At 37.6% G+C, this 72,089-nt stretch overlaps 1 protein-coding gene and 1 long non-coding RNA gene across 2 annotated transcripts; one reads left to right on the forward strand and one right to left on the reverse strand.

The window, feature by feature from the left end:
* The first annotated feature begins 11,935 nt into the window (after positions 1–11,935).
* LOC128311172 (uncharacterized) lies at positions 11,936–36,322 on the forward strand. Its single transcript, XR_008289235.1, has 3 exons — positions 11,936–12,182; positions 13,033–13,131; positions 35,993–36,322. It is a non-coding gene; the product is annotated as an uncharacterized LOC128311172 (long non-coding RNA).
* Positions 29,121–39,218, reverse strand: LOC106977305 (sulfotransferase 1C4). The gene is made up of 7 exons (XM_015074790.3): positions 38,836–39,218; positions 36,075–36,200; positions 35,401–35,498; positions 34,994–35,120; positions 34,682–34,776; positions 31,393–31,573; positions 29,121–30,445 (listed from the first exon to the last, which is right to left on the reverse strand). Exons 1-7 carry the CDS (start codon positions 39,002–39,004, stop codon positions 30,330–30,332), a joined length of 912 nt encoding a protein of 303 aa, XP_014930276.1. The 5' UTR covers positions 39,005–39,218; the 3' UTR covers positions 29,121–30,329.
* Positions 39,219–72,089: the final 32,871 nt, after the last annotated feature.

Consider the following 72,089-nt stretch of genomic DNA (forward strand, 5'->3'; position numbering starts at 1 on the left):
GCAGTGATTTTGATACACTAGCTAGAGATGCTTTGCATTTATAAACTCTGGGTAGATTACTAAAAATCACTAGACATTGTTAATAGTGTGAAGAAGAACAACTAAACTAGTAAATAAATGAATACTGAGGAAACAGTTAAAGAGGAAACTGATGACTTATATTCTCTTTTTTTTTCAGAAATGATTGAGATGATATTGTACCCACAAAATAAAGGCTACTCTGAAAAAGAAACAATTGGAGAGTAAGAAATAGCTCTTTGAAATGAAACAAAAGAAAAAAAACTTTATATAAGTTTATAAGTAGACTAGACATGGGTGTAATCTGAAAATATGAATATTGTGAAATATGATGTAAGTCATAACAATCTAAAATATGATGCAAATGAATTCCCTAGAACTTAGTACTAAAAGACAAATAGTTGAAAATTATGAAAGACAAGTTAGGAAACATTCACTATTTGTTTCATTTTTTGGGGGGATAATGAAACACTTTCATTTCTTATTAACACAAATTTTTAAATATTGAGATATAATTGACATATAACATTGTATTCACTTTTGGTGCACAACATAATGACTTGATATACGATAAATTTAGTTAACATCTACCATCTCCTAGAGTTTTTTTTATCTTGTGGTGAGAACTTTTAAGATCTACTCTCTTAGTATATTTCAAATATACAGTACAGCAAGTTAAGTACAGTCACCATGATGTACATTATGTCCCCAGGACTTATTTATCTTATTGCTGGATCTTTTGCATCTTTTGACCATCTTCACCCATTGTACCCACCTTCTATCTTTGCCCCTGACAACCACCAGTCTGTTTCTCTGTGTCTATGAGTTCAGTTTTTTCTTTTTTTTTGATTCTGCATATAAGTGATAGCCTACAATATTTATCTTTCTCTGTCTGGCTTATTTCACTTATAATACTCTCAAGTTTCATCCCTGACATTGTAAATGGCAGGATTTCCTTCTTTTTCAAGGCTGAATAATATTCCAGTGTATGTGTATATCACATTTTATTTTTTATTATTTTTTTCAATATATGAAGTTTATTGTCAAATTGGTTTCCATACAACACCCAGTGCTCATCCCAAAAGGTGCCCTCCTCAATACCCATCACCCACCCTCCCCTCCCTCCCACCCCCATCAACCCTCAGTTTGCTCTCAGTTTTTAAGGGTCTCTTATGCTTTGGCTCTCTCCCACTCTAACCTCCTTTTCTTTTTTCTTCCCCTCCCCCATGGGTTTCTGTTAAGTTTCCCAGGATCCACATAAGAGTGAAACCATATGGTATCTGTCTTTCTCTGTATGGCTTATTTCACTTAGCATAACACTCTCCAGTTCCATCCATGTTGCTACAAAGGGCCATATTTCATTTTTTCTCATTGCCATGTAATACTCCATTGTGTATATAAACCACAATTTCTTTATCCATTCATCAGTTGATGGACATTTAGGCTCTTTCCATAATTTAGCTATTGTTGAGAGTGCTGCTATAAACATTGGGGTACAAGTGCCCCTATGCATCAGTACTCCTCTATCCCTTGGGTAAATTCCTAGCAGTGCTATTGCTGGGTCATAGGGTAGGTCTATTTTTAATTTTCTGAGGAACCTCCACACTGTTTTCCAGAGCGACTGTGCCAATTTGCATTCCCACCACCAGTGCAAGAGGGTTCCCATTTCTCCACATCCTCTCCAGAATCTATAGTCTCCCGATTTGTTCACTTTGGCCACTCTGATGTATATCACATTTTAAAAATACAATTCATCAGTCAGTGGACACTTCGATTGTTTTCATGGTGGCCAGTGTAAACAATGCTACAATAAACATGGGGGTGCAGGCATCTTTTCAAGATAGTGATTCTGTTTCTTTTTATTAAATACCCAAAAATTGAATTGCTGGATCATAATTATTTATTTCATTCAAGAAATATTTCAAGTGTCTACTAGATTCCACTTGCCCTCATAGAGCCTACAGATTGGTGAGGGGTAAGACAATAAGCAAATTATGACAAAAAATGTGTATATAATCAAATTGTGATAATTTGCGCTAAAGTACAAAGAGTTTCAGTATTAATGATATCTGAAATTTTTATAATTTTGAACTCTGTGCCAAATACCGTTTTAAGTGCAAACTTTAATATATTAACTTATTTACTGTTCTCCACAACGCTATGAGGTAGATACTATCTCTGAGGAAATGTCTACAACCATGAAAAATGTGAGATTTTATATTACTTTATAAATTAACAAGTTACATGGAAACTGATGAAATATATGAGACTCCTGGGTCAGAAATAAATACTCCAGGCAAAGCAGGCTGCATGGATTTGATGTTCGTAGGTAGATGCACATGCAGTGGGTTTGTGTTATAGCCGAGGAACTCAGAGCTCAGGGAACCCAAATCTTTTGTAATGGGCTCAAGAAGGTCTGCTCTTTTCCTTAGAGGGAGATATTATCATTAGATGTTGTCATTACTAGACAGTAAATAAGATGCTCTTTACTCCAGAAGGACACTTTATTCTAAGGCTGTTCTTTTTACACATATCCTTAAAAAGGTAGTCTAGAAAAAAGTTATTTAGTTCCTCTGCTCACAAGATGTGCAGAAATGACATAGACCATGGGTAATTGCCTCCCAACAGGAAACTAAAGCACAGAGAGGTTGAGTGATGTGTCTTATTCTTGAGCTGACTAGTAGCAGAAAAAAGATCTAAATTCAGACAATCTGGACACCATACTTTTACTAGGGGTTTACAAATTGTGGTCTTCAGGCCAAATCCAGGCCTGTTTTTGTATGACCAATGAGCTAAGAATGGTTTTTACATTTTTAAAGAATTGTAAAAAACAAACAAACAAACAAAAAAACAACAGAGAATATGTGGTAGAGATTACATATATCCCATAAAGCCTAAAATATTTACTACCTCGCTGGACCTTTATACAAAAAGTTTGCCAAACTATGATATTAACCAATGGAACTAACTGCCTCTATAGGATGTTTAGTGGAGTATGTATGTATGGATCTAACCTAGTTCAAGGCGATGGTGGTAGTAGAAGGCACAGATTGATATTTGAATTGAACTTTGAAAGGTAAATAGAAGTTGGATGAAGACAGGTGAGGAAATGGATTCCATGAAGAAAAATTTCACTGAATGAAGAAATACTTGAGTTTTTCGGTCAAAATTCAGTGATGACAACCACTGTCCATGTTGGTATGAACATGCACCATTCCTGAAGTCCAGTGTAGGTGGTAGCTGTGATCACTGAGTGCTCTGCACAGTATGTGGGACTGGGGATAAAATATGGGACAAAATCTTCTAAGAATATGAGGCTGACTGATGTGGATATTTCACCATGTTCACAGTTCTCAAACCTAGAGTTGTTCTTGATTTGTTTTTTTTTCCTTCCCTGTATCTAATCCATCCACAACTTCTATTGGCACCACCTTCAAAATATACACTTAATCCAACTGTTAGTAATTTCCACTGCCACACCTGTAGTCCAAGCCATTATTACAATAACCTTCTAAACTGATGTAATTGCTTTCACTCTTACTGCTTACTTCCTATTTTCTGTACAGCAACCAGAATAATACTTAAAAAAATTTAATTCCAGTGTAGCTAACATACAGTGTGATATTAGTTTCAGGTGTTCAATATAGTGATTCAACAGTTCTATATATTAGTGCTCATAAAGATAAGTGTACTCTTAATCCCCTTCACATATTTCACCCAACTCCTTACCCACCTCCCTGCTGGTAACCATCTATTTGTTCTCTGTAGTCAAGAGTCTGTTTTTTTGGTTTCTCTCTCTTTTTTGCTTTGTTCATTTGTATTGTTTTTTAAATTCCACATATGAGTGAAATCATATGGTATTTGTCTCTCTCTGACTGGAGTTTTCCACTTTACATTATACTCTCTAGATCCATCCATGTTGTTGCAAATGGCAAGATTTCATTCTTTTTTTTTTATAACTGAATATTTCATTATTTACATAAACCATATCTTCTTTCTTCATCAATGGATGGATACTTGGGCTGCTTCCACTTGGCTTTTGTAATTAATGCTACAATAAACATGGGGGTGAATATATTCCTTTGAATTAGTTTCTTTATATTCTTTGGGTAAATACCCAGTAGTGGAATTACTAGATCATAGGGTAGTACTATTTTTAATTTTTTGAGCAACCTCCATACTGTCTTCCACAGTGGCTGCACCAATTGCATTCTCACCAATAGTGCACGATGGTTTCTTTTTCTCCACATCCTTGCCAACACTTGTTGTTTCTTGTGTTTTTAATTGTAGCTGTTTTGACAGGTGTGAGGTGGTATCTCATTGTAGTTTTGATTTACATTTCCCAGATGATCAGTGATGTTGAGCATCTTTTCATGTTCCTGTTGGCCACCTGTATTTGGAGAAATGTCTGTTTATGTCTTCTGCCTATTTTTAATTAGATTATTGTTTTCTTGGTTTGAGCTGTGTAAGTTCTTTATATATTTTGAATACTGTTTATCAGATAAGTCATTTGCAAGTATCTTCTCCTATTTGGTAGATTGTCTTTTAGTTTTGTTGATTGTTTGCTTTGCTGTGCAGAGGCTTTTTATTTTGATGTAGTCTCAATATTTTATTTTTGCTTTTGTTTCCCTTGCCTAGGGAAACATATCTAAAAAGATATTATAGTCAATGTCAGAGTAATCACTGCCTGTGCTCTCTTCTAGGATTTTGAGGGTGTCAGGTCTCACATTAGGTCCTTGATTCATTTTGAGGTTTTATTTTTATTTTTATTTTTTCATTCTGAGTTTATATTTGGGAATGTTGTAAGAAAGTGTCTCAGTTTACGTCTTTTCCATGTAGCTGTCCAGTTTTCCAAACACTATTTATTGAAGTGACTGTCTTTTTTCCATTGTATATTCTCGCCCTATTGGTTGAAAATGAATAGCCTACATAACTATGGGTTTATTTCTGGGCTCTATTTTGTTCTATTGATCTATGTCTCTGTTTTCGTGCCAATATTATAATGTTTTGATTACTACAGCTTGTGATATAACTTGATGTATAGAATTGTGATACTTCTAGTTTTGTTCTTCTTTTTCAAGATTGTCTTGGCTATTTGGGGTCTTTACGGTTCCATACAAATCTTGGGCTTGTTTGTTCTAGTTCTGAAAAACGCTAATGGTATTTTGATTTTTTAAAAATGTTTATTTATTTTTGAAAGAGGGAGAGAGAGAGAGAGAGAGAGAGGGAGGAAGGGACAAAGAGAGAGGGAGACACAGAATCTGTAGCAGGCTCCAGCCTTTGAGCTGTCAGCACAGAGCCCAATGTGGGGCTTAAACTCACAAATCGTGAGATCATGACCTGAGTCAAAGATGGATGCTTAACTGACTGAGCCACCCAGGCACCTCCCCGCCTTTCAAAAAAATTTTTTTCATGTTTATTCAGTTTTGAGAGAGAGACAGAGAGACAGAAAAATGCTATTGGTATTTTGATAGGGAGTGCATTAAATATGTGGATTGGTTTGGGTAATAGGGACATTTTAACAGTATTTGTGCTTCTGATCCATTAACAGCATATGTCTTTCCACTCGTTTTTCATCTTTAATTTTTTTTGTCATTGTTTTATAGTTTTCAGAGTATGGGTCTTCCACATCCTTAGTTAAATTTATTCCTAGGTATTTTATTATTTTTGGTGCAATTGTAAATGGGATTGCTTTCTTAATTTTTCTTTCTGTTGCTTCATTATTAGTGTATAGAAATGCAACAGATTTCTGCACATTAGTTTTGTATCCTGTGACCTTACTGAATTCATTTGTCAGTTCTAGTAGTTTCTTGGTGGAGCCTTTCAAGCTTTCTTACATAGAAAAGCATCATATCATCTGCAAATAGTGAAAATTTTGCTTCTTCCTTAACAATTTGGATGCCTTTTGCTTGGCTGATTGGCTGTGGCTAGGACTTCCAGTACTATGTTGAATAAAAAGTGGTGAGAGTGGACATCCTTGTCTTGTTGCTGACTTTAGGGAAAAATCTCTCAGTTTTTCCCCATTGACTATGAGGTTAGCTATGGGTTTTTCATATAAGACCTTTAATTATGTTAAGGTATGTTCCCTTTAAACCTACATTGTTGAGTGTTTTTATCATGAATGGATGTTGTACTTTGTGAAATGAATTTCCCGCATCTATTGAAATGCTCATATGGTATATCTTTTCTTTTTTTGATGTGATGTATCACTTCATTGATTTGAAAATACTGAACCGTGTATGATTGCATCCTGACAATAAATCCTACTTGATTGTGGTAAATGAAATTTGAAATGTTTTGTTGGATTTGATTTGCTAATATTTTGTTGAGGACTTTTGCGTCTATGTTTATCAGAGATATTGGCCTGTAGTTTTCTTTTTCAGTGGTGTCTTTATCTAGTTTTAGTATTGGGATAATCCTGGACTCATAGAATGAATTTGGAAGTTTTTCTTTCTCTTCTATTTTTTGGGATAGTAGGAGAAGAATAAGTATTAACCCCTGTTTAAATGTTTGGTACAATTCACCCATGAAGCCATCTGGTCTTCCACTTTTGATTATTGGGAGTTTTTTGGTTAATGATTCAATTTCTTTGCTGGTAATCAGACTGTTCAATTTTCTATTTCTTTCTGTTCAGTTTTGGTAGGTTATATGTATCTAGGAATTTATCTATTTCTTCTAGGTTGTCCAGTTTGTTAGCATATAAATATTCATAATTTTCTCTTACAATCTTTTGCATTTCTGTTCTGTCAGTTGTTATTTCTTCTCTTTAATTTTTAATTTTGTTTTTTTATTATTAAATATAATTTAATGTCAAATTGGTTTCCATACAACACCCAGTGCTCATCCCAACAGGTGCCCTCCTCAATGCCCATCACCCACTTTCCCCTCTCCCCCACTCCCCATCAACCCTCAGTTCTCAGTATTTAAGAGTCTCTTATGGTTTGCCTCTCTCCCTCTCTGTAACTTTTTCCCCCTCCCCCACCATGGTCTTCTGTTAAGTTTCTCAGGATCCACATAACAGTGAAGACATATGGTATCTGTCTTTCTCTGCCTGACTTATTTCACTTAGCATAATACTCTCCAATTCCATCCACGTTGCTACAAAAGGCCATATTTCATTCTTTCTCATTGCCATATAGTATTCCATTGTGTATATAAACCACAATTTCTTTATCCATTCATCAGTTGATGGACATTTAGGCTCTTTCCATAATTTGGCTCTTGTTGAAAGTGCTGCTATAAACATTGGGGGTACAAGTGCCCCTATGTATCAGCACTCCTGTATCCCTTAGGTAAATTCCCAGCAGTGCTACTGCTGGGTCATAGAGTAGATCTATTTTTAATTTTTTGAGGAACCTCCACACTGTTTTCCAGAGTGGCTGCACCAGTTTGCATTCCTACCAACAGTGCAAGAGGGTTCCCGTTTTCTCCACATCCTCTCCAACATCTATAGACTCCTGATTTGTTCATTTTAGCTACTCTGGCATGAGGTGGTATCTCAATCTAGTTTTGATTTGTATATCCCTGATGAGGAGTGACATTGAGCATCTTTTCATGTGCCTGTTGACCATCTGGATGTCTTCTTTAGAGAAGTGTCTATTCATGTTTTCTGCCCATTTCTTCACGGCATTATTTGTTTTTCAGGTGTGGAGTTTGGTGAATTCTTTATAGATTTTGGATACTAGCCCTTTGTCTGATATGTCATTTGCAAGCATCTTTTCCCATTCCATCGGTTGCCTTTTAGTTTTGTTGACTGTTTCCTTTCCAGTGCAGAAACTTTTTATCTTCATAAGGTCCCAGTAGTTAATTTTTGCTTTTAATTCCCTTGCCTTTGGAGATATGTCAAGTAAGAAATTGCTGCGGCTGAGGTCAGAGAGGTTTTTTCCTGCTTTCTTCTCTAGGGTTTTGATGGTTTTCTGTCTCACATTTGGGTCCTTCATCCATTTTTGATTTTATTTTTGCGAATGGTGTAAGAAAGTCGTCTAGTTTCATCCTTCCGCATGTTGCTGTCCAGTTCTCCCAGCACCATTTGTTAAAGAGACTGTCTTTTTTCCATTGGATATTCTTTCCTGCTTTGTCAAAGATTAGTTGGCCATACATTTGTGGGTCCAATTCTGGATTCTGTATTCTATTTCATTGGTCTATGTGTCTGTTTTTGTGCCAATACCGTAGTGTCTTGATGATTACAGCCTTGTAGTAGAGGCTAAAGTCTGGGATTGTGATGCCTCCCACTTTGGTCTTCTTCTTTAATATTACTTAGGTTATTCAGGGTCTTTTGTACTTCCACACAAATTTTAGGATTGTTTGTTCTAGTTGAGAAGAATGTGGGTGCAATTTTGATTGGGATTGCATTGAATGTGTAGATAGCTTTAGGTAGTATTGACATTTTGATAATATTTATTCTTCCAATCCATGAGCATGGAATGTTTTTCCATTTCTTTGTATCTTCTTCAATTTCCTTCATAAGCTTTCTATAGTTTTCAGCATACAGATCTTTTATATCTTTGGTTAGGTTTATTCCTAAGTATTTTATGGTTCTTGATGCAGTTGTGAATGGGATCAGTTTCTTTATTTCTCTTTCTGTTGATTCATTATTGGTCTATGAAAATGCAACCAATTTCTGTACATTAATTTTGTATCCTGCAACTTTGCTGAATCCATGTATCAGTTCTAGCAGACTTTTGGTGGTGTCTGTCGGGTTTCCCATGTAGAGTATCATGTCATCTGCAAAACGTGAAAGTTTGAGTTCATCTTTGACAATTTTGATGCCTTTGATTTCATTTTGTTGTCTGCTGATGCTAGAACTTCCAACAGTATGATAAACAGCAGCGGTGAGAGTGGACATCCCTGTCATGTTCCTGATCTCAGGGGGAAAGCTTTCAGTTCTTCCCCATTGAGGATGATATTGGCTGTGGGCTTTTCATAAATGGCTTTTATGATGTTTAACTACGTTCCTCCTATCCCAACTTTCTCGAGGGCTTTTATTAACAAAGGATGCTGTATTTTGTCAAATGCTTTTTCTGCATCGATTGACAGGATCATATGGTTCTTATCTTTTTTTTTTTATTAATTTGATGTATCACATTGATTGATTTGCAAATATTGAACCAGCCCTCCAGCCCAGGAATGAATCCCACTGGATCATGGTGAATAATTCTTTTTATATGCTGTTGAATTCGATTTGCTAGTATCTCATTGAGAATTTTTGCATCCGTATTCATCATGGATATTGGCCTGTAGTTCTCTTTTTTTGCTTGGTCTCTGTCTGGTTTGGGAATCAAAGTAATGCTGGCTTCATAGAATGAGTCTGGAAGTTTTCCTTCCCTTTCTATTTTTTGGAACAGCTTGAGAAGTATAGGTATTATCTCTGCTTTAAATGTCTGGTAGAATTCCCCAGAGAAGCCATTTGGTCCTGGACTCTCATTTGTTAGGAGATTTTTGATAACTGATTCGATTTCTTCACTAGTTATGGGTCTGTTTAAACTTTCTATTTCTTCCTGTTTGAGTTTTGGAAGCGTGTGGGTGTTTAGGAATTTGTCCATTTCTTCCAGGTTGTCCAGTTTGTTGGCATATAATTTTTCATGGTATTCCCTGATAATTGCTTGTATTTCTGAGGGAGTGGTTGTAATAATTCCATTTCCATTCGTGATTTTATCTATTTGGGTCATCTCCCTTTTCCTTTTAGAAGCCTGGATAGAGGTTTGTCAATTTTGTTTATTTTTTCAAAAAACCAACTCTTGGTTTCATTGATCTGCTCTACTGTTTTTTTTTTTTATTCTATATTATTTATTTCTGCTCTGATCTTTATTATTTCTCTTCTTCTGCTGGGTTTGGGGCGTCTTTGATGTTCTCCTTCTAGTTCTTTTAAGTGTGCTGTTAGATTTTGTATTTGGGATGTTTCTTGTTTCTTGAGATAGGCCTGGATTGCAATGTATTATCCTCTCAGGACTGCCTTCGCTGCATCCGAAAACATGTGGATTGTTGTATTTTCATTTTCGTTTGTTTCCGTATATTTTTAAATTTTTTCTCTAATTGCCTGGTTGACCCACTCATTCGTTAGTAGGGTGTTCTTTAACTTCCATGCTTTTGGAGGTTTTATGGACTTTTTCCTGTGGTTGATTTCAAGTTTCATAGCATTGTGGTCTGAAAGTGTGCATGGTATGACCTCAATTCTTTTATACTTATTAAGGGTTATTTGTGACACAGTATGTGATCTATATTGGAGAATTTTCCATGTGTACTCGAGAAGAAAGTATATTCTGTTGCTTTGGGATGCAGAGCTCTAAATATATGTGTCATGTCCATCTGGTCCAATGTATCATTCAGGGCCCTTGTTTCTTTATTGATTCTCTATCTAGATGATCTATCCATTGTTGTAAGTGAAGTATTAAAGTCCCCTGCAATTACCACATTCTTGTCAATAAGGTTGCTTATGTTTGTGATTAATTGTTTTATATATTTGTGTTCTCCCGAATTTGGTGCATAGACATTTATAATTTTTAGCTCTTCATGGATAGACCCTATAATTATGATATAATGCCCTTCTTCGTCTCTTGTTACAGCCTTTAATTTAAAGTCTAGTTTGTCTGATATAAGTATGGCTACTCCAGCTTTGTTTTGACTTCCAGTACCATGATAGATAGCTCTCCATCCCCTCACTTTCAATCTGGAGGTGTCCTCAAGTCTAAAATGAGTCTCTTGTAGACAGCCAATAGATGGGTCTTTTTTCTTTATCCATTCTCATACCCTATGTCTTTTGATTGGAGCATTTAGTTCATTTACATTCAGTGTTATTATTGAAAGATATGGGCTAGAGTCATTGTGATATCTGTAGGTTTCATGCTTATAGTGATATCTCTGGTACTCTGTGGTCCTTGCAACATTTCATTCACAGTGTCCCCCTTAGGATCTCTTGTAGGGCTGGTAGGGTGGTGATGAATTCTTGCAGTTTTTGTTTGTTTGGGAAAACCTTTATCTCTCCTTCTATTCTGAATGACAGACTTGCTGGATAAAGGATTCTTGGTGCATATTTTTTCTGTTCATCACAGTGAAGATTTTCTGCCATTCCTTTCTGGCCTGCCAAGTGTCAGCAGATAGGTCTGCTACTACCTGTATATCTACCTTTGTATGTTAAGGCCCATTTATCCCTAGCTTCTTTCAGAGTTTTGTCTTTATCCTTGTATTTTGCCAGTTTCACTATGATATGTCATGCAGAAGATTGATTCAAGTTACATCTGAAGGGAGTGCTCTGTGCCTCTTGGATTTCAATGCCTGTTTCCTTCCCCAGATCAGGGAAGTTCTCAGCTATGATTTGTTCAAGTACACCTTCAGCCCCGTTTTCTCTTTCTTCTTGTTCTGGAATTCCTATGATACAGATATTGTTCTGTTTGATTGCATCGCTTAGTTCTCTAATTCTCCCCTCATACTCCTGAATCTTTTTCTCAGCTTCCTCTTTTTCCATAAATTTATCTTCTAATTCACCTCATCTCCCCTCTGCCTCTTCAATCCTCAGCAGCTGTTTAAAATGGCTTTCCCCTTTGAATGTTTTTAAGGTCAGATGTCTTTTGTTCAATCATTAGAGAAGAAAATAATAAAATTCCAGATGACCTAGAATATATGAGAAAAATGTGAAAACATTTCCACACGAGTGGAGAAATGGAGTGGCTTATGAATTTGGTGGAACTAATGAATTGTCTGTCATTGGATTCTTCTTCACTACACCAAAGAAGGTGTGATTGTCACTTTAGTCTAGAATTTCATCTGATTACTTCCCAATGAATTCCAGCACCTTTTCAAATTTACACTTTCTCACTCTTCTTAGGCTATATTGCTGCTGGTATTATTTGTGTCTTGATGTAGAATTTTTTTAAAGTTGTAATTTTCAATATATTTTTTCCTCTTATATAAACACAAACTAGTAAGTATTAACAAAATGTCAAGCAATTATTGCAAAACTAGCCTTGGAATTTTGAGGATCAAAGAAATGTGTTAACTAGAGGTGTACCTAAATGTATACTAGTCAGTCTTTGTGTTCACAGACCAGGGAGGATTCCATGAATTTCCATGAGAGCTTCCTTGATTCATGACTTTATGATATTCCATGTACATGTTGATGAATATACAATATTTCTTAATTGCCACTATTTTCTCCTGTCTCTTCATGGGTGAGTACCTGGTGGTGGTGAGTCAGTCAGTGCAAAACAGAACATGGCACATAGTCAAGCAGTCAATAACTGTTTGTTGAAAGAGTGAACATGTCATTATTTCCAAAGCATGCCTTGGAGATATGGAAAATTGTGCTATGCCACACTGTCCCTCACCTCCATCATATCCTCATAGAAGAGGTAGAGAATGCAGTGTTGCTTGTTGACTTTGAATCAACCTTTCATGTCATGCCAAGAACTCCAACACAACGTAAGACATAGAAGAAAAATGGGGCAGTGTGTCTTGACTGTCTATGTGATCCCAGTAATTCACTGAAAGGATTTATGAAGATAGGAGATAATCCACAACAATAATTCCCTTATTTTAGAGAAGGTAAAATCCATGTTACAGTGTCCAGATATTATTTCTAACATTTTCTACAGCACTTGCCAGCATAAATAAGATTATTGATAAAAGAAGAAAACTTAGCTAAATTCTCTCACCTTTCTTAGTTGGAAAACTTTCATAAAACTCATCCCATGTTTCTGGAGCAGGAAGTGTTTTATTCTTCCTCTGAAATAGGACACCAAATTGTCCTTGAGACTTTTTCTACAGAGATTTCTGAAAGTAGATGGTAAAGTAGAGGGTTGGGGGTGAAGAAGAAAAAATGAGAGAGAAATTTTAGTGATGTCAGAGCCATAGTTTTTAGTATAATAAACAGTGTGGGAGAAAAGTTTTAATGACTTTCTATTTTTATTCATCACTGAGGATTGTTACTACATGAAAACAAAAGTTTTATATAGTTAGTGGTTATTTTGTGAGCAATGATGTAGACTGGAAAGGGATGCATTGAAATTCTGGTTTTGGCAGAGCACCAGCACATGAAAGAAGGACATACATGAAGAAATGAATGCACTTAGATGCCTCTCTACTCTTGGCTTTTTTCATGAGCTCAGTCAACTTTCAATAGTAAGTCTCCTGATTTTGATTTAGGTATTAAGTATTTAGGTATTTAGGTATTAAGTATGTAGTCATATCGTGGCAATCTGTGTGAATAGACACATTTTTGGGGGCGCCTGGGTGGCTCAGTTGGTTAAGCGGCCGACTTCGGCTCAGGTCATGATCTCATGGTCCGTGAGTTCCAGCCCCGCGTTGGGCTCTGTGCTGACAGCTCAGAGCCTGGAGCCTGTTTCAGATTCTGTGTCTCCCTCTCTCTGACCTTCCCCTGTTCATGCTCTGTCTCTCCCTGTCTCAAAAATAAATGAAACGTTAAAAAAAATTTAAAAAGAGACATGAATAGACATTTTTCCAAAGAAGACATCCAGATGGTCCACAGACACATGAAAAGATGCTCAACATCACTGATCATCAGGGAAATTGCCAGAATGGCTAAAATTAACTGCTCAAGAAACAATAGGTGTTGGCGAGGATGTGGAGAAGGGGAAGTCTCTTGCACTGTTTGTGGGAATGCAACCTGGTGGAGCCACTATGGAAAACAGCATGGAGGTTCCTCCAAAACTTAAAAATAGACCTACCTTAAAATCCAGCAATTGCACTACTAGGTATTTACCCAAAGAATACAAAAAGACTAATTCAAAGGTATATGTGCACCCTGATGTTTGTAGCAGCATTATCTATATAGCCAAATTAAAGATGTGGTATGTATATATACAGTGGAAAATTAGCCAAAAAAAGAATGAAATCTTGCCATTTGCAATGTCATGAATGGAACTATAGAGTATTATGTGAAGTGAAATAAGTCGATTAGAGAAAGGCAAATACCATATGATTTCATTCATATGTAGCAGTTAAGAAACAAAACAAACGAACATGGGGGGAGAAAACAAAGAGGCAAACCAAGAAACAGACTTTAACTATGGAGAACAAACTGATGGTCACCAGAGGGGAGGTGGGTGGGAGGATGGGTGCAATAGGTGATGGAAATCAAGGAGTGCACTTGTTTTGAAGATCACTGGGTGATGTATATAAGTATTGAATCACTAAATTGTACACCTGAACTATTATCACACTATATATTAACTAACTGTAATTTAAAGTTTTAAAAAAGAAAAACGATAAGGAAAAAAATTTTCATTTATTGAAATGATCATGTGGTTTTTGTCTGTTATGCTATTAATGTGGTATATAATTCTCTTTATATATTATGTATTGCTGGTGATACAGTTGCTAGTATATTGTTGAAGATTTTTTACATCAGAGATACTGATCTGTAGTTTTCTTTCTTATGATTGTCTTTGGCTGACTTTGTTATTAGGGCATCATAGGATGAATTGGGAAGTGTTCTTTCCTTTTTTATCTTGGAAGAATTTGTGAAAGACTGATATTAATTTTTTAAATGTTTGACATAATTGACCAGGGAAGGAATCTAGTCTTGGGCTTTTCTTTATAGAAATTTTCTTGATTCTTAATTTCTTGTCTCTTTATTTGTTAAAGATCTATTCAGAATTTCAATTTTGTGAGTCAATTTCAGCAGTTTCTAGGGATTTATCCTTTTTCCTGTGTTATACAATTTATTGGCATACACTTACTCACAGTGATGTCTCCTCTTTTCATTCCTAATTTTATTTATTTTTTATTTTATTCTTATTTTTTTTAATATATGAAATTTATTGTCAAATTGGTTTCCATACAACACCCAGTGCTCATCCCAAAAGGTGCCCTCCTCAATACCCATCACCCACCCTCCCCTGCCTCCCGCCCCCCATCAACCCTCAGTTTGTTCTCAGTTTTTAACAGTCTCTTATGCTTTGGCTCTCTCCCACTCTAACCTGTTTTTTGTTTTTCCTTCCCCTCCCCCATGGGTTTCTGTTAAGTTTCTCAGGATCCACATAAGAGTGAAACCATATGGTATCTGTCTTTCTCTGTATGGCTTATTTCACTTAGCATCACACTCTCCAGTTCCACCCACGTTGCTACAAAAGGCCATATTTCATTTTTTCTCATTGCCACGTAGTATTCCATTGTGTATATAAACCACAATTTCTTTATCCATTCATCAGTTGATGGACATTTAGGCTCTTTCCATAATTTGGCTATTGTTGAGAGTGCTGCTATAAACATTGGGGTACAAGTGCCCCTATGCATCAGTACTCCTGTATCCCTTGGATAAATTCCTAGCAGTGCTATTGCTGGGTCATAGGGTAGGTCTATTTTTAATTTTTTGAGGAACCTCCACACTGCTTTCCAGAGCGGCTGCACCAATTTGTATTCCCACCAACAGTGCAAGAGGGTTCCCGTTTCTCCACATCCTCTCCAGCATCTATAGTCTCTTGATTTGTTCATTTTGGCCGCTCTGACTGGCGTGAGGTGATATCTGAGTGTGGTTTTGATTTGTATTTCTCTGATAAGGAGCAACGTTGAACATCTTTTCATGTGCCTGTTGGCCATCCGGATGTCTTCTTTAGAGAAGTGTCTATTCATGTTTTCTGCCCATTTCTTCACTGGGTTATTTGTTTTTCGGGTGTGGAGTTTGGTGAGCTCTTTACAGATTTTGGATACTAGCCCTTTGTCTGATATGTCATTTGCAAATATCTTTTCCCATTCCGTTGGTTGCCTTTTAGTTTTGTTGGTTGTTTCCTTTGCTGTGCAGAAGCTTTTTATCTTCATAAGGTCCCAGTAATTCATTGTTGCTTTTAATTCCCTTGCCTTTGGGGATGTGTCGAGTAAGAGATTGCTATGGCTGAGGTCAGAGAGGTCTTTTCCTGCTTTCTCCTCTAAGATTTTGATGGTTTCCTGTCTCACATTCAGGTCCTTGATCCATTTTGAGTTTATTTTTGTGAATGGTGTGAGAAAGTGGTCTAGTTTCAACCTTCTGCATGTTGCTGTCCAGTTCTCCCAGCACCATTTGTTAAAGAGACTGTCTTTTTTCCATCGGATGTTCTTTCCTGCTTTGTCAAAGATGAGTTGGCCATACGTTTGTGGGTCTAGTTCTGGGGTTTCTATTCTATTCCATTGGTCTATGTGTCTGTTTTTGTGCCAATACCATGCTGTCTTGATGATGACAGCTTTGTAGTAGAGGCTAAAGTCTGGGATTGTGATGCCTCCTGCTTTGGTCTTCTTCTTCAAAATTACTTTGGCTATTCGGGGCCTTTTGTGGTTCCATATGAATTTTAGGATTGCTTGTTGTAGTTTCGAGAAGAATGCTGGTACAATTTTGATTGGGATTGCATTGAATGTGTAGATAGCTTTGGGTAGTATTGACATTTTGACAATATTTGTTCTTCCAATCCATGAGCAGGGAATGTCTTTCCATTTCTTTAAATCTTCTTCAAATACCTTCATAAGCTTTCTATAGTTTTCAGCATACAGATCTTTTACATCTTTGGTTAGATTTATTCCTAGGTATTTTATGCTTCTTGGTGCAATTGTGAATGGGTCAGTTTCTTTATTTGTCTTTCTGTTGCTTCATTGTTAGTGTATAAAAATGCAATTGATTTCTGTACATTGATTTTGTATCCTGCAACTTTGCTGAATTCATGTATCAGTTCTAGCAGAGTTTTGGTGGAGTCTATCGGATTTTCCATGTATAATATCATGTCATCTGCAAAAAGCGAAAGCTTGACTTCATCTTTGCCAATTTTGATGCCTTTGATTTCCTTTTGTTGTCTGATTGCTGATGCTAGAACTTCCAACACTATGTTAAACAACAGCGGTGAGAGTGGGCATCCCTGTCGTGTTCCTGATCTCAGGGAAAAAGCTTTCAGTTTTTCCCCGTTGAGGATGATGTTAGCTGTGGGCTGTTCATAAATGGCTTTTATGACCTTTAAGTATGTTCCTTCTATCCCGACTTTCTCAAGGGTTTTTATTAAGAAAGGGTGCTGGATTTTGTCAAAGGCCTTTTCTGCATTGATTTACAGGATCATATGGTTCTTCTCTTTTTTTGTTGTTAATGTGATGTATCACGTTGATTGATTTGCGAATGTTGAACCAGCCCTGCATCCCAGGAATGAATCCCACTTGATCATGGTGAATAATTCTTTTTATATGCCGTTGAATTCAATTTGCTAGTATCTTATTGAGAATTTTTGCATCCATATTCATCAGGGATATTGGCCTGTAGTTCTCTTTTTGTACTGGGCTCTGTCTGGTTTAGGAATCAAAGTAATACTGGCTTCATAGAATGAGTCTGGAAGTTTTCCTTCCCTTTCTATTTCTTGGAATAGCTTGAGAAGGATAGGTATTATCTCTGCTTTAAACGTCTGGTAGAACTCCCCTGGGAAGCCATCTGGTCCTGGACTCTTATTTGTTGGGAGATTTTTGATAACCGATTCAATTTCTTTGCTGGTTATGGGTCTGTTCAAGCTTTCTCTTTCCTCCTGATTGAGTTTTGGAAGAATGTGGGTGTTTAGGAACTTGTCCATTTCTTCCAGGTTGTCCAGTTTGTTGGCATATAATTTTTCATAGTATTCCCTGATAATTGTTTGTATCTCTGAGGGATTGGTTGTAATAATTCCATTTTCATTCATGATTTTATCTATTTGGGTCATCTCCCTTTTCTTTTTGAGAAGCCTGGCTAGAGGTTTGTCAATTTTGTGTATTTTTTCAAAAAACCAACTCTTGGTTTCGTTGATCTGCTCTACAGTTTTTTTTAGATTCTATATTGTTTATTTCTGCTCTGATCTTTATTATTTCTCTTCTTCTGCTGGGTTTAGGCTGCCTTTGCTGTTCTGCTTCTAGTTCCTTTAGGTGTGCTGTTAGATTTTGTATTTGGGATTTTTCTTGTTTCTTGAGATAGGCCTGGATTGCAATGTATTTTCCTCTCAGGACTGCCTTTGCTGCATCCCTAAGGGTTTGGATTGTTGTATTTTCATTTTCGTTTGTTTCCATATATTTTTAAATTTCTTCCTAATTGCCTGGTTGACCCACTCATTCGTTAGTAGGGTGTTCTTTAACCTCCATGCTTTTGGAGGTTTTCCAGACTTTTTCCTGTGGTTGATTACAAGCTTCATAGCATTGTGGTCTGAAAGTGTGCATGGTATAATTTCAATTCTTGTAAACTTATGAAGGGCTGTTTTGTGACCCAGTATATGATCTATCTTGGAGAAGGTTCCATGTGCACTCGAGAAGAAAGTATATTCTGTTGCTTTGGGATGCAGAGTTCTAAATATATCTGTCAAGTCCATCTGATCCAATGTATCATTCAGGGCCCTTGTTTCTTTATTGACCATGTGTCTAGATGATCTATCCATTTGTGTAAGTGGGGTGTTAAAGTCCCCTGCAATTACCACATTCTTATCAATAAGGTTGCTTATGTTTATGAGTAATTGTTTTATATATTTTGGGGCTCCGGTATTCGGTGCATAGACATTTATAATTGTTAGCTCTTCCTGATGGATAGACCCTGTAATTATTATATGATGCCCTTCTTCATCTCTTGTTACAGCCTTTAATTTAAAGTCTAGTTTGTCTGATATAAGTATGGCTACTCCAGCTTTCTTTTGGCTTCCAGTAGCATGATAAATAGTTCTCCATCCCTCTCTCTCAATCTAAAAGTGTCCTCAGGTCTAAAATGAGTCTCTTGTAGACAGCAAATAGATGGGTCATGTTTTTTTATCCATTCTGATACCCTATGTCTTTTGGTTGGCGCATTTAATCCATTTACATTCAGTGTTATTATAGAAAGATACGGGTTTAGAGTCATTGTGATATCAGTATGTTTTATGCTTGTAGTGATGTCTCTGGTACTTTGTCTCACAGGGTCCCCCTCATGATCTCTTGTAGGGCTGGTTTAGTGGTGACAAATTCCTTCAGTTTTTGTTTGTTTGGGAAGTCCTTTATCTCTCCTTCTATTCTAAATGACAGACTTGCTGGATAAAGGATTCTCAGCTGCATATTTTTTCTGTTTAGCACACTGAAGATATTGTGCCAATTCTTTCTGGCCTGCCAAGTTTCAAAAGAGAGATCAGTCACGAGTCTTATAGGTCTCCCTTTATTTATTTATTTATTTATTTATTTATTTATTTATTTATTTTTTTAAAACTTTTTTTTTAACGTTTATTTATTTTTGAGACAGAGAGAGACAGAGCATGAATGGGGGAGGGGCAGAGAGAGAGGGAGACACAGAATCCGAAACAGGCTCCAGGCTCTGAGCCATCAGCACAGAGCCCGACGCGGGGCTGGAACTCACGGACCATGAGATCATGACCTGAGCCAAAGTCGGACGCTCAACCGAGTGAGCCACCCAGGCGCCCCTAGGTCTCCCTTTATATGTGAGGGCTTGTTTATCCCTTGCTGCTTTCAGAATTTTCTCTTTATCCTTGTATTTTGCCAGTTTCAGTATGATATGTCATGCAGAAGATCGATTCAAGTTATGTCTGAAGGGAGTTCTCTGTGCCTCTTGGATTTCAATGCCTTTTTCCTTTCCCAGTTCAGGGACGTTCTCAGCTGTAATTTCTTCAAGTACCCCTTCAGCACCTTTCCCTCTCTCTTCCTCCTCTGGGATACCAATTATGCGTATATTATTTCTTTTTAGTGTATCACTTAATTCTCTAATTTTCCCCTCATACTCCTGGATTTTTTTTAATCTCTCTTTTTCTCAGCTTCCTCTTTTTCCATAACTTTATCTTCTAGTTCACCTATTCTCTCCTCTGCCTCTTCAATCCGAGCTGTCGTCGTTTCCATTTTGTTTTACATTTCGTTTAAAGCGCTTTTCAGCTCCTCGTGACTGTTCCTTAGTTCCTTGATCTATGTAGCAAGAGATTCTCTGCTGTCCTCTATACTATTTTCAAGCCCAGCGATTAATTTTATGACTATTATTCTAAATTCACTTTCTGTTATATTATTTAAATCCTTTTTGATCAGTTCATTAGCTATTGTTATTTCCTGGAGATTCTTCTGAGGGGAATTCTTCTGCTTGGTCATTTTGGATAGTCCCTGGAGTGGTGAGGACCTGCAGGGCACTTCCCCTGTGCTGTGGTGTATAACTGGAGTTGGTGGGTGGGGCCGCAGTCCCACCTGATGTCTGCCCCCAGCCCACCGCTGGGGCCACAGTCAGACTGGTGTGTGCCTTCTCTTCCCCTCTCCTAGGGGCGGGATTCACTGTGGGGTGGCGTGGCCTGTCTGGGCTACTTGCACACTGCCAGGCTTGTGATGCTGGGGATCTGGCGTATTAGCTGGGGTGGGTAGGCAAGGTGCACGGGGGCAGGAGGGGCAGGCTTAGCTCACTTCTCCTTAGGTGATCCACTTCAGGAGGGGCCCTGTGGCAGCGAGAGGGAGTCAGATCCGCTGCCGAAGGTTTGACTCCGCAGAAGCACAGAGTTGGGTGTTTGCCCGGAACAAGCAAGTTCCCTGGCAGGAACTGGTTCCCTTTGGGATTTTGGCTGGGGAATGGGCAGGGGAGATGGCGCTGGTGAGCGCCTTTGTTCCCCACCAAACTGAGCTCTGTCGTCTGGGGGCTCAGCAGCTCTCCCTCCCTTTGTCCTCCAGCCTTCCAGCTTTCTGAGCAAAGCTGTTAACTTATGACCTCCCAGACGCTAAGTCGCGCTTGCTGTCGGAACACAGTCTGTCAGGCCCCTCCGCTTTTGCCAGCCAGATTTGGGGGCTCTGCTTGGCTGGCAGGCCGCCCCTCCGCCCCGGCTCCCTCCCGCCAGTCCGTGGAGCACGCACCGCCTCACCGCCCTCCCTACCCTCTTCTGTGGGCCTCTCGTCTGTGCTTGGCTCCGGACACTCCGTTCTGCTAATCCTCTGGCGGTTTTCTGGGTTATTTAGGCAGGTTTAGGTGGAATCTAAGTAATCAGCAGGACGCGCGGTAAGCCCAACGTCCTCCTACGCCGCCATCTTCCCTCTCTCGGATCTTTTCATTCCTAATTTTAGCATGATGACTCCTCTTTCTTTTTTTCTTGGTCTGTTGAACTAAAGAACTGATGTAACGATTTTGTTGATATTTTCAAAGAGCTACCTTTTCATTTTACTCATTTTCCTTATTGTTTTTCTAATCACTATTTCACATATTTTTGGTCTGCACTTTATATTTTTCCTTCTTCTTCTTTTGGACTTAGTATACTGTTCTTTTACCAGTTTCCTGAGGTACAAGGATGTAGGGGATAAGCTTAGGAATCCCCCAGGCTTATACCAATGGGTTAACAAGGCATAAAGAGATACAAAGCCATAATATACTCACACTGAGTTTGGGTAAACCAGATTGACACCCCAAGAATAGGGGGTGCAAAAGCACCCCAAGAATATGCAGGTGCAAAGGCGCCAGGAATAGGGTGGTGCAAAGGCATCCCAAAATAGAGAGGGGATGCAGAGTCCCCAGAATAGAGAGGGAGGGGCAAAGCCCCAAATAGGAACAGGTGCAAAGGTGCCCAATACATAGGTATATGAAATAAACAAGATTAGATATTCAGGGTGGAAGCATCCCCGCTTTAGTACTAGAGCAGAAAGGCTGTTTTCACAGGAGGATAGGGCCAGGTTAGGTGAATTGGACTATGGACTGCTGCATTGCAGGCAAAGCAGCCCAGAGCAGAGATGGTTAACAAAAGAAAAGGTGCCTTCTTAACCCTGAGGTTATTTCTCCTATCTGTCTAGCTAAGATAAACAGATGTGCTGCCTCATGTCTGCTGTAAACAACCTTCCTCCTGACTGCCCGGCACCCATATTTTGTTTTGTATTAACCCAAACCCCTAACCTTGAATATCTTCAAGACCCCCTTCCCCTCATGTCCACAAGTTAATGTTCACAGATTCATTGCCTCTTTATGCACATCCATTGCCATGTTTGTGAGCCTTCTGATCCTAGTAAAAACAGGGCAAGGACCCTTATTTGGGGCTCTTGTATTTTCCCAGACATTAGCCATCTCTCGCTTTTCATCCTGCATCCTGCTCTCTTGCTAGACAAGAGAGAACTTTAGACTTAGAGTCTATGACAGAAGGAAATAAATTGCTATTGATTTCTTCTATGTTAAAATTTTTTTTATTATAGCCATTTATAACTGTAAGTTTCCTGATGAGCATTTCTTTAAACACTGCATTCTATAATTTTTGGTAAGTTGTATTTCATTCAGCTCAGAGTATTTTAAATTTCCCTCATATTTTCTTTTTTGACCCATTTAGGGCTGTGCTGTTTAATTATTTGCATTGAGAAAAATCTTACATTTAAAGAAGAGTTGCAAAAATAACCCATAGAGTTCCCATATTCTCTTTTCTTTTTAAATCAACTCTACTCAGGTATAATTGATATAAAAATTGTAAGATATTAAAGTGTATGTTGTGGTAATTTGATATACAGGTACATTATGAAAGGATTCCTGCCATGCAGCTAATTAACACATCCCTCATCTTGTATATTTATCCTTTTTTTAAGTACATTTAAGTTCTATTCTCTTAGCTAATTTAAGTTATACCAAACAGTGTTATCAACTATAGTCACCATGTTTTACATTAGGTTCATCTTATTCATCTTATAGTTGAAAGTTTGTACCCATTTACCAAACTTTCACTATTTCCAACACTCCCCAGCTCCTGCCAACCAATTTTCTACCCTCTGCTCTATCAGTTTGACTTTTTAAAAAAATTTTCACATTTAAGTGATACCATGGCAGTATCTGTCTTTTTCTTACAGGCTCATTTTACCAAACATAATGACTTTAAGGTCCATTTATGTTATCACAAATGACAGAATTTCCTTCTTTCTCATGGCTAAATAATATTTTATTATATGTACATGTTTATGAATATATGTTTCCATCCATCCATCCATCCATCCATCCATCCATCCATCACATTTTCTTTATGCATTCATCCACTGATGGACACTTAGCTGTTTTCATATCTCAGCTATTGTGAATAATGCTGTAACATGGAAGTGCAGATATCCAGTTTCCATTTTCTTTGGATACATACCCAGACGTGGGATTGCATGATCATGTGTAGTTCTATTTTTAATTTTTGAGGAACCTCCTTATTATTTAACACAGTTGCTGCATCAATTTACATTCCTACCAACAGTGTACATCTTTACCATAGTTTTCTCCACATCCTTGAAACACTTGTTATCTTGTCTTTTTGATGATAGCCATTCTAACAGGTATGAGGTGGTATTTCATTATGGTTTTGATTTGCAATTTCTCTGATTAGAGATGTTGAGTACCTTTTCACATACCTGTGTCCATTTATATGTCTTCTTTGGAAAAATGTATTCAGATCCTCTGTCCATTATTTAATTGGATTTTTTTTGGTATTAAGTTGTATGAGTATTATATATTTAGGATATTAACCATTTAGCAAATTTATGACTTGGAAATAGTTTCTCCCATTTTATAGTTTGCCTTATTATTTTGTTGTTTCCTTTGCTGTGAAAAAGCCTTTTAGGTTGATATAGTTCCAGTGTTTATTTATACTTATGGTGCCTTTGCTTTTGGTGTCAAATCCAAAAATCATTGCTAAGACTGATGTCAAGGAGCTTTACCCTGTATATTGTCTTCTAGAAGTTTTATAGTTTTAGGTCTTATGGTCAAGTCTTTGATCTATTTTGATCTGAATTCTGTAAATGGTGCAAGATAGTGGTGCAATTTCATTGTTTCGCATATGGCTATCCAGTTTTCCCAATGATACTTATTGAAAGGCTATCATTTTCCCATTATATTCTTGGCTTCTTCGCTGTAAATTAATTGACCATTTATATGTAGGCTTATTTCTGGGCTTTTTATTCTCTTCCATTTATCTTTAATTCTTTGGCAATACCATATTGTTTTGATTAGTATAGTTCTGTGATACAGTTTGGAATCAGGAAATGTGATGCCCCCAGCTACTGCTTCTTTCTCAAAAACCCATTGGTTATTTTTCATAACCAATATTTCTCATAAACCCATTGGTTATTTCTTCATAAACCCATTGGTCATTCAGTAGCATTTGGTTTAGCTTCCAAGTGTTTGTATTTTTTCCAGTTTTTTTTTTAATTGTGATTCATTTTTAGTTTCATGCAGTTGTGGTCAGAAAAGGTGCATGATATGATTTCAATCTTAAATTTATTGGGACTTGTTTTGTGGCCTAACATGTAATCTTATCTATTTCTTCTTATGGCTTGAGTTACTGTCTAGTATCCTTTAATTTCATTATGTAGGACAGGTCTAATGAAAACAAATTCTTACAACTTTTGTTTATCTGAGAATATCTTAACTTCTTTCTCACTTTTGAAGGACAGTTTTGCTGGCTATAGGATTCTTGCTGATAGTATTTTTCTTTTAGCAGTTTGAATACATTAACCCACATCATTCTGGTGTCTGAAGTTTCTGATGAGGAATGTGCTATTATTAAAGATCCTTTTATGTTAAGAGTGCCTTATCTCTTGCTCCTTTGAAGTTTCTCTCTGTCTTTCAAAAGTTTAATTATAATGTATCTTGTCTCTCTGAGTTCATTTTACTTTGAGTTTATTGAGCTTTTTGAATATTCATATTCATGTCTTTCATAAAATTTGGGACCTTTTCAGCCATTATATCTTCAAGTATTTTCTCTGCCACTTTTTCTTTCTCTTTTTCCTTTTAGGACTCCCACAACACATATGTTGGCCCATTTGATTGTGTCCCACAGGTCCCTTAGTTTCTGTTCACTTTTTTCAGTCTTTTCCTTTCTGTTTCTCAGACTGATAATTTCCATCATTCTGTCTTCAAGTTTGCTGATTCTTTCATCTCTCTGTTCAAAGCTGCCTTTGATTACCTTCAGTGAATTTTTTATTTCTGTTATTTTAATTTCCCATTCTAACATTTATTTTAGCTTTCTGTTTATTGTTATCTCTTTATTGATATTTCATTTTATTCCTAAGTTATTTTCTTTACTTTCTCCATGTCTTCCTTTAATACTTGGGGAATCTTTAAGACAGTTGTTTTAAAGTTTTTGTCTAGTAGATCTACCATTTGTTCTTTTCCTGGGAGGGTTTCTGTTGATTTTTTTTCCTTTGAAGGGACCATACTTTCATGGTTCTTTGTGTGCTTTGTGATCATTAAAAACTGGACATATGAATCTAATAATGTGATAATTTTGGGAATCAGATTCTTCCTCTTCCCCAGGGTGTGCTGTTTTTTTGTTATTGTCTTTGTTTATCTTTTTTTTATTGCTATCAGCTGCCTCTTTGCAAAGACTCTTTCTGAGATGTAGACTTAAGATATTCTCAAGTCTTTTATGAACCCATGCCTTTCCTTGGGCATATAAGTGGCCACTTTTTAATTTTCTCTGAACATGTAGTTACTTTAGAATTTCCTAGTCTTTAATATTTGACTTTCAAAAAGGGGAAAAGAGGAAAATGAAGAGAGAAAAAGGGTACCTGTCCATTAAATCCCCTGGAAGCCACTTCATCTAGAGAAGGAGGGGATTGAAACAATTGGGGGAGGTGCACTAATGATGGCCAGCTACCTCTTTGTCAGCACTGATGTGTTTGGTGCAATCAGTGATAAAAGCACAGATACCTGATAGTTATCTATCAAAAAGGAGAGGGTCCTTTTTGCCCACTTTGGCTCCGCCAAAAAACTGTGTGTAGTTTGTTTCAGGAACATGTGTATAGTTGCTTGCCATGGTGCTGGCAGCAGCTTATGGGAGCTACTATTGTTCTAAGGGCTGAAATTGACTCAACTTAATGGCAAGTTACAGTTCAAGCCTTTCCTTTGAATTTACAGGTCTTCAGTGGACTCCAGAGTTCCAAAATGGTTATATCATGGGTATTTTGAAGGTGCACTTGCTGTCTACGTGGGGGACACAGATTTCTGGTGCTTTCTACTCTGCTATCTTCCCAGGGTCCTTCTCTCCTTCATTTTTTAAGGTCAGTTTTTGCAAGATACAGTATTATTAGTTGGCAGTTTGTTTTTCTTTCCACACTTTCTGAAATATATCACCTGAATGTGTGTGTGTGTGTGTGTGTGTGTGATCCTTGTCTTCTGGCCTATAAGTTTTCTGTTGAGAAATTAATTGATAATCTTAAAATACTTTTTCTTATTGTATGTGATGAGTTGCTTTTCTCCTCCTACTGTTAAAATTCTCTCTTTGTAACTTTTACAGTTTGATAATAATGTGTATTGGCAATTTGTTGAGATTCTTGAATTTCTCTTTACATTACTTTCCTCAGATTTGGGAATTTTTCACCTGTTCTTTTTTGAAATAATCTTTCTGCCCTTTTCTCTATTCTTCTGGGACTTCCACATTGTTTTTGATGGTCTCTCATGAGTCCCTTAGGCTCTTTTTGATTTTCTTCATACTTTCTTCTTTTTGCCTTTCTGACTCATTTTCTCCATGTTCACGGATTCTTTCTTCTGTTTAATCAAGTCTCTTGTTTAATACCTTTAGGAAATTTTCAATCTGGTTATTGTATTCTTTAGCTCCAGAATTTGTTAAGTTCTTTTCTTTTCATTTTGAGAGAGAGAGAGAGAAATTGAGGGAGAGAGGTATAGAGAGGGAGGGAGAGAGACAGAGAGAGAGAGAGAAAAGAGAGAGAGAGAGAGAGAGAGAGAGAGAGAGAGAATGTCCTGAGAAGTCTCCATAGTCAGCATGGAGCCTGACATGGGACTTGGTCCCATGACCCTGGGATCATAACCTGAGCCAAAATCAAGAGTTGGATGCTTACCTGACTGAGCCACCCAGGTGCCCCAAGTTCTTCTTCTTTTTTTTTGTAGTTCTTGTCTCTTTGTTGATATTCTTATTTTATTCATGCATTATTTTCCTGATTTTATTTAGTTAGCTTCCTGTGTTCTTTTTTTTTTTAACCTTATTGAGCATATTCAAGATGATTATTTTGGATCTTTGTCAAATAGTTCATAGATATCTGTTTATTTAGGACTTATTTCTGGAGATATATTTTGTTTTTTTTTGATTGGCTATGTTTCTCTGTTTCTTTTTATGCCTTATGACCTCATGTTGTGATTTGGGCATTTGAAAAAAAATAGTCACTTTTTCCAGTCTTTACATATTTGCTTTGTATAAGGGAAGACCACTGTCAGTAAGCCTAGCTAGAAACTCTGAGGACCTCTCAAGCCTTTTTGGGGTGTGACTTCTTTGATCTTCTTGTATACTTTCTCAGTTAAGTTTTTTTTTCTTTATTAAGAACTTGTAATCTCTTGCTCACGTTGGTATCTTTCATATTGTAGTCTCTCTGGTGCTGTGGTGAACTGTGGCATGTACCTTTTTCATTAGTGCTCTAGTCTGGGGAGTCAGAAACCATTTACTTTCTAATTTCCTGTTTTATTGGGCATTTTTGGGATTCCTGAGTGGGTCAGTTGGTTTAGTGTCTGACTTCAGCTTAGGTCATGATCTCATGGTTCATGAGTTTGAGCTCCACATTGCGCTCACTGCTGTCAGCCTGTCAGTGCAGACCCTGCTTTGGATCCTCTGTCCCTCCTCTCTCTCTTCCTGTCCCCCGCCTACACTCTCTATCTCAAAAATAAATAAAACATTAAAAAAAGAAAATAGTAAGGAAAAACAAAGTGCATGTATAGAGATGCAAGAAGTAAAATAGTGCAAAAAATCAGTATTATGATTCTATATAAAACATTAAAAAGAACATATATTCTTAGCGATGCTAGAGACAATTTGGTGTGAATGAACCATAATGCTACTTGGCTCCTGTCTATTAGTAAAGTATCAATAGAAACATAATTTTAAAAATAAATATATTTCATACCAAATCAAGCTTTCTTAATTTTCTTGATTCAAACCTAGACTTCTTCCATAGGAGTTAAAGGTTATTGCTCACATATGATAAAACATAGAATGTGCACTCTGTATTTGATAGATTCTATGTATCAGAAGGATTACAAAGACTAAATACATTATTGCAATTTTCTGCTAAAATGGAAACAATTTTGACTAGATCTAGAATATAATATGCTAATCAATGGTTTTGAAAGACTGAAGGGGAGAGGAAGGTAAGAGGTAGCAACTTGAGTGCAAGGTCAAAAGTCCAAGAGCCATGGGCTGAGCACATACCCCCTTCCTCTGAGTTATCTTTGTGAGGCAGCAGGGCAGAGCTTGGATTTTGGTGTCTTGGGGGTAGTGGTAGTATGTGGGGGAGAACTGAACATAGTCACAGAAAGCACTGCATTCAGATAAGAGCCTGCAGGTATTGTAACCAATTTCAGGGAGAACTTTAGAGATATAAAGGTATAAAAAAACAGATTTCAGACTGGACAGATGCTAGGGGTGCCAAGTGGGAAGCTATTGTTGGCTTAGGACTCTGTCTACTTCAGAGCATGTGGACAGTGGGAATATTTTAGATATTCAATAGACTATTGTTAAGCTTCACTTGATCATGGTGGGGAATGGCTGACATCTTGACAGTCTGGTTATTTTTAGGTCTGGGTCTGGGTTGGGCATCCTTTAGTTAGCAGTGATCATTATGAACCTGTGATGGGACTGTGGTAAGAACAGGAAGGGAGAGACTCTATTTTGAACAGTTAAAAATGCGGGTTTTGGAACCATTGGAGCTGTGTTTGAAAGTAAATTCCAACATTTCTTATTTGAGTAACTTAACTAATATCTCTGAACTTTAGTTTTAGTTTTCTCTGTGGGATAATACTGCCACATTCAAAGAATTGTTATAAAAATAAAATGTCTTATCCAATACAACTTTTCTGGATGATAGAAATATTTTCTAATGTCCAAGTAATAGCTACTAGGTATGTGTGGCTAGTGAGCATTTGAAACTTAACTGGTGGAAATGAGGAACTAGATTTTATCTATTTTTAATTAATTTAAATAGGCACTTGTAGCTAGTATATTGGACAGCAGTTAAAGATGATAACTTTTATAGGTACTACTTAAAATATAAATTTAGGTACTACTATCTAAAAAGTTAGCTGTTTTGAATTTCCTTGACAGACATATTCTTTCAGTTACTTATTTTTGTCTTTTGTCCTATTTTGTTTGATGCAATGAAGTATATAGCAATGTTTCTATCTTGGAAAAAAAATAAATAAGCGAAAATTTTAATAAGCACAAGAAAGACAATATATACATATGAGAGATGTAATATACTTTAATCTTAATCACAAAAGAATTATACTAAGTGTAGAGAACTTCAGAAGAACAAATGATCTCTTCAGTTTTCAGTATTTGCAGAAGGAATGAACCACTTGCCCTGGTTATTGAAGCATGTTATATGTTTTGGATAGGTAGAATATGTTTTCAGATAGAGGCATGGTGAAAATAAAACTAGTAGAGTAGGAACCTGTAAGATATCAGGGCTCAGTGAGTAGCTAATTTGCTGAAGTAAGGAGATGGTTTAGAAGATGAAATTAAGCTAGAAAAGTGGTTTGGAAGATGAGATTAACCATATCATATGTTTATAGCTGCCTATGAATTGATAGTTAAAAAGCATGGGATTTATCTTTCAGCCACTGTAAATTCAGCATCATTGAAGTATTATTTAGAGCTAAGGAAAAATACAATCACAATCCTGTTTTAGGAAAGTAACCCTAATAGATTTGCGAGGAAGAGAGAAATTAGTTAGGAAGCTTACACTAGTATGGGTAAAAGGTTTCTGAACCAGAAGGGTGGCTATAGAAATGAGACTTCATACAAGAAAAACTGAGATATTTTTGGTGGATTAGCATATGATTATGGATTCACTGGAAGGAGGCAAATCAAGATATGACTCCAAGACTGAATCATAGCACTGGCTGAGGTGAGAGAGAGAGAGAGTTAAGTATATAGGATGTGGTAATTGATAGGGATAGATGTATTATAGAAAGAACACTGAAGTGAATTGGAAAGTTTCATGGGGAAACAGAGTTACACGATGGTTACTTGGCTACCAATTACTTTCTGGGAGAAATAGTCACTATCTACATCCTTTAGTGCTGTGTTGAGAAGTTAGTCTGAAAGAACACTTACTCTGAAAATTTTAGTGTTTTCTTATATAAGGAATGAAGAATTTTCAATGTTAACAAACACATGATCTGTATAAAACTTAAACATGATAATTAGCAATGATGCCAGGATTTTAACCAGTGATGATTGAACCTCATTCCTTCCACACTGCCATTCTCCTCCCACTCTCCACCTTGTCCCCAATCTCTGTTAGCTTTATCCCCACTTTTTTACAGTGAACAAAAGCAAACACAATAAACAACTAGTCTGAGAACCTAATCCAATATGTGATCCGAGCAACAAAATTTAATTATTACCCAATAAATTAGGAATAAACTAAAAAAATTTTTGTTTTCTTTTTTATGAGAATTGGAAGTGGAAAGTTAGACTGGAATCAGCCATTTTCTTCTTGTAGTCTTCATCAAATCTCTCATTCTGAGCCACAGTAAAGTGATTTTTCCAGTCTCCAACTGTCCCTGAAACAGTCATGTGGGAGAGAGTCAATTTGTATTTCTCTATTTTCCCGTTTCTGTGTGAATATTTCTGTTCTACCTTCCTGGGAAGCAATATTGAACAAAACATTTCTGTTGCTAACCTGTCAATTTCATTCTGAAGGGAAGAAGAATTTCTTATCTGATCTGGTAACAGGAGAGCCCATTACCCACTGAGTCACATTAATGGGGGAAATGAAACTACAATAATTACAACAGCAGGCATGGGGGGATTTCTTGTCTTTTTCTCCTGTCCTCTTTGCACGTCAAAGTGTGGTAGGTGCTTATGCCTATAGCTTTCATTGTATAGACCTACCAGGAAGGGCTTGTATGTGAGAGAACTCAAGGTATAGTTCTGAGGAAAAAAACAAAAAAAAAATCCCCCCAATTCTCCAAATGCAACTCCTGTTACCTTTTCACAGATTGCCTTTTCCCCCTGTAGTGCTTACAATCATCTACTATCCTGTGTATTCTTCTTGCTTATTTTATTTGTGGCTACAATATAATGTTCATGAGGGGAGACAATTTTGTGTTTTTTTTCACTGCTCTAGACATTACCTACAACAGTGCCAGGTACATAGTAGCTACTCAGTAAGTATTTTGGAATGAATTAAATCTAACTGATAGCATAAAGCCCTTGTAAATACATTATAAAATGGATTCTTTGCCTTACCTCATTTAATTCTGTGTGTTTTCACCTTATCAGTAAGATCTCTGAAGAGTTGGGGGGGGGAAAGGGTGGGATTTAGACACCACACCTTACTCTTCAATTATCTGAACATTGTTTTCATTTCATTTGTGGTTTCTTAAGAATCCCAGAATCATTTGTTATAGAGCTTTTTTTTTCTTAGCCACAGGAAAGAAAATTCCCCCAAGGCTGTGAAAGGTTGCACAACACTTTTAAGATTATGATCAAAAGAAAATATAAAAACCTTTTCTCATAAATGGAGAAACAGAGTGGTTCATGATTTCAGTAGGAATTGATGAATAGTTTGCCATTGAATTCTGCTTCATAACATCAAATGAAGTGTGATGGAGAATTTTATCTAGAACTTCATGATCTAGGTTTTTTCCAATAAATTCTGCCAGCTTCTGAATTTCCTGCTTTGGATTCTATGATGAAAGTTGAAAGAAAAGTGAAGATTTGATATAAAACAATTGGTTTAATAAGAATGCTGAAATGAATTAATAACAGTAATCAGTAACATGCCATGAGATAAAATTAAAAAATCTTATATCACAAATGCTCAACTATCCATAAATGACTCATTTTAACATGATGGTCCATAATATTCTCTTTTTTATTAACTGGAATTATTAAGCTTTTCTTGCTCTAACATAGGAGCAAAAACTGAAGTGTTAGTGAAACATTCAGCATACAGTGACATGCAGTGCAGGGAGAGCGTTTCACTAAGAGTTATGCCCAAGTGTCCCATGCAAGTCAGTTATCGCGGGAGGTGGGGATCTTGGTCAATTAAATATCCAACAAAGAGAGTCCATAGACTGGTGATAAGAGCAAAGATATTGTGGAAGCATAGGGTAAGACAATTTAAGGAGGCTGTCTCCTGTTTCATTGATAGAAATGTCCCCAGACCATTTCAGTGGTGGAAGTAAGTGGTGGCAGGAGAATGGGAGAGGACTATTTTGCACCCATGAAGTGCCCAAGAGACACCCATGACTAGTAACTCTACTACCCAGCATGTCCAGATGTTTATGTGCTCCTGAGAGTTCCAATGTTTCCTCATCAGAGGGACACACCACCCTAGGGAGCTGTGGCCGTGGGAAGTCCCTATCTCTAGGAGGAGTGGTAAGGGAAAGAAAGTAGAAAGGCACAGCCTGACATCTGTGTCTTATGCTTTAAAAGCTTGGATGTCAAAAGTGCTTAATTAATTGGCTTCACATAGACTAGGAATCCCCAATGTTTATACCAGCACTATCAACAATAGCCAAATTATGGAAAGAGCCCAAGTGTCCATCGACTGATGAATGGATAAAGAAGATATGGAATATATATACAATGGAATACTACTCAGTAATCAAAAAGAATGAAATCTTGCCATTTGCAACAATGTGGATGGAACTAGAATGTATTATGCTAAGAGAATAAGTCAGAGAAAGATAAAAATCATATGATTTCACTCATGTGGAATTTAAGAAACAACAGATGAACATAGGGGAAGGGAAGGAAAAATGAGATAAAAACAGAGAGGGAGGCAAACCATAAAAGACTCTTAAACACAGAGAACAAACTGAGGGTTGCTGATGCGGTGTTGGGTGGGGAGATGGACTAAATGTGTGATGGGCATTAAGGAGGGCACTTGTTGGTATGAGCACTCGGTGTTATATGTAAGTGATGAATCACTAAATTCTGTTCCTGAAACCATTATTAGTTTATGTTAACTAACTTGGATTTAAATAATATTTTTAAAAAAGAGGAAAAAAAAAAGAAAAGCTAAGAGAAATTACACCAGAAAAAAAAAAAAAGAGTGCAGAGAATATTGAGCTTTGAGTGACTAGTTAGGGGACATTCCAGAACATGATCACAGAAATATTTAAAAGGGCTCTAGGGATTCTAAGGTTAGACTACCTGTTCAATAAAGTTTCTTCCTGGCATCATAATACATTAGGATATACCCCATTAAAAGGGCATCATTCCTGATGATATGTTCTTATTTTTACCCTATAATGATACATTTGATATCATGTGGACAAGCATCACGTACATGGAGTTTTCCTACTCTGTGTTTAACAGCAGAGTATTCCTTCCTTCTATGGCTTCCTCAGTTTGTCATATCTATTCATGAAAGAGCAAACATTTCCCTTATACGATTCCCTGCCATAATATTTCTTAACTGAATATCTAAATGTAGAATTCTGTAGATAACTCTCTGCACTAAAATAGGGCGCATATCTGACCTTTTCTGTTTGAAGAAACTGTAGAGTGGAATCTAAACAACAACCACCAAACTTATAGATACAGAGAACAGATTGATGTTGCCAGAGATAGAGAGTAGGATGGGCAAATGGATGAAGGGAGACAAAAGTTACAAACTTCTAGTTATAAAATAAGTCCTGGGTATGTAATGTGTAGCATGGTGACTATAGTTAATAATACAATGTTGTCTATTTGAAAGTTGCCAAGAAAATAGATCTTAAAAATTCTTATCACAAGAAAAAAATTCTCTAACTATCTGTGGTGATAGATGTTAATTGGACTTATTGTGGTGCTCATGTCAAAACATATACAAATATTAAATCATGTTGTACACCTGAAAATAATATAATGTTAATTGTCTATTGTATCTTGACTAAAAAAATAGAAAAATGATTCTGTTTTGCTCTTTTGATATTCTGTAGAAACAGCTAGATGAGGCCCAGCAGTGACTGAACCCAGGAGACATACATCTAAGCTAATGTGCCCACAAATCCCCTAGGCATTTTATAACGCATCTTATAAGGTGCACATTCTGACTTAGTAGGCTTGATGTGGGGTCTGAGAGCCCCATGCAGCTAGTCTGTGAAACACCTTTTGAGTAGCAAGGCTTTCAGTGATAATTGAAGAACAGAGACTCTAATTTTCATAGATCCCTGTATTTAGTTAAGTCATAGATAGTATTGGGTATATTATAATTTATAGTAAACTCCCATGAACCTTATCTTATTTAGTCCTCACAGTAGATCTTGGAAGAGTATATATTACTATCTAGTGTTTGCATTTAGGGAAACTAAGTAAATCTCTAAGATGTTAAGTGTCCTTACCAAGAATAATTGCCAGTAGGTAAAGCCACAATTTGAATTCAAGAATTTTGAATCTAAATCATTAGTATTTTCCATTACACCCTAAATTTTTAACCCATTTCTCGAAATTATGATGTTTCTCAAGTACTAATGAAAAAACACAAAATGTGCTAGGAAATGTTTTCCTTTCTAAATGGAATTTTAAAATAGATATGAAAGAGGAAAATAAAGGTGTCGCTTGCATTTTGCCTATATGGAAACAGTGTACCATACCCCAGAGCACCAGGAAATTGTAGATGAAACTATGTGATACATAAACTCCTGATATCCCATGTGTTCTTTGATTAATGGACAGCAGTAACCAATGAAATGCAGCATTTTCTATTCCCTGTTTCAATCTATGAGTCCCCAGTAGGGTCCATACATTATGACTTAAATGTCTTATGGTCCAATGGGAACATTTTATATGGCACTGCCCCTCACCTTCTTCAGGTCCTCATAGAAGAGGTAGACAATGCGGTGTTGATCTTTGGCTTTCCACCATCCTTTCACATGGTCATGCCATGATCCCCAACACACTGCAAGGAGGGATGAAAAACAGGGTAATGAATCACAGAAGCCCAGCAAACAAATATTCCACTGAAAGGAGATTTCCTAAAGAGAGGGAGAGTATCATACTGATGATTTCTTCACAGTTAAGCAGGCAGAGGCCCAGATATTCTAAGGAAATGATTTTTTCTTTTTAGAGTGTTTGAGAATTTTGAGACAGAAAAGAAACAAACTGAATTCTCTTACCTTTCCCAGCCAGAAAACTCTCAAAATACTCTTCCCAGGTTCCTGGAGCAGGAAGAGCTTTATTCATTCTTTGGAAATGGTAATAAGACACCATATTGTCCTTTGGATTTCTTGCTACATAGATTATCTAGGAAAGTAGCAAAAACAGGATTAGACTTATATTTGGTTATTGCTCATACAAATTATGTTCAAGTGGGTACATTCCATACAGATGAGATTTTCTGATGCTGCATTCTTATGATTTTGACTTTTGTGGGACTTGAAAAAGACTCAAATCAATTTGCATATTGATTATTGTGAAGAGATGGACTCTTTCTTCTTTAACAAGTGAAGTGTCTTAAGAGGAAATTAAAGACCACTCTAGGGTTGTTTTAAGGAGTAAATTGTGAATTCCTTTTGGTTTTTACCTTACAGTTTTTCTCTAGGAAGGATGGTGGCAGCAATTGGATGGGAAGATGTGTTTTCAGGGTCCGTGGTGAGGGCATTTGCTTAGCTTGTTCCAAACCTGCAAAATTGATTTTTGATCACTCACCACCATTTTTTTTTTCTATTTGCTTCAACATCTTACTGCTTCCATTATTACTACTTTAGGAACAGTTGAACAATTCAAGGCAACTATGAGAGCACTGTAACAGTAGATCTGATATGAGATAATATGTGTAGTTTATGAATGATTTTTTAAAGCTAAAACAGTCTTTAGCCATAACAAACAAGAAACCAAACAAATAAGAACCTAAAAGATTCAAACCCTTCCATGATGAAATTATGTCACTTGGGCTCAACTTTGTGGAATACAATTAATTTCTAATGGAGAATAAAAACTTGTGTATAATCAGTAACTACATTAGAAAATGTCTGGAGTTTAGCAACGGCCAGACACAGTTAAAAAAATAGTCACATAATTCATTAGTAATGCTTGAATGCCTAGAATTTAATTTTTTTCTAGTTTTTCAAAGTGGTTGTATTAATTCTTATGTCTTTTCTATGATTTTTTTTCAGCTTGAATGCCTGTGAATGTGATAGTAAAAAATCCTAAGTGTATATTTAGGATCATAGTCAAGTGTTGCTATTCCATACTCACCAGATCTCATGGATGGGACTATCCATTCGATGAAAGGAAATCGTATGTAAGTAGGTGCTCGTTGACTTTTGTCAACATCACCTTCATTTTGTATTAAGTCCACTATCTCCTGAGTCCATGTTGTTCCTTATTCCACATGTAAGATGAAGATGCACAGACATTTAGTATACTACATTTCTTAAAGATTTTTTTACATTTATTTATTTTTGAGAGACAGGGAGAGACAGAACACAAGTAGGGGAAGGGCAGCGAGAGGGAGACACAGGATCTGAAGCAGGATCCAGGCTCTGAACTGTCAGCACAGAGCCCGATGTGGGGTTCGAACTCACAAACTGGGCTGGATATTGATCATTGGTACTTAGTATCCATTTTCACCCATTTCTTAATTTTCCCCTTATCTCAGGGACTGAAATGCTAAAAAGTGCATTATCTAGACTTCTTTGCCACTAAGATTCTGAATATTATTTAGATTCCCCTGATGAAATGCATTGAAACGTTGAAGAGAGATAGAGGTCATTCTTCCCGAAAGGTAGCTTCAACAGATAGAAATTTTGCAGAGGCCATACCACATTTTGCTGCCCAGTGTCTCAAATGCAAGAAGCCACTGGAAGAAGGGCCCTTTGTCTCCCAGGCCCAGTTAGTTTCTGTGTGCTGTCTGATTCTGACTGATACAGTGCCTACCAACTAAATCTTCATCCTTTGATGAAGAGCTGTTGTACTAGACATTCTGACAAATCCACGTCAGGAAGATGAACAATTTGAGAATGGTTCTCTGAATCCTGAATCTGGGCTAATCTTCCTATTTTCTCTCAAATCAGATCTCATTATAGACTCCTTTCCTCATACTGTCAATTTAGTGCTTTTAGCTCTACAGGAAGGGCATAGGTTAGGAAACAATAAAAGAAATGAAAAAAATTACATTTTATATCGTAGATGAGTTGGTCTCTAATATTTTCTGGCACCAACTCTTTTATTACAGGATAAAAGAACAATATTTCTTCAGCTATCTAGTCAAAGAAAGTTAGAGCTATTTGTACTGGTTTTAGGTGGTCACTCTGAATTTATAGCCATGGGCCAGCTAAAAATGGGGCAGGTTCACATGTTGCTAGGGGTTTGGGGATGAGTGGAATTTCTCAATACATCCTCTAGAGGTCAGTGATTTTATAATATATTTTTTCTCTTGGCTCATTCACAGAGTATTTATTACTCTTTTAAAAATTTAGGTGTAAGCCATATTTTTCATCCATGCTTGTTCATTCTTCCCTCCAATAAATTTAGCCTTTATTAATGGGTAAGGTTTTAGTGATGATTAAATATTACATTAGCTGGCAAGCATATTATTTATTTAGTGTGTTATTTGGATTGTTGAAGCCCCATTAATCCTAACCCATGAAAACCTTAAATAAACCAAATCTTGCTGCTCACATTTGGGAGGCGGAGAAAGATTAACTATTAAACATTATGCTGAAATGATGATCAAGTAGAGTTGTGGACAAAATTAAGACTATGACATGTGATTCTTACCAGTGAATTCTTTTACATTCACAAACTTAGGAAAGTTTAATCCTGAACAGGCTCACGATGAGTAAGATTAGAAAATTAGGAGTCTAAGGCTCTCATCTGCTGGTAGTCTTTTATTAGGATCATTAGATATAAAGACTCAAGAGAGGTTTGAACATAAAATCTCAGAAAATGCTTAGGTTTAGATTTTTTGGTGTGTGTGTGTGTGTGTGTGTGTGTGTGTGCGTGTGTGTGTGTGAAAGAGGGGTTATTGACAGGTAACTTGATTTTTCAAAGAGCAAATGTACATGCAATCTGGCTGTGAATTAAATAGTGTATTTTTATTATACATGTAATATGCACAAAAATCTGTAGAGAACTATTTCTCCCTGCTCACCCTAAAATTTTTATGATACAGTGGCTGGGCTCAAGTATTCTTACTTTTATAGCAACTTCTGTTAAACTAATTACTGAAACAAGGAAGTAGGTTCACAACATGCCATGATGGAAGATGGAAATCAAAACAGTAGTTCTCAGACCCTGAACTGAGAGAATTTTGAGGGCTTCTGGGGGCTGCTGAGGTGAAATCAGCATTGCAGGACCAAAGCTCCCATAACTCTTCCCCAAATCAGCCTTGGGATCCCCTTTTTAGTTTACACACACAAAGAAGTTTTTTTGTTTTGTTTTGTTTTGTTTTGTTTTTTTCTTTTTTTTTTTTTTTTTTATAGGATCTGCAGTAAGGTCCTGCATTGGGAACAAACAAATCAATAAATCTAGCCCTTTAGTTCTCAGCTCTTTCATTCACTCTTTACTGGGGAAGTAAAAAAAATGTACATCAGGGGAACCTGGGTGGCTCAGTGGGTTAAGTGTCTGACTTTGGCTTAGGTCATGATCTCGTCATTCGTGAGTTTGAGCCCCACATCAGGCTCTGTGCTGTCAGCACAGAGCCTGGAGCCTGCTTCAGATTCTGTGTCTTCCTCTCTCTCTGCCCCTCCCCTGCTCACACTCAGTCTCTGTCTCACTCTCAAAAAAAAAAAAAAAATTAAAAAAATATGTACATCATAGGAAGAATTAAATTCTTAAAATTTGTACATCATTTTAATATTTTTTTCTGTAGTTTCAGTTTCCACAAGATATATATCTTAGCCATATCACTCCGTCCAGTAAACAATTTCCCACTCCTTTATTTCATTATTAATGTACTTTCCCCACTTACCTTCCTAACTCTCTTCTTCACCTTCCCCTCTCCCCTACCCCCTACCTGCTTTAGGATAGGTGGCAATAAGCAGATCATCAGACTTGGCTTGGAAGTTCCAGATCTGGTCCCAGATGTTACAGGTAGGGATGGGTTGCATTATCCCCTTCACATAGTCGACAGGTATGCGCTCTTTTCCATCAAATTTAAAATCCTCCATTTTACTTAAGGCCATTAGTATCAGAAATCAGAGTAATGTACCAGATAAAATGTTACTGCTCAGTCAGCACAAAGCTGCATTCTTGTTATTGTACAGGCAATGCAAGACTCAGACTGCAAGTTCTACCTGGACAGCCTGGGGATGGTTGGCAATTAATGTGCAAACCAGCTACAGGCCTGCTAGCCCCAGTTCCAGGAAACAGGGCACTACTGTTTAGGCCTTTGTACGCAGGCCTTTTCTTAATGAGCTCCAGGCCTCCTCCCATCCAGGCTCTGACGTAATGCCAGAGGCCCTCCCAGATCCTGGCTGCTGTGTCATGTTCAAGTTCAGTCCTGTTCTTCTGTGTCAGTTTAACAAGAGTTAGTGCCATGTTGTTTATGTTTCTCTTACTTGTGTTCATAAAATAATTCACATTCATTTGTTGTCTCTTCTGTGAATGTTAAGCTAATTAAAAAGTTGCAGGAAATTTGCTCACAGTACGGAGGTAGCGAATGGAAGTAGCAACATAGAATAACTTCCCTGAAAGGCTGAAGGGAAATTTCTGTGGGCTGTTGGCAAGAAGGTCCTAGATTTGAATTTCCTAGCACAAATATCTGGAAGGGTCAGTGTTGTTATTTTTAAGAGTAAAATAAAATATGCTCTATTAGAAAAGGTTCTCTTCATTTTGTAGGCTATACAGTGTTAGTATCAGAATATGCACGTCTCATTTAAAGCAAAAGAGATACAGAAAACTCCTTGCTTTTTCCTTGGAACCATTTCTGGTTCCTTCTTGGGTTTTCTCCTCCTGTTTCAACCATAACCTCTTTTCACCTCTAAAACAAGGCCAGATACCTTTTAGTTTTTAACTGCTAAATATTACAGGACACCCACTTAATTTTCCTGTCTCTTGTGATATAATAAAGAATATATAGGGGAGCCTGGGTGGCTCAGTTGGTTAAGTGTCCGACTTCAGCTCAGGTCACGATCTCGCGGTCCGTGAGTTCGAGCCCCTCGTCGGGCTCTGGGCTGATGGCTCAGAGCTTGGAGCCTGCTTTGGATTCTGTGTCTCCCTCTCTCTCTGCCCCTGCCCCATTCATGCTCTGTCTCTCTCTGTCTCAAAAATAAATAAACGTTAAAAAAAGTAAAAAAAAAGAATATATTTGGTATTTGTCTCTGATTCCTTGAACAGAGTTTCAAAAACTCCTGGAAGTTCCTGAGTGATTGGAGTGTCTTTGGTTATCCATAATGAGTCCCTTTAGACTCTACCTGAATTTATACTAAATGAGGTTTCAGTGTCATCTGAAGTAGGTCCCTCCTATTTCCTTGCTTGGGGCAACTTTTTTTCCCTTAGAGCAGTTATCAGAATTTAGTCTTGTTTATTTACTTGTTAACATTTTCTATCTCTTATTCTACACTCAAAGGCATGTAAAACAGGGCCTGGGCTCTGTCTTGTTTCTCACTTATGCCACCTAGTGCCTAGCATGCTATTATTTCTTGAGATAAAGAATGAGTAAACCTAAATAGAAAATTGAAGAAGTGAGTTCTCTGAGCCATCATTATTGTGGGGAGTAAGCCTGGGGATTTGGTAGTCCTTAGACAGAAGTCAGACTGCCTGCATTTGAATCCTGTGCCAAGTCCTAGTAGCTGTGGACCTGCAGACTTGGCACACATTGGGCACCAAAGATAAAGTTATGCCCTTTTCCCTTCCAATTCTTTCCTGAACCTTCCCCCTCTTCCTCTCCCCCTCCTCCCCTTCCTCTTTCTCCTTTTCTTTCCTCCTCCTCCTCCTCCTCCTCCTCCTCCTCCTCCTCCTCCTCCTGTTTCTCCTTCTTATTCTACTCTGTTACTGTTACTTTCTTAGTGTGGAGAGGAGATTGCAACTCTCATTGCATTCTTTGGATGTCAGATGCAAACTGTAATAGGTGTTCAGGCCACAAGTGTGATCCATTGGAAAAAATTATGACTGGACTTTCTAATATATTTTTCTTAGAAAAAGTCAGAGTGCTGGTTACTCTCCTTAAACAGGTTCTTTTAAAAATGTTTTTGCAAAAAGAATATGTCTAAAATGTATTTTGGTACAGCAAACTGTTGTAAAACACAACTATTGGAAAGTGAGTTAAATTTATTTAAATAAATATTGAATAAAATTTAGTTGAAATTGTGTTCACTCCTTGAATCAATATTTAACTTAAGTTCATTAAAAATGTCTCATTTGTTATCCAAGCCTTCAAACCAACCCAGGAGGAAGAAGGAACAATAAGATCATAATCAACAGGACTTGAACATCCAGACTATACAGGGATTGAGAAACATCTATGGTTTACCCATAACTTGTTTCCATTCCACCATTTTCAATTTAAATTGCTTTTCGGCCATTCTCTTTGCAAAACTCTGTTCCAGAAGTGAGTAGGGAAAAAAATGAAACTGAAATAAATTGTATTGATACTTGCTACTTTAACCAGCTCCAGAGATTGGGGTTGGTTATGAACTCTAAGTGAAGTAAGGATGAAGGGAATCTTTAATCTCAGATAATTCCTTAAGACATAAACCCAAGAATCCATTTCATTCTTGGAAAAATAGGCTGTGTCAAAATATAGAACATTCAGTTAAATTTGAATCAGATAAGTAACAAATGTAATTTCAGTATAAGCATATTCCATGCGATATTTGGGACATGCTTAAACTTAAAAAATTTATTTGTTGTTTATCTGGAACACAAATGTAACTGGGTGTTCTGTATTTTATTTGGAAACCCTAGGTAGGCAGGAAGATGCTTGTTAAATCTAACTTCAAAACAGAAAAACTCTGGAAGCTTAATGAGTGGGATTAGAAACATGACTGAACCAGAAAACTCTTCAGAATATCACATAAACTGAGTGACCGCCAGTCTCTTTGGCACTGGTTTGTGGGCAAATGTGTACTGTTTGCACTTCCCAGTTATTAGCATCTTTGCAGGTTCTTCTCCTAGCCTGCGATTTACTTAGCTTCTTTTGTGGAATGACACTACCTCCTGGGTGACTATGGGTGACTATGTGTGGGTGACACATAAAAATTTCAGTGTGGAAAGCAGTGAATGAACAGAAATTGGTATAAGTCGAGTGTCTTAGATGAGACTTTATGTATGCTCTGCCCTGACCTATCTTTATTAATTTTGAGGGATTTAGGGACAGGGAGAGATGGTGGGCACATGTGGACCTCTTGATACTGCTGTTTCATGAAACACTTCATTGTGCTGCCGCATATCCCAATACAGCATATTCTCCAATATCCAGATTTCTCACATGAAAAAAGGCAGTATTTTGGTGCCAAAAAAGGAGTTCTTGAGCTCCCAGCATCAGTGAAGAAAGGCAAGAAGAGCAGGGAAGCTGCTATAGCTAACATGGTAGGAATTCTGATTGATGGTAAGGTCCCTAAAGGGGAGGAGGCACCCTGGTCTCTAAAGCAGTTTTGCAAGAACCGCAAGAAGACCTCTGTCTCTGGACTGGGGCCACTTTTGCTTTGTCAGTGTTCCTAGGTGCTCAGGTAGTTCTCTTTTTTTTTCTGTGAAGCAGCCACCGCCAGCCTCTTTTCCCAGCAAGCCAGACTTGGGGAATGAGTGGGGTCTACTCTCCCTTCCTTCCCCTCCTCACTCACCTGAAAACAAGCACACAAGCTCTTGCTCTTTTCAACCTTTGATGCTTATTTCTACAAGGAAACAGAAGGGTAACAAAAGATAGCCAGTGGGGGATATATAGAATTTGGAATTTTACTGGTCCCTATTTCCTGACTTCCCTGCTGAGTCTCTCTGAACCTTCATGTGCTTCCTGGACCAGGATTTAGCTGCTTTCAGAAATTAGAAGATCAGAGGAGGTAGCAGTTAGCATTGACAACGGGAAGAAAGGATGGAGACCGAGAGCAGGAGCCTTTGGCCTTTGATAAATAAACCCACACAGATGAAGAGGGGAGAGGCAATTCCCATTTATTAAGTGCCTGCCATGTGTGGGATCTTGTGACTGCCTCAGAGGACAGTCTTTGCTGTCAGGGAATTTGCGGTCTGATGCAGAGATATATACTCAACAAAGCAATTAGTATATAGTATGATATTTACTTTAATGGGGGTATGGACACAATGCCCTAGAGCATTGGAGAAGGAGAACTGGAGTCTGCCTGGACTTGGGAGAGGTCATCCAGAATAGAGAAAACATTTAAACTGAAGCTTAACAGATGAACTGAGGTTGGCCAAGTGACTAAGAGAGAACAAGGTGTTCTAGGTAGAGGAACTAACACATGCAAAAGCACAGAGAGGTTAGGTGTGTTCACGGGTCAGTGGGAAGCATTGCCGGAGGGCAGGGGGAGTGCAAAGAATGGTGGAAGAGGAGGGCACAGGCCCAGTCTTGCAAGACCTTAGATGTTGCAAAGGAGCTTAAGTTAGATACTGTGTAGGTAAGGGACAGCTATTGAAGAGTTTTCAGGGTGGCAGCTAATGTTGTCATATTTAATCTTTGCATTAATCTTTTGAGGTAAGCAATTGTGTCTTGAATTTAGGTGGAAAATTGGAGAGGTAAAATAAGGGCCTAAACTTCAGAGCATAGTAAATGGTAAAGTGAAGACTCAATTCCATTTGTGTTCTACTGCAGAGTCCAGTAGAACTATGGTCTGGAGAGGAGGAATGTGGGAAGAAGCAATTTTCAAGCATCTGTGCCCTGCTAAGAGCATATCTACTAACACACAGGTTAGTGTTGGGTCTGGATGTCACTGCCTCTAGGAAGACAAGTGAAGTCATGGACCAAGCATCTGGTCCATGCTGTCAGCATCCAAGACTGTAGCTTGACAACTTACAGTTATGATAGTGAGGTCAACTGTACATTTTAGAAAGATTTAAAATGAAACTCAAAATTTACAAATTAATTCCCATCTATCTAGAGTGAATGACTTATATGAGGAAAGGGCTGTGTAACCTGTATATCGGTGGAGGCACCGTCTATTAATAAAATGAAAGCCTTTGAAAAATGTGGCCACAAGAAGTCTTTAAAGGTTGGTATAGTTGATTGAAGTCACACACACTGTATGACTATTACAGGTCAAAATTACCAATAATAAAATTTTAATCCCTGGCAAGGTATGTGAGTATTTTGCCACTGATACAAGCAGGTCATGTAAAGCAGGAGGAGTGTGCCAAAGCTAAAAACCTCTGTGGAATTCACTCTTCCTTTGAGTCCCCAAAGTTTGAAACTGTAGACTATTTAGCAACAACTCTCTGGCTGGTAGTAATTGGTGCAGGTCTCAAACCACATGGAGGTTTATTGAATGAATACAAAATACTGAATGTGAATGCAAAACATATGGACAGTCTTTACACTCATGCCCTGGTCTAGGCAAGCCTTCAGTGCTCTTGCAAGGAAAGAAATGCCAAAAAGTTGCTAATATTACTCATGAAAATATTAATCTCATGCTGAAAATATATGGTGTCCTTAGTTTTTATCAGAACTAAGGAGCAGAATCAGTGAAAATTTGTTCTACTATTTTTGACTTTTGCATCAGTTACAAGTACTTCATTTATCATGATACAATTCTATCAACAAGAACTGAACATAATTAATTTGAAATCCTTCAATACTTACTCTAATACCAAAGCAAGGACTTTATTCTTTCCTTTTCATTCCTCTTCTCTCCTCTTTCCCCCTTTCCTCTGGTTCCCTCTCTTTCAGCACTTCTTATCTCTGAAATGGATGAATTTCTTCTTGGGCCTTTGTACTGAATTGACTATGTCGGGATGTTTACCTATCTGGATGTCTGTGGTGCTGAGGTAAAAATTAATAGAGTGTTTTTGGGGACTGTTCAATTCCCAGGTATATCTCATTATCTCCTCAGTCATGTCTTATGACTTGAGAGCATGTGTAGGGAATTGGAAGAGCAAAAAATGATGGCTAAATTCAAGTAGTGATGTGGCAGAGACCTGGTAATAATGCCTCACATTTGTCTAGTGCTTTGCATCACCTTTGTGTTCCGACATATCCACATGAGGATATGCTACCATGGGTCTTGGGGGGGCAGCAGAACATAGCAAACTAAGGGGAATGGCAGATGACCTTGATGGGGGGTACAGGCAAGGAAAGCTTTCTGTTCCTCCTCCTCACCACTGTTCACTGGTTGTGATGAGACTGATGGATGTCAGATTCAGATTGCCTGATGAGCTTCTCAGTGTTATGCCTACTGTCCACCCAATGTTCATGCCTACCATCCATGCATTTTCTCTAATAAGACTCTTTCCAGTAGTCTCAGGAATGATGGAAAGTGGTAGAGGTGGAATTATCCACACAGAGGGTAGAAAGAATTGAGGTAAATCTTCATGGCACAGTACCATCATTGGTGCATGTAAGACCTTTCTTTCTTATTTTTTTTTCCTTAGACCTCATCTCCATTGCCCTCTTCCCATAGAATTTATGACACTTAACATGTACCTTTTGGGTGTATGTGTTCTTGCAAAATGAATCTTTTTGGTTTGAGTGTGTGTATTTTTTAATTTATATAAACAATATTGGTTTATATGTATCTCATTTGGTTACTTTTTTTCCTCTAAGCACAGTATTTTAGAGATATCTATATACAGCTGTGGGTAAATCTATTGCTTATAATTAATTGTTTTCTGATATCCCAGAATGTGCATCACCACATTTTACCCTATTTACTTTCCTGGAAATGGGCACCCAGATAACCTTCAACTCCCAGCCAGGAAAAATAAGGCCACAAGGACCATGAATATGAGTATCCTTATGCACATCCTTTATGAAATCGCTTATGCATTCATTTGGGGTATATACTAACAGTGGAACTTCTGGGTCAAACAATATTTGTTTACTTATTTTGCATAGGTATTACCAAATTGCTCTTCTAGATAGCTGCACATGTGTACATTTCACCAGCAGTATGTTATCTAACTTTCTAATTTTTGCTTGTTTAATAGATATGAAGTGGTAGCTCATTGTTTTCATTTGTATTGATTCTTGTTTACTAATAATTTTGAGCATCTCTTCAAATGCTTATTAATTTTTTTATTTTCTCTTCCGAAAATTGCCCTCCTCTGGTCTCCTTTGCTCCTTTGTCTATTTAGGTTTTATCTTTTTCTTTCTGGTTTTGTAGTTTTATGTATATTGTGAATATTGGTCTTTTTGGTTTTAGATATTACAAATAACTTTTCTCATTCTGTTCTCTTTTTATTAAGCTAAGTTAAAATTTTGATGTATCAAATTTATTAAATATTTTTTTTTGCCTTACATCTTGTTTCAGTCTCAGAGTTCTTTGTGAATTAAATGAACTTCTATCCTTAGACTTTTACCATTCTTTCACATTTAATCTTTAATATGCCCAGAGCCTACACTTGAATAAGTTGTTAGATAGGAATTCAGTCTTTTCTTGTCCATGTAGTAAGCCATTTTCCCTACTGTCACCTATTTACCATGAATCCTTTTCCTCTTGATTTGTAATGTCCCCTCCAAGTTCCCATATATTCATCCATCAGCCTCTGAGCATTCTGTTCTGTTCCATCAGGCTGTTTTTCTGGTCTGGTGACAATACCATCCAGTGTCATTGCTTTGTCTCTGCAGTTGACCTCTAGTTTGGTCTGGCAGATGCTCCTTTTATAGCTTCTTTTTAAGGTCATTTGTGAACCTTTTATTTCTTCCTGTACATTTACATAAGATTTTTTAAGTTTGACTGGGGTAATGTTGAATTTTAAATCAATTTTAGAACTGTGCTAGTAGATGTGGTTCTCTTTTTTATAGTTCTTAAAATACATTTAGAATTTCTCTTTGGCTGTGTTGTTAAACATGTAGGTTTTTCTCCACATAGGTTTTTCCATCTTTATCCTGTCCAACTCTCTGTGACAGAGCCTTTTCAATTTCACATCCTTTTCTTTAATTTTGGGAACTTTATCTCTACTACTTCATTGAACAATTCTTCCTGTCCATCTTTACTTCTTCCTCATTGTGCAGATATCAGCCCTTTCTACTTCTCTCCTTATCTCAGCTTTTCTTTTACACTTTCTATCATTTCCTGCTGTTGTTTGTCTGGGAGAATTCCTCAATTTGATCTTGTATCTCCTTGATAATTTGTTCTTTGGATGTAGCTTATTCTACTATTTATTCCATCTGTTGTGTTCTTTACCTCAATTATTCTATTTTTCATAGTTAATTTTTGTTTGCACATGATTTCTCACTTTGTGTGTTCTCATACTTTAGTAAATGCTGTCTGATTGTCTTCCTTTTGAAGTGGCTATATTCCTCAGATATCTGATTATCATGGTCAGTGAGTTCCTGTTCACAGGACTCTGTGTGTGTGTGTGTGTGTGTGTGTGTGTGTGTGTGTGTGTTTGAGCTCTATTGTCTAATGGCTGGCACTGTGTTGAGAAGGGCTGTAGGCCCTTCTGGGCCTGGGCTCTGTCAACCCCAGTGAGTTTTAGGAGAGGAATCCAAGCTCGGAGCATCTTAAGCTACCTCTAAACTATTGATCCCTCCTATTTACTGACTCCCTTCCATCTTCAGTTTTAAAAAATTCTTCAAAATGCTTTAATTTTATTTTCTTTATGACAAAAAGGGAACTATTTATTTCCCTTATTTCAAAAAGAAATTACATCGGTTAAGAAAATCATAGAGAAATACAAACATACAAACAAATGAGAAAGAAAAGTTGAAAATCAGGCCTTATCTTAGAAGCCCTCACAGAGAAGCAGCCCCTGGAGGAGGCAGTCTATTTCTGATCACCCAGCAACTCTGGGGGTTTGAAGGCATGGAGGAATGACACGCAAGGGACACTGCTCTGTCTGTAGATATTTTCATCAACAACTCACTGCAGCCAGCTTGTGGGCTGTCCTGTGACTTGAAAGATACTGGCATGGTGGTCTGATTGTCACTCTTGAGAGGTAGGCAATGATGGTCTCTGGGCAAAACACAAGAAAGACCAATGCAAAAGATTAGCAGCTTTCCTCTACCAGTTCTTCCCTGTCATTGCTTCCTCCAGCCACCCTTCTGCTCCAGGCTGCTGCCCATCCCTAACCCCTCATCCCAGCTTAAGTCAGCAGAGGGTCTCCCCAGGACTATAGGGTTTGTCCCTGTAATCCACATGCCCATTCACTTCAGTTTTCTGCAGAGTTGGTTTTGAGGGAAGCAGTTGGTGGTCTAGGAAGAACCAGAGAACTTTGGGGATAATTCCTCAGCTGATGACCTAAGGAATTCATGGAAAAACAAGACTAAAGCTGCTTTTAAACTTAATAATAACCAACATTTTGCCAGTCTGCAAACATGCTCTTAATAAATGGTGTTAGGTCTACTTTTTTAAAATGAGGTCTTCAAAACGTGGTTTTGAATTCCAGCTTAGACACTTTCTATCTGTGAGGCCTCAAAAAAATTATTTAATCTTCTGAGCCTCAGTTTCCTTATCTGTAAAATGGGGATAATATTACCTACTATCTCATGTATTGCTGGAGATTCAAAATGCATTTGAACTTAGACATATTTAAACATCACAGTGTCCAACACATAGACCCCTTATACAATAATTCCTTTTATATGTGGTATAAAGCACATCTCTCTTCTTTCTTTAATGAGGGAGCACTTACCCTCTGTGCTGTTTTCTGTAGATACCTTGATTATCAGAGCAGGTTTGGCTATTCTGAGCTTACTGGGATATCTGGTTGACACTTCCATGTTCTAGCTTTTATTCCCAGGACTTTCTAAGACTTCTATGAGAGAACCTCTTCAGTTGGCATTCTGTTATATTCTTTTTTTTTTTGGCATTCTGTTATATTGTTGAGCTCATCTTCAAGTTGAAGTGAATGTTTGGTTGTTATTATGTCATCAAGCCTGGCTTCTGTCAGACGTTAGAAAAATGAACATTAACTTCGTAGAGACAAAGTCTCTGGGACATATTTTCTCTCCATGAAGCATCTGCTGCTGTACTTTCCCTAACCCTGTCAAATGGGCCAGGCGAGGTTGGGAAGTCAGGTCCTATCTTAGGAGCAGAAAATGGCTACTGTGTGTGTTCTGTTTGTTTTAGATTATTATTTTTTAAAAAGTATAGCAAAAATCCATATGGATTATTAGCTGCATTGAAAAATGTTCTTCAACTGCATTGTAGCTGGTTAACGTAAATAATGAGGTTGTCTTTATGACTGGTCTTGATGTTTAGCTTTACTTCTGTGAGCTCTATGCAGAAAGACAGAAAAGTACCAGCCAATTTTTTTTTGCAGTTTTCGTTAAATTGTTCATTCTGAACCATTAAGCAGTAATTTTTCCCTCTGCCTCCAGTAGTACCTAAGACATGCCAACAAATGATACTTTAACATGAAAATACATGTATAGAAAAACTTGAAGAATGTATTCCAAAATGTTAAAGTTATCTCTGGGAGGTGGAATGATATATAATTTAATAGACTTCTGGAATTTTCTTTATATATATATATATATATATATATATATATATATATGTATAATATATATATATATTTACATTTATTTATTTTTGAGACAGAGAGAGACAGACCATGAACAGGGAAGGGTCAGAGAGAGAGGGAGACACAGAATCTGAAACAGGCTCCAGGCTCTGAGCAGTCAGCACAGAGCCCGACGCACGGCTGGAACCCACAAACCGTGAGATCATGACCTGAGCCGAAGTCGGACGCTTAACCGACTGAGCCACCCAGGCGCCCCTGGAATTTTCTATAATAAGTATGCATTAGTTTACAATAAAGTTATTTAAAAGCTAAAATAGTTTATAGTTAATTACAATAGAGAAATATTTTGGAGAAATAAAGTATTTTAAAACTTGATTTTCTCCTAATGCTTTAGTGAGAAAGGAGAAGAATTATTATTAAGTCCCTAAAACATGAAGAAGCATGGGTCAGGGACATTCTGTAACTTTGACCTGGATAAACACATGAGAGATCAGAAGAGCCTGTCATTTTGACTCCTACCTCTGTGTTAATTGGATTTATTTACAGAGGGCCTACAGTATGCCAGGCACAGTCCTGACCTCTTTATATGGAATAACTGATCTATTCCTCACAACACCTGCTTGAAGTAGATACTAATATTCTCTCCAGTTTATGGAGGACACCACAGAGGGGCAGAGAGGTTGAGTAACTTGTCCAAGGTTATACAACCTGTCAGTGGCAGAGCTCAGATTTAAATACAAACGCTTGGCCTCAAAGACGATAGACTGCAAAATGGAAAAAGGTATATATACAAAATGACATTCTATTATTCTGCTTTGCATGTGTTTTTGAGAGCAACAAGATGAAAAGGTATGACTATAACTTTATTTACACTTAAAATTATGAAGTGTTTATTATATGTGATATATTTTTTTAAGTTTGTTTGTTTGTTTATTTATTTATTTATTTATTTAGAGAGTGCACAGAGGAGGGTCAGAGAGAGAGGGACAGAAAGAATCCCAAGCAGGCTCTGTGCTGTCAGCTCTGGGGCTGGATATCATGAATGGTGAGATCATGACCTGAACTGAAACCAAAAGCTGGACACTTAACCAACTGAGCTACCCAGGTGCCCCTATGTTAGGTATGTTTTAAGGTAATGAGGACACAAGAAGAAGTATGTTGGCACTGCTGCCCTTGGGAAGCTCATAATGTAGTGGGGTAGGTAGCAGTGGAAACAAATAATTGAACATCATGTAATAAACACTGAATATTAAATGATATATGAAGCACATGATCTTACACAGTGACAATGAATTACCCCAAAGCAAAGAGTTTGGGTGTCCTCATGTTAAATTTCTTGGTAGATAAGGAAATAACTAAAAATAACAGTCGCATATATTTGGAGTTATTTCTAGAGAGTGTATTGTAAGCCCTGGGAAAGTGAATGGGGCAATTGCTGAAACATTGGCAATGTTCTGGTTTCAAGGCTGTTGAACGTGATAGCACTATGAGAACAGAGCCCCATGATCTCCCAGGAGCCAGTTAGGGAACAGACCCTCTGTAACTGCCTAGCAGTCCTTGAAACTGCACATCCTCCTGCATGCTTTCATGTAAACACCAGATGTGTGTTTGGTCTATGTCTGGAGGCTCTTTGTGTTTTCCTTCCATGCTTTAACATTCTCATACCCGGTGAACATGAAATAAAGACTATGTGCAGTTTGATGCTGCTGTTTTACTGGCAGAGGTTGCCCTGTATGTCTGCTCAGTCTAAGTGTCTGAGAACTTTTTCTTCAGTTCATGGCTACACTTATAGTTTAGAAAAGCATTTTATAAATCCAGAAACGGTGAAGTAAATAGTGCTAATTGTTGTACTAAGAAGGATGTAACAAAAAATAATGGTAAGCCTCCTATGAGTTTATTCCTAGATGGTGGAAATTTAGTTTTTCTATATACTGGGGAGGTTTTAAAACAATCTATTTTAAATTTATTCAGAAAAAGTAAAATTCAGACCTACTTTTTTGGCGGTGGATACCGCATGAATGTTTTAGGTCTAAAAGGTACAATGTCAGTATGGTATTTCAGGTGGTACCAAAGGCTAAAGGGGCTGTGCTGGGTTCTTGAAACTGTTACACCAGATCGACACCCTGGGAAGGGGCAATGCATTAAATTACATCAGCTATGATGATAAAATGTGATATTTGCCCATGTTTTCTTTCTTTCTTTGCCAGAATTCCACATCCATATAGAAAAACATGATGTCAAGGATAACACAGCAGCTACTATAGTGGCTGATCCTATCTTTCCTTGTGAGCTCTAGCTGACAGAGTTGACAGAGTCTTGTACTATTTGGAGTATGATGAACCATTGTTCTTATAAATGGAGAACAACCATACTGAATGTGCCAGGTAATTTTCAGAGAGGCAATATTGCTGATGCTGTAAGTTGGCCTGACTCACCTTATTTGTAGGTCCTCTGGAGTATGTTGGATCACATGTCTATTAAAAGGCACTAAATGACCCCCTAGGATTTTCCAGCAGCTAATACAGTTTCATAAATAAAATAGAAATTGAACACAAAAAGTAGGATTCCATTCTGGGAAGAAAAATGGCCTATAAGATATTTGAAACATTAGGTTATATTTTATTATTTACAAAATAATGAAACAGAAACATGGAGTAAATAAAAATTTGTTCCTAGACTCTTAGAATTCTGTGACAAATCTTCATGCATCTTTTAAAGTTTGGTCTTGATAGTTTTAGGACAATGAAATGGAAGTGAAGAGATTGAAGAAAATGATCTCCAGGATCCATTCAGCTTTAAAATTTTGTTCTTGTGTGATTTGAGTTAGGTGGTAAAGTTCTGGAACAAATTGACTGAAGGATTGAACAGGATAATAATTGTTTTAGGAAACATTTAGATTTAATTAATCTGAAGTTGCTGACTGGATGGCAGTTTACTGAGAAAAGCTAGGGATGCTAAGTCATGTGCAGGTCATTCTTGGTTTCATAGCCATCTTTGGTTCATTCACAGCCTGAATATGGTGCTAGTTAAACACCTTATAGGGATTCTGAAATTCTTTCCAGGGAGAATTCGAATGTTAGGTATATTTTTTTCTCTAAACTTATCCAACAGTTGTTTTCCCACAATGATGGAAACAATTGTCACATGGGGAATGCATTGCAGGGTCCTTGGGGAAGGCAATGCATTAATTTGAAAGACACAAAAATGGTTTTGGGTTGTTGCCCTTATGTGTTTCCAAATCTGCTGGCAGAATGTGAACACTTTAGAAATCTGGCATCCCTTGGGTCATTCCTCTCATATGTATTGTAATATACTTCATTTGTGAGGCTTTAAAATAAGAATAAAATTACATAAAGAAAACCTTGGGATTTACATATAAAATACTTAATAGGTTCACTTAGTAACTTCACTTTAATAACTTCACTTTAATAACTTAAACTGGTTTTTAGTTATTTCCATCCTAGCAAAATAAAATATCTTTATAAATCTCCTGGAGAAGACAGACTGTTTATCTATCTATCTATCTATCTATCATCTATCTCTCTGTCAATCATCTATCTATTTTTTGTTTGAGTAAAGTTCACAAATTGGCAGGCTACTGCCAAATCAGGTCATACATAAGATGTATCTTTGGACTTTATTAAAATTACTAACATTAAAAATTTGGACATTTTCATGTAAAACGCTGTATTTTTCAGCTCCTCCAGAAAAAAACAGATGGTCTGGGCCCATGAGCTCATGCCAATGGTTAGCTGGAATATGCTCCCCAGTTTGGCACAGCCCTCAGTATCCCCTGTGGTCCTTCATCCAATCAGCTTCATTCACTCCTATTGCTTGCCTGGCTCTTCTAGGTAGTAATATTTGAGTTTGAGAGCCCAGTTCTAGAGCATTACATTGTCTGTGAACATTACAAGCTACACTCTTAATTTTGCTTGGCCAACATAGCCAGTAACATTTTAAAGTAAACTCTAGGTTATTAAAGAATGAATTCTATAAGCTCTTCTCAAAAACAGCATTAGACACAGAAATACAACACAAATAAATATTAGTAAATTACTTATTTTGACAAAAGTGTGTAACTTATTAAAAAATTTACACATTTTAGGGCACCTGGGTTGCTCAGTTGGCTAAGGATCCAACTCTTGATCTCAGCTCAGGTCTTGACCTCAGGGTTATGACTTCAAGCCACACATTGGGCTCCACACTGGGCATGAAGCCTACTTAAAAAAGAAAAAGACAAAGTTTAAACATTTCTCATTCACATTTTATTTTCTCTTTTTTGGCATTATTTACAGGAAATTATAGCAGATATATAATTAGGAATTGAGAAGTTTTCCTCCCATTTACATCACTTTTTATTTTATTTCTTTTTTTTGTTATTTTATTTATTTATTTATTTATTTATTTATTTATTTATTTATTATAAGCAAGAGAGCATGTGGTGTGGGGGGTGGGGAGCAGAGGGAGAAGGTGGGAGAGAATCTGAAGTAGGCTCTATGTGTAGCATGGAACCTGGCCTGGGACAATCTCAGGACTGTGAGATCATGACCTGAAACAAAATCAAGAGTTGGATGCTTAACTGATTGAGCCACCCAGGCACCCCTATTCTGATTATTGTAAAGAGGTAGGATATGATATTTACTTGTTCCAGCGCAAATTTCCTCCTGCTATTGAAGAATGCCAGATACAGTCTGCTACATGGATGACTCTGTGTGTGCTTGAAAATAGCATTAAACTTGGTAAGTGACAAGAAGGCAAAGGTGAAATTAAACTTTGTTCTGAGTCAGCTGTACTCCCCAGTCTTGGCAAAATTTCTACCACAACTCATGCTGTTCTCTTCAAGTTCTTTATTAATTTCCTGATTTTCAACATCATGGTATTATGTACTTTGAACATGGCCAGCCATTGTTGCTTGTACTTGGAGGACAGCCACATTGAAGTTTCCAAAGAGAATACATTGTTGATAACATACTGTAATCTTATTTACCTCACCAATGAAATACTTTTACTTTTTTAGTTTTAAGGAAGATAATGTTCACAAAAACTTTTGGCACCTGGGAAACCAGTCATCTGCTTCACAGAGAGGCAGCATTAATGATTTCTTTCAAGAAAACACTAGAAGAAAGAGCTATATGTGTAGTGAGGAATTACACATCCACTTCCTTGTATTACAAATGGACTAGAAGAAAGAGGGTGGCTTTATGGGATTTTATCATATTTTCTTCAGAAGTTCCTCACATAGGTGAGTTACCCACTTATTTAGAAGCCATTTAAGAGGATTTTGTTTATGGAATTGAATCATAGCTCCCAGGGTCACTAAAGAATGATGAATGTGAAAAAAATTCTAAGAATATTCCTTTATTCTTCTTAGTTTCTTTGCAGCTTTAAATATGGTTTACCACAGTTTCCTAAATAACTACTTCTCTTGATCTATGTGGTATTTGCATTGTCCTGGTTTCCAAAGCTAAATTCTCTTTCTCAATTTTCTCCATACAGCTGACTTCTAAATCAGGTATATTCCTAGGAGCAGACTATCTAGGTCGTCTGGAAACTCTATGTTTAACTTTTGAAGAACTGCCAAATTCTACTCCTAATTTTCCTTCTAAACATTCACTCAGTTGTCAAAATCCTGTCAGTTTTTCCCGTATCATGTCTCTTGAACCTCTCCTTCCTTTCAGTTTTATCGTCAAAAGCTGAATCCAGGCCCTCACTGACTTGTGACTCAATAATTGTCTTCTAATTGGCCATCATTCCTCCAAGATTTACTTTGTCCAATTCTTTGTAAAATTGTCTTGGGCACTCTGTTTATGCCTTTTTTTCTGCTCAGAAATCTTTAATATTCAGACTCATAAGACTGACATGCAGTACCTTCTGCTTTGTTTATCTTTTTATTTTGTTCATTTATATATAGGTGAAAAAGTTTTAGTTTATTTAAAAAACTTTTATAGTGTAAAATTCAGTGAGTTTTGGTATATTCACAAAGTTGTACAGCCATCACCACTAATTTTTATCAACCTCTGCCTCCCCCAGCTGCCCAAACTCTACCCAATAGCAACCATTTCCCACTTTCCCTTTTCTTCCACTCTGGTAACTATTAATTTCTGTCTCTATGGATTTGCCTATTCTGGACATTTCATATAAATGGAATCATACAATATGTAACCTTTTGTGTGTATCCACTTTCATTTAGCATAATAATTTCAGAGTTTATCAATGCTATAACATCTATTTATACTTGATTACTTTTTATTGCAGAGTAGTATCTCATTGTATATAGATATATCATATTTTGTCTATCCATTCCTTAGTTGATGGACATTTGGGTTTTTCCCACCTTTTAGTTATTCTAAATATGGGTACCAGTTTTTGTGGACATGTTTTTCAATTCTTTTTGTGTATTCCTAGGAGCAGAATAGCTAGGTCATATGGAAATTCTATGTTTAACTTTTGAAGAACTGCCAAATTTTCCAGAACAGCTGTACTGTGGCTCTACTTACTTTGACAGTCTTGTCCTTAAACACTTTCCTTACATATGGGGTTCCCAGGTGACTCAGTCAGTTAAGCGTCCGACTCTCGATTTCAGCTGGGGTCATGATCTCATGATTTGTGAGTTCGACCCTCACATCAGACTCTGTACTGACAGTGTGGAGCCTGCTTGGGGTTCTCTCTCTCCCTCTCTCTGCCCCTCCCACTCATGCTGTCTCTTGCGCTCTCTCTCTGAAAATAAATAAACTTTAAAAAAACCCCACACCTTCCTTACAATAGGCCGTTTTTCAACATGCCAACATGCCATCTACCTGCCTGGAATTGTCTTCCCTTTCTTTATGACTCAAAGTCCCAGGTGTCCCATGAACATTTTTCTGAATGCCCCAGCCTGTGGAGGTTAGATGACTTAGTACATTCTTTCCTTCTTTAATCCAGCAAATATTCATTGAATTCTTCCTGTGTAACAGACATAGTTTTAGTACATGAGAATATCATGATGAATAAGATAAAGTTACTTCTGTTGAAAAACTCTATGTGTGTGTGTGTGCGTATGTGTGATAAGTGATAACTTAGAGGAAGTAGGAACACTAGAAGGGCTCTTGAGCCCAATTATTAAAGGATATTGATGATTTTCAGAAGTAAACTGAGTCTTGATGAAGTAAAAGGTAGCCAGATTAAGGGGAAGGGGGTATGCAAAGAAAGGGATAATAGGATGCAAGGCAGAGGTAGGAACAAGTGCAGAGGCCTGAAGGCAAGTGTCATAACTTTGTGGTCAGTGGGGAAGGCCAGTGAGGGTGGTCAGTGGGGAGGGCCAGGGAATAGACTGAAGAGGTAACTACAGGCATGCTGAGGCATTTCAATTATATTCTAAGGAAAATGGGAAGCTACTGAAAGGCTATATGTGGGAAAATGGGAAAATCAGATTTGTGATTTAGAAATATCATCCTAACTATAGTGAAAAAAATAAACTAGAATGAGGGAAGATGGAAGCAGGGTCCATTCAGAAAACACCTGTAGTGACTCAGCTGAGAGAAGGTGGTAGCAAAGTAGGTGGTGTGAAAAAATATGAAGAGGTAGAATCACCAGTTTCACCCTACACACCATGCCTCACACACTACTGATAGCATTTAAGTTTGGAGTCCTTTGTCATCTCTCAGCATCAGGAAATTTAGTGTTGGAAAGGACATTAAAGATGTTCTAATCCTAATCCTACTTCCCACATGATGTAAGAATTTCCTTTACCATATGCTACAGCTTCTGTTATACTTTTCCAGGTCTAGTAGATTACCACCTAACAGAGATGTCTATTCCATTTCATTTAGCTAGAATGTTCTTCCTTATCCTCAGCTGAAATCCTTCTCATTACAGCATACATCCATTATCCAGTCTTGTCCTGTGGACCAATCTGCTTTCCATGAAAACTCTTTAGAGAGTTGAAGACAACCAACAGATTTCTCCCAAGTCTACTTATCTTTAAATATTTCTCATGCTACTAGATTTTAGGATCCTCCGCCATTCCAGTTACCCTCCTCTGGACATAATTTAGCAGATCAAAATCTACCTTTAAAAATTTGTTTTAATGTTTATATGAGAGAGAGAGAGAGAGAGAGAGAGAGAGAGAGAGAGAGAGAGAGAACAGGCAGGGGAAGGGCAGAGAGTGAAGGAGACACAGAACTCTAAGCAGGCTCCAGGCTCTGAGCTGTCAGCATAGAGACCAACACAGGGCTCGAACCCACAAACGATGAGATCATGACCTAAGCTGAAGTCGGATGCTTAACTGAGCCACCCAGGTGCCCCCAAAATCTATCTTATTCTGAAGTGCCAAGTGAGTTCTTATTTTCTACAGTCTCATGAGGGACACTATTCCCATATTTTTCAGAAATTGAAAAGTAAGTAATTTCTTAGTAGCAAGAAAATCCATGAGGGTAATTATTAAACTATATAATGACTATTGCTCATAGTTCTAAGCTAAATTTATGTGACCATTTTGAGATTTATAATTTACATATTATTAGTCCCTTGTATTCTACTTTGAAGCTGGATGGTTTTCTTCTGCATTTACCTGAGTGATGATTTCATCTACATGTATAAGTTAGAGAGAGAACCTTGCCTTCCATGACAGGAATTAAAAGACAATAATTTAGCATATTTAAGTTGGATACTTTTTTAAAACAATGTTTTTTGATTTAGTCAAAAATTTCCCCCTTAAGTATAAAGCTGTCACAGACTATGAATCTGGAGTTCTCTTTTGTCCAGCAAGAGAGCAGATGCATAACTGAATATGAGGGAGGCTAATGTCTGGGAGGAGACAAGAGCCCTGAATAGGGGGTTTTGTCTCCGTATTTATTGAGCTCTCAAAATCTTACACATGTGGTGAATATGCAGCAAAAAACACTCAGGTAGTAATCATTAATTTGTGTGTGTAAGAAGCAAAGGGCCTGTGGGGGGGGGGGGCAAGTGGAGTTTGAAGTTGTGATCAAAGTATATTGGCACCAGATGGAAAGTAGCTTCCTGCAGGTAATATAACAAGTTGCTGATGATCCCATTATAATATCTCACTAACTAACCTTGGGCACTTTCACTCTGTGGTGGCAGCTTTCTGTCCTAAGCTTTTTTAACCCACTTATGTAAGTATAAGGAATTCTTGAACCTATTTCCCCACACAAAGCAGATCAGCTCAGCACGGATCAAATTGTGCCTAATTAGATACAACTGGTCTTTCAGTGTTATGCTTATTTTTTTGTGATGCTTTATATTTTTTTATGTCCTTTCCTTTCCTACTCTGCATTTTGATCCTCAATGAATGGCAGCATCAGCTGGAATGTAAAATGAATTTTAATCATTTAATGGGAAGTCATTTTATAGGGTTGTTCCACACCTATAAGATATTATCAATATCACTCAACATTACTCAAGATCTTCAACTAGAATGTGTACCTATCTTGGGTTACAAGAAACTGTGCACTGCAGCTTTCTGACAAATATGACCTTAGTCTTAAAGCTATCCTAAGATATTGCTTTTTGGGTCTCATTTTTAAAAAGATTTTTAAAAATGTTTATTTATTTTTGAGGGTGGGGGGTGGGCAGAGAGAGGGAGACAGAGAATCCAAAGCAGGCTCCACACTGTTAGCACAAAGCCCAACGTGGGGCTTGAAGTCACAAAATATGAGATCATGATGTGATTCAAAATCAAGAGTTGGATGCTTAACCAATTGAACCACCCAGGTGCCCCGGTTCTCATTTTTTAATGTTCTAAGTATATTAATCAGTAAGTTAATGAAATTACTATTTATGTAAAATGAATAAAAGTAGCAGTGTTTGAAGACATTAAAGGATATGTCAGAACTGCTATTGTTAAGAAAGCTTAAAAAACAGATATAAAAATTGGCAGGGTAGGGAACGGTAAAATTCCAACCTTCCATAAAAGCAATGAAAAAATTGGCAAAAACAGCCACAATCAACTTTCTGGAAACTCTGAAAATTAATCAAAGCCTTGCAGCAACCAGTGAAAGTGCTTATTCAAGAAAAATTGCTGAATCTCAGAACAGCAAATTTTGTGGTGTTTTAACTAACACTAGTACCATCCTCCCTACTCCGTAGCTCAGTGGCAACCTTGAAAATAATAGTCCACATTCCTAGCACTGCTGGAAGGGGGCAGAATGGAGCTTATTTGGAAAGGTTTGTCTTATTTGTTCTGTCTGGTGGCACCCTAGAAGACCTACTCAGAAGGCTTGTCTTTATCTCACCTAAGAACTTTCCCAGTGCTAAAGCTGCAACCCAGGGAGCACTAGTCAAATTTTACAGGCAAATGTTTTTAGTCACTGTGCCTGAGGCAATGGATAATAGTTGGGGCAAACATTTTACTAACCAAACATTAAACTAACTACTAACTAATAGTTGGGAAGGAAAGTTTGGAGAATGAGATGCACATAAGACAGATTTTCCTGGGAATCTGGAGGGCTACACATATGCCCCGGACTAAACGTATGCTCAGGAATGACACTAAGCTTTCACATCTAGCTGACCTTGAGTCTCTGGACAAGCAGGAAGTGAAGGAGAAGGCAGAATTGTAAATTGCCTGACTGAGTGTTGAATGTGTGCCTTAACACACACACACAGTCCCTCTGCAAAAACTGGGATATTTTCGGTTCCATGCATTCAAGGAAATCTCCATCCAGTCATTAGTTGACCACTAAGCTAAAGGAACAGAGATTTCAATGGTTGCATGACAAAGAATACAGACTTTAGAGAATTATTTCAGAAAAGTCACTAAGCAAACAACAACTACAACAATGAGTAACAACAACAAACCCTGGAGAGAGGGGAGAATATGATTTCCAGAAGTTCCATGTTTTAATATTTGAAATGTTCCATTTTCAACAAAAAATGCAAGGTATGTGAGAAACAATAATGTCTGACCTGTACACTTCAACAAACAATCAATACTAATTGTCACTGTAAACCCACATGTTGGACCTACTGGACAAAGATTTGAAATTAGCTTTTTAAATATGTTTGAAGAGCTAAAGGAAACTATTTCTAAGTAAACAAAGGCAAGAGAATGGTGCCTTACCAAATAAGGAATATTAATAAAGGGATGGAAATCATAAAAAGGAATCAAATAGAAATTCTGGAGCTCAAAAGTACAACTGAAATGAAAAATTTACTAGAGGGTCCCAATAGCATATTTGAACAAGCAGAATATAAAGCCCAACAAACTTAGGGACACCTGAGTGACTCAGCCAGTTAAACGTTTGACTCTTGATCTCAACTCAGGTCATGATCTCACAGTTATGGCATAGAGCTCCACATGGGGCTCCACGCTGAGCATGGAGCCTGCTTAAGATTCTCTCTCCCTCTCTCTTTGCCCCTCTCCCCTGCTAACACTCTCTTTCTCAAAAATGAACAAATAAACATTTAAAAAAAGAAACCTTAAAAAAACCAACAAACTTAAAGATAAATTTCTATGAATTAAGGTGTTAATTGTAATCCTCAGGGAAAACGCTAAGAAAATACTTACAGAACATATAGGAAAAGAAATGATAAGGCAATCACAATATCTGCTTAACAAAATAGAAGACAGTGCAGGAGAAATGATAATTCATGCTAACAGTAGCCAAAAGAGAGCTGAAGTGGCTATACTGATATCAGACAAAATAGACTTTAAGAAAAAATTTGTTATGAGAAACAAGGAAGGATATTCCATAATGATAAGAGATCAGGAATATAAGAATAAACATATTAGCACCTGATAAGACTGCCACCAAACTTGCCAGAATTGAATAAATTTTTGCAATTGAAGGGAGAAATAATTCAATAATAATAGTAACTTCAATATCCCACTTTTAATAATGGATAGAAAAATTAGATCAGCAAAGAAATGGATGGCTTGAAGAACACTACAAATCAACTAGATCTAACATATCTGTAGACACTATAGCAAACTGTGACATAGCACACATTGTTCTCAGGTGCACATGGAGCATTCTCAAAGATAGACCATATAGTAGACCCCCCCATCTCAATAAATTTAAGAGGATTGAAATAACACAAAGTGTGTTCTTCAACCACCATGAAATGATACTAGAAATCAATAAAATTCACAAATATGTGGAAATTAAACAAAACATGTCTAAACAACCAATGGTTCAATGAAAAGAATCACAAGGAAAATTAGAAAATTCTTTGAAATACATGAAAATAGAAACCTAATATACCTGAACTTGTGAGGTTTAGTGAAAGTAGTGATCAGAGGTTTATTTATAGCTATAAATTCCTATATTAAAAAAGAAGAAAGTTCTTCAATAACCTAACTTTCCACCTTAAGTAACTAGAAAACTAAAAGCAAACTAAACCTAAATAAAGAAGAAGGAAGGAAAAAAATAAAGATTAGAGTGGAGATAAATGAAACAGAACATGGAAAATAAAATCAATGAAACCAAAATTTGGTTCTTTGAAAATATCAACAAAATTGACAAATCTTTGGCTAGCTTGACCAAGAATAAAAGGACGCAAATTACTAAAACCAGAGATGAAAGAGGGCCCACCTTTTTTAATTTTTTAATTTTTTTATTTATTATTTAAAAAAAATTTTTTTAACGTTTATTTATTTTTGAGACAGAGAGAGACAGAGCATGAATGGGGGAGGGGCAGAGAGAGAGGGAGACACAGAACTGGAAGCAGGCTCCAGGCTCTGAGCCATCAGCCTAGAGCCCGACGCGGGGCTCGAACTCACGGACTGCGAGATCGTGACCTGAGCCGAAGTCGGACGCTTAACCGACTGAGCCACCCAGGCGCCCCCCACCTTTTTTTTTTATTACTACTGACCTCACAGAAATAAAAACAATTATAAGGGAATACCATTAACAATTGTACACCAATAAGTTATATAGCCTAGCTGAAAAGGACAAATTCCTCAAAAAAACACACACTATTGAAACAGATTGACGAAGAAATAGAAAATATGAACAGACCTGTAAAAAGTAAAAAGAATATCAGCAATCAAAAAACTTCAGCAAAGAAAATCTCAGGGTAGGATGGCTTCACTAGTGAAATGTTAAAAGAATGAATACTGGTTTTTCTCAAACTCCTCCAAAGATTAGAAGAGAAGGGAAGACTTCCCAATTCACTCTCTGTGGCAAGCAGTACTCCTAATGCCAAAGCCAGTGAAAGACATCACAAGCAAATATCCTTATTAATATAAGGGTGTAAAAATCTGCAACAAAATAATAGTAAACTGAATCCAATAGCATATCAAGATGATTACACACCATGACCAAGTAGGACTTATCCTAGGAATGCAAGATTGATTCAAATGTGAAAATCAATCAATGTAATATACTATATTTATATAATAAAGGGCATCTTAATAGATGCATAAAACTCATTTGAAAAAATCCAACACTGTTTCATGATAAAAAAAATATAACAAACTAGGAATAGAAAGTATGTTAGGCTGAATAATGGTCCCCCCAAAAGCTATCCATATCCTAATCCTTGAAACATGTAAATGTTACCTTGTATGACAAAAAGAAGTTTGGAAATGTTATTTAATTAAGGATCTTGAGATGGGAAAATTATCCTGGATTCTGAGTGAGTCCTAAAATACGGTCACATTTATCTCTATGAGAAAGGAAGAGGGAGATTTGTTTACAGATGAGAAGAAGGCACTGTGACTATGGGGCAGAGATTAGAGTGTTGTGGCTACAAACTAAGAAACGTCAGTGCCTATAACAGGCTGGAAGATCCAAGGTACAGATTTACCCCTACGGACTCTGCATGGAGTGCAGCCATGTTGAAGCCTTCATCTCAGCCCAGTGAAACTGATTTCAGACTTTTGACTTCCAAAGAGAATAAATGTGTGTTGTTTGAAACCACCAAATTTGTAGTAATTTGTTAGAGCAGCCACTGGAAACTAATTAAGCATGTCACAAAATCCAATACTCTTTCATGATGAAAACTTATTCAAAGTCTAGGAATAGAAAGGAATTTGCTAAACCTGATAAAGGACCTTTATGAAAATCCTACAGCTAATATCATATCTACTGGTGAAACACTGAAATGTTTGCTTTTAAAATCAGGAACAAGGTAAGTGTCTGCTCTCAATATTTCCATTCAGCATTGTATTGAGGCTCAAGGCATAGAAATTAGGCAAGAAAAAGATATAAAATGTATATAGGTTGGAAAGGAAGAAGTAAAACCATTTCTATTTGCAGATGGCATGATCTTATATATAGAAAACCCTAAAGAATCCACAAAAAAATTAGAGCTAATAAATGAATTCAATGAAGTTACAGATCACAAGGTCAACATGCAGAAAACTTGTATTTCTATACACTAGTAATGAACAATCCAAAAATGAAATTAAGAAAACAATTCCATTTATAATAGCATTAAAAGGAATAACATATTTAGGTATTAAACTATAAAACATTGTTGAAATAAATTAAAACCTAAATATGGAAAGATGTTCCATGTTCATGGATTGGAATGCTTAATGTTGTTAAGATACCATTGCTCCCCAAATTGATCTACAGATTCAATGGAATCCCAATCAAAATTCCAACTATCTTTTGTTGCAGAAATTGATGAGCTGATCCTAAAATTAATATGGCGATGCATAGCCAAAATAATCTTGAAAAAGAAAAAATTGGAGGACTCACACTTTCTGACTTCAAAACTTATTTTGAAGCTACAGTAGTAAAAACAGTGTAATAGTGACATAAGAATAAAATATAGATCAATGAAATGGAAGTGACAGTGCAGGTGTATAAACCCATATAAGTATGGTTAATTTATCTTTGATAAGGGTACCAAGACTGTCCAATGGGTAATGTCTTTTCAACAAGTGGTGCTGGGACAACTGGATATACACGTGCAAAAGAAGAAAATTAGATCCTTACCTCACAGCACATAAAAAATTCACTTAAAATGGGTCAATGACCTAAGTGTAGGAGCTAAAATTGTAAAACTCTTAGAAGGAAGTAAGTGTAAATATTTGTGACCTTAGATTAGGCAAAGATTTCTTAAATATGACACTAAAAACACAGTACAAAAATAAAAAAATAGGTAAATTTTACTTTATCAAAACTAAAATATTTTGTGCATCAAAGGACACTATCAAGAAAGTGAGCAGACAATCCACAAATAGGATAAACTGTTTAAAAATCATATATCTGAAAATGAATTTGTGTTCAGAATATATAAATGACTCTTATAACTCAACAATAAAAAGACAACCCAATTAAAAAACAGGCAAAGGATTTGAATCAATGTTTCTCCAAAGAAGATATTGTTGGGGGAGATCATCGAAAAGACATGATCACTGATTGACCCGTGAGCCAGATTCAGGTGATCTGAGGTTCCTTTACACTGTCCTTAGAATATGGGTTCCGCTTGCCTTTCCCACTCCCAGAGGCTGCTCTAAGGACATAGCCTTGGGATAGTGATGTGGTGTTTACAATACCTGCACGGTGACTAAACCCAGTGAGGACCTCTATATAAACTTTCAAGATTTGATAGGTGGGGGTGGGGATCCATTCATCTTGATGCTGCCTAAGACAAGTCTTGTATGTAAATTTTCTTTGATTTTTAAAACTGTACCTACCAACTTGAAATGGCCTGCCTGTCCAAGTTTTTGGTCTTACCTCTCTGCCTTTTGCATTTGGGGGCCGATATCAGAAGCTCCTGAGAGGGTTGCAAACCACCAGATATACAAATAGCCAATAAACACATAAAAATTCCTCCTCCTCATCAGTCATTAGGGAGATCCTTATTGAATATAGAATATGCATATAGAATATAGGATACCACTTTATATCCACTAGGATGACTAATTTTTTTAAAAAATGAAAGTGTTGGCAGGGACATGGAAAAATTGGAGAACTCAGTACATTATGGTGGGAATGTTAAGTGGTGCAGCCCCTTATAAAACAGTTTGACAGCTTCTCAAAAAGTTAAACATAGAGTTACCATATGACCCAGCATTTCCATCCTTAGGTATGATCTCAAGAGAATTGAAAGCATATGATGACACAAAAACTTATATATAAATGTCTATTGCAGCATTATTCATAATAGCCCCAAAACGGGAACAACACTAATACTCATCAACTAATTTACAGGTCAACAAAATGTGATATATGCATACAGTGGAGTATTACTCAGCCATAAAAACAATGAAGTACTGACAAAACTTGAAATATATCAAGCCGAAGAATCCAGACCAAAAATTCCTTCTATAGTATTATTTCATTTACATAGAATATCCAGAATATAAAAATACTGGTATAATAGGGCATATTATATATAGAGAGGGTATATTAATTTTTGCTGGGGGATGGGATTTGGGAATATTGCTAAAGTTTATGGATTTTCTTTTGGGGATGATATATGATATATGGGGAAAATAATAGTGGTGATGGTTGCACAATATAAAAAAAACACTGAATTGTGCTACTTAAAATGGTTAAAATGGTGAATTTTTTGTGTTGTGTGAATTGTATCTTAACTTAAAAATTGCAGAAAAATGGAGAAAGGTTGAAAAAATGGCAGTTGTTAATATCAGAGTTTAGATATTTAATAAATTAAAAAGTATGATAAATTTAGGTATTTCTGTTTAGTAGAATAAATGGATAAAATATCTGCATGTTTTTCTGATACCTAGTTAATCCATCCTTGATGCCAGTGCTCAAAATTATGGCTCAAGTGGATTTTATTTGTTTTAGATATGTTTATTCTCCATGATAGCATGACCACAGATCCTAGCTTTAGCCAATTGTTTACAAAATTGTGCTCTTAAAGTTGTATAACTTCAAACCCATTGTAGTTAATTGTAAATCCCCCTCAACGTATATGTTGGAAAATCAAAGCTTTTTGAAAGGTCTCCAAGGAAAAATGGCAGAGAAACTTTTATGTCTGTGTCTCTATTTCACCTGGACAGTTCAGCAGAGCACCTATCTTTCAGCACCAGGTCCTGATAAGTTTTTACCACTCCCTTACCTCTGGGTTTTCTCCTTAATACTATCAGCATACCAAATTCGCCTTTTCCTAACATACACTGACAAAATTTGAAACTTTTCAAAACTAACTTTATTTTATAAAAGGAAACAACAAAATTTTTTTAAGAGAGAGAGAATGAGAGAGAGAGAGAGAGAGAGAGCATGAGCAGAAGAAGGGCAGAGGGGGAGATAGAGAGAGAGAGAATCTTAAGCAGGCTCCATGCTAGGGGCTCGATCATGGGGCTCCATCTCATAATTGTGAGATCATGACCTGAGTAGAAATCAAGAGTCAGATGCTCAACCTACGGAGTCACCCAGGCGCCCCAGGGAGACAAATATTTTAAAATAACTCTGACTCTCAGGGCACCTGGGTGGCTCCGTTGGTTGAGCATCCGACTTCGACCCAGGTCATGATCTCACGGTTTGTGAGTTCAAGCCCTGCATTGGGCTCTGTGCTGACAGCTTGGAGTCTGAAGCCAGCTTTGGATTCTGTCTGTCTGTCTGTCTCTCTCTGCCCCTCCCCCACTCATGCATGCACATGTGCATTGGTTTTTGTTAATCTAAAGTTATGTTAACCTCCATTGGCTAGGGAAGCTCACTGCACCCAAAGCTTTGACTCAAGCCAGATGTCACAGAAACCCCTGAACCATCCTCAGCACAACCTGGAGCTTCACTTACCTTGGAGATCTGAATTTCCACAGAGGTGCTGAGTATCCCCTGGCATAGGCCTATAAGGGGTCTAACTGAAATGACATTCCTCTCTTTGCATCAGGAATTCAGTGTGGGCCACCCATATCTCCAGGAAGATGGCTTGCTGGGCTGAGGAGGTGCATGTTTGCACGTGCCTAAATTTCTGGGAAATCTGAGGGCCAGAGGTGCCTGGGGAGCAGTGCTTATGTGCCAGCTGTTCCAACCTGCAGCCAGGCTTCAAAGGATTGGTGTCTGAGTCAGAAACATATAAGGATAGTTGTGTGATGGATGGGGAATTGTTTGGGGGACACAAAGCCACCAGGGTCTATCCTGCTCCAAAACAGAGTAGCTAATTCTAATGATTCCAGATCTCATGGGATTTTGTAGGCCATTCTGGACTTGACATTGTTAGGTGGAACAGGAGACATGATTGCCAGATAAGCTCCTAGTTTCATAAGGAAAGCAGAACCACACGGGGTCTGACGGTAACTTTTGTTTGGGGAGGCAAATTAATGCTCACCAACTGTGCTTGTCATCAGTTTATTTACTTATTTAACAATTATTAAACGGGTTCACCATAGGAATATCACAAGCCAATAGCCTATAGGATATTGTCTCTTAATAAGCAACAAGAAATAACATATTTCAAGTCATTGATGGAGTAATCACACTATTGTTTCAGGCAAGGGGAGATTAAAGAAATAAAGTCCAAATTTAGTTGGGATGTATACAAGCTGGTACTTAGGAGAGATGGCTTAGCCAACCTTGGGCCAGTACAAGGCCAGTCCAGCTACCAGTGCAAAAGCAAAAGTCCCTTATTGCTAGATCAAGTTGCTAGGAAACATGGCACTGGTGCTGACGGACAAGATGATCTTCCAACCGGCCATTGTCAGCTTTCACCACTGTGGGTAAATTTGCCTTTACTGTGGTAGGAGATAATTGCCCAAAAGTCTTTGGAAAGCTATTTTAGATCAGCAAAGCATTGCCTTTGCAGATCTAACACTCTGGTAGTCCTCATAAACTCTTGGTATTTATAGTCTAAATGTCCCCTTGATATAGTTGTTTCTTCATGTTTTTTTATTGATAAGCCCACAGCAGAGATACTTAGCAGTTGAACTAATGAGTTCTTATCAGTGAGAACAGGTGACATAATGAGATTCTGACACAACTCAATTCATTCTCATATCAAAACAACTTTTTTTTGTCTTTGTCATAAACAAATGGCTTAAAATAGCTTGATATACATTATAAACAAGTGATTTAAAGTTATATCAAATCAATACACAACAATCCACCCTGTGATTGCAAATCACTCACCCACTAATTAATTCTAAGGGCTTAAAACCTTCTTCCAATCTAAGTTCACAAAAATATCAATCGAACCTGTGTGATTGTGCATCACTTACAATCTTAATAGCAAACAATCATATTTTAGGAGCATTTTTCCTTTGCCACACATTCTTTTACACCATGATTTAATGGCCAGTTTAAGCAACAAAATTCCTAATATTAACAAAAGCATAACAAAGAACTTTTTCATATGGTACCATATCCAATTGCCAAACCACCAAAAGTTAAACTTTTTAAACCACTGAGTTCAGCTTCCTTGACCATTGTATTTCCATGTAAAAGACATTTTTATAAAGCTTGAGGAGGTACAGACTTGCATAGAGCTATCAAGCGTGTGTTTAATTGCCATAATGTTAGAATTCAAGGTTGCCATTATCTTAGGGAGTGTATGGATTTGTTCTCTTTTTGATTCCTGCAAAGTTATTTTCACTTTATTATTTGCATCTTCTAGATGTTCTTTTACTCATCTTAAGTTTTAAAATGCATGACTTACATGTATTAAATTAATTTTAGCAGGCTCAGCATGAAATATTTCTCCAGTTATTTTAATAGTTCTTCTCTCTTTTATTGACCTTGAGTATCTTTTTTCTTCTACTGTCATATTCATTATTTGTTCTATTTTGCATATCCCATCATATCGTGTTCCTTATTATCCCCTTGACTCTAATAGGTTAGGGTAAGATTTGGCTTAGAGCATATTATCACAGTTCAATTTCCTGTATCATACATAACTGGGTTGAGGAGGCATCAAGACCCTAGTTTTAGGTACTTGTACCATTGGTCTATCCAAAAGTCCAGAAGTAATAATAGTGTTTTGGTTCCATTCCACTAACATGCCTTAGAAAAAAATATTTTCCTTCTATCATAGGGGTCTTTCTGTGGCCTTTAGGTTTCAGCGTCTCTTTTGGTATTGGAGAACCACAGAAGTGTGATAACCCAATGACATGTTTCCTCCTTTAAGTGCCAGTATGTTAATTTCACAGTTGTTCAAGGAATCATAGCTATTAGGATGTGTTGTATCTACCTTCTTTCTGGTTGTTTTTCTGTTATCTTAGGTGACCAGTGTTGGCCACAAGATTATAGTTGTTCTAAAAGTATTCCACATGTCAACCAATCTTAACTGCAAAAACTGATAATCTACACTTAGAGAAACATACTTTATGTTGTTTTTTAATGCATTTCGTTATTTTTAGTGTTTTTTCCAACTGCTGTATGGAGAATTTCCATGGTTCTATTTATTTCTGTGTGAAATTTATTTATGTTTTGTAATATATTGCTAATTTTATCCATCTATGAGCTCAATGATGACAAAGCTTCCATTGTATATGTGTTAAATTGAGATTGTGTGGTTTCAAAATTTTAAAAATTTAATGTGATTTGATCAATTTGGAATTGAGAAAAAGCAGTTGCTATTGCTTCTCCAATTGGATTTCCTTCCTTTTAGTGACTCTGTTTTTGGCAGAACTTGTAAGTTGGGAATAAATGAGGATGGATAAAACTAGGCACAGTTTGGGAATCTGTATCTGGCTTGAATGTTCTGTATATTAAATTTCAGGGCATAGACCACTTTAATCAGCAATTTAGACACCACCACTGCAGGCCACTGTCAGAGAATATAACCTTGAATCACATACTCTGGCTCTTTTAGAACGCCTTGTTAAGAGATGCAAAGTTTAAAGATCAGTTCATTAGCTGTTGTTATTTCCTGGAGATTCTTTTGAGGGGAATCTTCTGTTTGGTCATTTTGGATAGTTCCTGGAGTGGTGCGGAACTGCAGGGCACTTCCCCTGTGCTGTGGTGTATAACTGGAGTTGGTGGGCGGGGCCGCAGTCAGACCTGATGTCTGCCCCAGCCCACCACTGGGGCCACAGTCAGACTGGTGTGTGCCTTCTCTTCCCCTCTTCTAGGGGCGGGATTCACTGTGGGGTGGTGTGGCCCATCTGGGCTACTTGCACACTGCCAGGCTTGTGATGCTGGGGATCTGGTGTATTAGCTGGGGTGGGTAGGCAAGGTGCATGGGGGCAGGAGGGGCAGGCTTAGCTCGCTTCTCCTTAGGTGATCCACTTCAGGAGGGGCCCTGTGGCAGCGGGAGGGAGTCAGACCCGCTGCAGTAGGGGTGGCTCTGCAGAAGCACAGCCTTGTGTGTTTGCATGGAGCAAGCAAGTTCCCTGGCAGGAACTGGTTTCCTTTGGGATTTTGGCTGGGGGATGGGCGAGGGAGATGGCGCTGGCGAGTGCCTTTGTTCCCCACCAAACTGAGCTCTGTCATCCCGGGGCTCAGCAACTCTCCCTCCCTTTGTCCTCCAGCCTTCCCGCTTTCCGAGCAGAGCTGTTAACTTATGACTTCCCAGAGGCTAAGTCCTGCTTGCTGCCGGAACACACTCCGTCTGGCCCCTCCACTTTTGCAAGCCAGACTCGGGGGCTCTGCTTGGCCGGCGGGCTGCCCCTCTGCCCCGGCTCCCTCCCGCCAGTCTGTGCAGCACGCACTGCCTCTCCACCCTTCCACCCTCTTCCGTGGGCCTCTCGTCTGTGCTTGGCTCCAGAGACTCCGTTCTGCTAGTCTTCTGGTGGTTTTCTGGGTTATTTAGGCAGGTGTAGGTGGAATCTAAGTAATCAGCAGGACGCGCGGTGAGCCCAGCGTCCTCCTACACCGCCATCTTCCCTCCCAAACCAAAGTTTAAAGAAAGCCTAGAATCAGTAGGGGCCAAGATGGCAGAACAGCATGGAAGTTTTTTTTTTTTTTTTTGATCTTTCATCCCTGAACTACAGCCATCAACACTAAACCATCCTGCACACCTAGAAAACTGATTTGAGGATGAACACACCAATCTGAAAACCTGAACCAGAGAACTCAGCAGGTACTTAGGACAGAAGTGAACTGGGGGAGACAGAAACTGCAGAGAGGAGGGAGCTGCTTTTGCTTGAAGAGAGAGGACAGAGATGGGGGAGAGTATGGGAAAAGCACCCCTCCCCCAAAGCAACTGGAGAGAAAGTGGAAAAGTGGAAACAGCTGCAGGGACTGAACTAAAAAGGGAGAAAGGAGATGAGAGGGTTTACATTCCAATATTCCCATAAGCAGGGGGAGTGAAGAGTCTGAAACTCCCCAGCTTGATACCTGGAGGTGCTCTGGTAGGAAGAGTGAATCCCCAGGAGCAGAGCAAGGTCTGAGGGGTCCTTAGGCCACAGGGAAAGATGGTTCCCCTGCTGGGAGGACATTTAGTAGAGGCTGCACAGCAACCCCACAGCCAAAGGTCCCAGTGGACTCTGGAGAACAACCACCACATTTGTTGGTGTAGGGACAAGAACAGTAAGGGGGGAGCCTGGTGCCAGATGTGTGTTGTGATTTTCCAAAATCCCTGCTGCTACATGATCATGTGAACTTTTTCTGGGGTAGGCTGGCACCCAGCCACAGTCTCTGGGCATCAGCAGCAGCATGGTCTTGCAAACGTTCTTGGGTGTGGCTGGCACCTGGACATTGCTCAGTGAGATCCTCCCACAGAAGGTCTGAGCAGGTCAAAGCTGTAGTCCCTCAGAAGTGAGGGGATGGGAAACACAGCTGCATCTGAAATAAAACTCAGGAGGGAGGTGCCAGATGGCAACCTGATGGCTTGGTCATGGACATTGTAAAAGCTGGGAGTGGATGGAAGCTGGAGACAAAGGAGGGGTGAGCG

Source organism: Acinonyx jubatus, chromosome A3 (assembly GCF_027475565.1).
Source record: "Acinonyx jubatus isolate Ajub_Pintada_27869175 chromosome A3, VMU_Ajub_asm_v1.0, whole genome shotgun sequence".
NCBI lineage: Eukaryota > Metazoa > Chordata > Mammalia > Carnivora > Felidae > Acinonyx > Acinonyx jubatus.

Coding starts and splice junctions, on each gene's coding strand:
- LOC106977305 (XM_015074790.3), bottom strand. CDS start 39,004: ATGGCCTTAAGTAAAATGGAGGATTTTAAATTTGATGGAAAAGAGCGC. Junction 34,777..34,993: donor GAGTTTTCTGGCTGGGAAAG/GTAAGAGAATTC, acceptor CCCTCCTTGCAG/TGTGTTGGGGATCATGGCAT. Junction 30,446..31,392: donor TTCTCCATTTATGAGAAAAG/GTTTTTATATTT, acceptor TGACTGTTTCAG/GGACAGTTGGAGACTGGAAA.